The 72089-nt window shown below is 38.6% G+C and overlaps 1 protein-coding gene and 1 pseudogene across 1 annotated transcript; both read left to right on the forward strand.

Annotated features, from left to right (window-relative positions):
• The first annotated feature begins 17988 nt into the window (after window positions 1-17988).
• LOC127131220 (mitogen-activated protein kinase 13-like) lies at window positions 17989-20988 on the forward strand. Its single transcript, XM_051060153.1, has 2 exons — window positions 17989-18208; window positions 20597-20988. The coding sequence occupies exons 1-2, from the start codon at window positions 17989-17991 to the stop codon at window positions 20986-20988; spliced, it is 612 nt and encodes a 203-aa protein (XP_050916110.1).
• A 13765-nt stretch (window positions 20989-34753) lies between these two features.
• LOC127131221 (mitogen-activated protein kinase 13-like) lies at window positions 34754-35459 on the forward strand (annotated as a pseudogene).
• Window positions 35460-72089: the final 36630 nt, after the last annotated feature.

Consider the following 72089-nt stretch of genomic DNA (forward strand, 5'->3'; position numbering starts at 1 on the left):
AATTGGTATTTGGTAAGACTTGCCATTTGCCGGTCGAATTGGAGCACAAAGCTTTGTGGGCCCTGAAATTATTAAACTTTGATAAGGATTTGGCCGGTGAAAAAAGAAAAGTGCAATTGCTTGAGTTGGAAGAAATACGCAATGCCGCATATCACTCGAGTTGGTTGTACAAAGAAAAGGTGAAAAAGTATCATGACAAAAAGCTTAGGAAGAAGGAATTTGTGCCCCGATAGTTGGTCCTTTTGTTCAATTCTAGGTTGAAGCTATTCCCCGGAAAATTGAAATCTAAATGGTCCGGGCCATTTCGTGTCAAAGAGGTCAAAGAGTATGGAGCTGTTATCATTGAGGACTTGGAAAAGAAGGATAGTTGGACGGTAAATGACCAACGTTTGAAGATTTATCTTGGCGGTCTTATGGATCGCGAGAGATGTGCAATCTTCTTGAATGCCTAAAGTGTGCATCTCGGATCATCGAGCTTATCCGACGTTAAACAAGCGCTTGTTGGGAGGCACCCCAACATTGTAAGTATTTACAACTTTCTGTTGTGTGGTATTGGTGTTCAAAATTATGGAACCTTGCTGATATGTGCTTTGCATGCTGTTTTGAAAAAAGCAAAATACTGTCATGTTCGCTAGCAAGCTCGCTAGGAGAAGCAGTAGCGAGCTGAATCACTAGCTGCTCGCTAGGCGAAGCAGTAGCGAGCATGGCAGAAAACCCATTTAATTTTCAGAGGGCCACTCATTTGGGCCCAAAACCATTTTAAATTGTTTTAGTCTGAACCTCACGAACTCACAACTACTCTCACACTTTTCACTTCCATCTCACACAAACCCTAACTGTTGCATTGCAAACCCTAACCGTTGCATTTCAAATTCAATCGACCTCTCCAATCAGGTTTGTTCTATCTCATTACTTTATGCTTTCAAGTTTTAAATTCTGAAGTATGAGACATTAAGGGAGAATTTGGGAGAGTGGGTATCATTAGGTTTTGCATGTATGTTTAGGTTTGCATGAATGTTTAGAACGATTCCTTGCATGTTAAATCACTTTGTTTCTGAAATAGGTACCATTAGACTTAGGGTTTTCTGAAATTTGATTGTTAACAATGAAGAACTCAGAATCCCGTAACATTCGCTAGCATCTTCGCTAGGCGAATCAGTGGCGAGCATTCGCTGCCACTTCGCTAAGCGAACCAGTAGCGAATCTTCGCTGGGTCCTTGCTAAGCGAAGCAGTAGCGACCATGACAGCAATTGGTTTTTCTGTTTTGTTCTCTAATCTGTTTTGTGGTTGTGTGCTGTTTATTTTCTATGATTTTACAGATGGCATCCAGGTCAAGCTCTGCAAAAAAGAGAAAGGTCGGGAGCACTTCCCGCACTGTGCCAATACAATTCGACACAGATAAGTTCGTTGGGCCAAAGAAAGCCGCACGTTATGTGGCTTTGGAAAAAAGAATTTTTTTTACCTGAAAAGAGGTTTGTGATCAACGAACAAGGCGAGTATAGGACTTTTGCAGGGTTGATTCATAGCAAGAAATGGGACTGGTTGATCTCTCCACTTGAAAGCTATGACATCGAGATAGTGCGTGAGTTCTATGCGAACGCACTGCCAAATGACGACGAGCCTTTCACTTGGACTACTAGAGTGTCAGGACGTCAGGTCGCTTTTGATAGGGATGCTATCAACCGTGTGCTGGGTGAACCGCTCCATCTGGGAGCTACTGAGAGGGACACATACCACAGGGATCTGAGGCTCCACAGGGACACCGACTTTATATTTGCAGCCCTGTTGTTTGAGGGAAAGTCAGTTGAGGTGAAACCATCTGGGGTTCCTATGAGGTACCATAGGGAGGATATGATTCCCTTGGCTCAGCTGATCCTAATGCTTGTTCTGACCAATATTAAACCCAAGTCCCACACGTCGACCGTGCCGATCCCAGTGGCACACTTGGTCCACTGCATTCTCACTAATATTCAGATCGATGTGGCGAGAATCATTGCTTTAGAGATGAAGTCCGTGGTTAAGAGCGGGCTGAAGTCGGGGGCACGAGTTAACTGCCCCCTTGCTTTTCCTTGTCTCATCATGTCTTTGTGCCAACAGTCGAGGGTGAAGCTACCCTCCCGCAGTCAAGTGAGGATTCCGTCTGCCATCGACGATAGATATGTGGCCAAGTACTGTAAGCCAAAGAACTTCAGGAGTAGTACAGGTGCTGGTGAGACCGGGGATGCTGATGGTCCTGGTACTTTTGCTCAGGGATTTGATCCTTTCCAGCAAGCTGTCTGCAATTATAATTGGGATTGGATGGCGGCGACTCAGCGCGCCATGATTGATATTCACGATTCCATGTAGTTGTTACAGTTGCAGGTACGTGACCCTTCTGGAGAGCATCCTCTGATGACGCGTGAGCAGTTCCTGCAACATGCTGGCTGGCCTGAGGACAGGCCTGTTTTCGGAGAAGGGGCGGGTGCTGGTACTTCTGGTGGTGCTGATGCTGCTGCTGCTGATGATGATAGTGATGATGGTTCCAGTTCTGAGGCCGATAGTGAAGAGGGTTCTGAGTCCTATGAGGACTAAGGTTTTTTTTTATGTTATGTTTTATTTTATTTTATTTTCAGATATTTGGTAGTTGATTATGTACTTTTTGGGGTGTTTTGTCCCCCACGCACATTTTTAACATTTTGAAGTGATGATTGTGTTTATGTTTTAAATTATTGTGTTTGGTTTGAATTTCTTTTGTTTAATAAATTTTTGGTTGATTGAGGGTCAAACCTTCTAGATTGGTTGCTCCTCAAAGAAGTATCCAATGAAGGTGCATCCGAGCTTGGATGACGATGATAAAAATAAACAAGCGAATAATGCTAAGGTACATGGTTACCTCCGGTTAGAATTTTAGAATGCATTAAGAACTTTACTCTTTTCGTAAGTAAATATTGTTCTTTTTGCAACATAATTGAATGAATGATTCACATAGGACTTAGAACCACAAATTGTGAGAAAACCTCCATTGTACACTAAAACTGCTGGATTCTAATAAACTGTGTCGATTCATTTGATTCATGCTTTGTCTTTTATTATTATGAATTTGTGGAAGCAATTAGAAATGATCAAGGCGCTTGTTTTCTTTCGAGCACAACCAGTTCCAAATACAACTTACCCGTGAGCAGAGAGTATTCGTGAACCCCTTTGAGCTTAAACAGTTGAATCTCAGCTTGAAATAAGGCAAGATGTCAAAATCTTTTTTCTTGAAACCCTGAAATTTTTGATAATTGTTCTTTTGCCGTAAAAAGTCAAGAGCATTCACTTGGGGTGAGTAAAAGATAAGTTGGGGAGAACGAAAATGAGAATCGGTAGGTGCCACAACTCTTGAATAACCGAGCAAGCATTGAAAAAATAAAAATTAGAAAAGAGAAACATCTATTTTGTGAATACAATGTGAAAAAAAAAATAAAGAAAATGAAAATGAATGCTTGCTTGGAAGAAAAATAGTGAAAAATAAAAATTGAGTTGTGAAATAAGAGTTGTGAAGGTTTCAAATGAGAAACAAGTGGAACGAAGTTGAGATGTGTGAATAGCTTGTACAGTGAATGTCTCTTTGCGTCGGCAAGTTCGTTTTCAATGGCCTTAGATATGACCCTTGTTTGTAAACCTGACTAAGCTACAACCGGAAAAGACCTTAGTGATCTTCGCGCTTCCGCATTTTCATTTATAATTGTTAGACATTGTATGAATTGAATTGACTTGTGCATTGTTTGTTGGAGAGTGAAATTGTCCCCGCGGTTGCAAACGCGTAATTTCTTCATTCCTTATTCGAAGAGGAGAGATATGGTGATTCATTCAGGATAACATTATTGTGGATTGATACATATTTTGTTTTGCTATGAGGCTTTAGTTCTTGTGTATTGTGTTATTCTAACAATTGGGAACTTGTGTCTAGTTGATTCTCTTGTGTTTGAGCCGTTTTATCCGATTTCGGAGAAATCTTTTTCTTTAAGCAAATCCTCTTGTCCTTCAAGAGGCATACTTTGCTTGAGGGCAAGCAAGAATCTAGTTGGGGAGAGTTGTTAGATGCCAAAGTGTGTTTATTTGAGCTATCAAATGTGGGCATCTTTCACTCCTTTTTGTCGAATAAGTGTTCGAAACCGCCCTTGCTTTTGTTGATTTGCAATACTATGTGAAATGATCTTGGTACCTTTAATTTGTGTGTTATTGTGCAGGAATTAGGCATGAAAGAGTAGAAAACGAAGGCACAAGAAAGATGGCAAAGGAACCAAGAAAGAATGCAAACATCAGCAAGCTCGCTAGGCGAGTGAGGTAGCGAATTACTCGCTAGGCGAGCACTCAGCGAGATGCCAGCGAACACTCCCAGACTTGGGCAAAACCAAAGCTATCAATTACTCGTTAGGAGAATCTGTGGCGAGGATGCAATGAGCAATTCCAGTAGCAAAACCTTCAGAACTCGCTGTGGCGAGGGAAGTAGCCATGTACTCGCTAGGCGAGCATCCGGCGAGCAGGTAGCGAGCAATTCCAGTAGCAAATTCATCAAGGCTCGCTGGAGCGAATGAGAGGAAGCGAGGGTTTCGCCTAGCGAAGGATTGTTCGCCTAACAAACATATGCAACTTTTCTGGGATGTTTCCTCTAGGCGCATGCTACTCTGGTGGCTTATTTTGGGGCTCGCTAGGCGAACCATTCTGCTCACCTAGCAAGCATGACAGCTAAGTAACCAGTACTATAAGTAGCATGGGCTACTTTTTGGAAAGGACACTTAGACACTTAGATATTTTTCAGATCTCTTCATTTTTCTTGGGATCATATTTTGTGCCCTAGAAACCCATTTTCTCATTTCTCTTCTTCTCTTAACAATATTTCACAAAAAGAAGGTAGATTCCCATCCAATCTCGATTCTTCGACTCAGATGTTGATCAACCTTCGACCGAAACTTGTTGACCAAGCTACCATGAAAATGAGTAGCTAAGTCCTTCATTTTGTCAAGGTTAGATGTAGATGATCATAAGCTTTGTATGTATATGGATTGATCTTCATTTGTAAACTCTTTGATGATGAATGTATGGTGAAAACCTTGTTTTATTGATAACTCTTTGTGTTGGTTTATCATTGAAAGGTGTTTTCCAACTCTTGACCTAGGTTTTCATCCATCTTTGTTCTTTAGCTAGAGATAGTATTGAATGAGTTTGTTCACTAAAAAGTTAAACCTAAAAGTTATCATTTTGATAGATTGTGTGAGAGATCAACAATGGATCAAAATGGGAAAAACCACAATGTGTGTTAGAGATAAACACATTGGGAGGACTTTGTGGATGTGTTTATCATCTAATGGAGTTTATGAGTTTTGTTTGATCGAACATATGCATGCAAAGTGATCGTCGAACCCTAAATTTGACAATCTTTCTCAAATCGTAAAACCAAAACTTTTACCGTAATTTCTTACTTTTTATGCAAGCTACCGTGACCGAAACAAAAACCCCCTTGTTACGATAAGTTAAGAACTTAACAACTGTCGAATGGAGGCAATATCACATAATCCCTGTGGAGACGATAACAAACCCCGATACTCTAACCCTGTATCCAACACTTCTCCCCTTTTGACAACATAAAAAAGAAACAATGAAACGGTCAACGACTTTGTAACATATAAACATCAACAACCATGCACATAACATGAAGTCAATGGAAAAAGTATAGGCATAAATATTACACGGAATAAAGATAAATAAGTAAATAACATTGCCACAATTGTTTAGCATAAACTTTAGGACAAATGACTAAATACAGTAAATATGATACCTAAGCAAATTCAAGTATAATTCAAACATAGGAGTTGATCAAACTTAGATCAAGCCATCAAATGACATCGAAAGTTACATAGATCAAGTATATACATACATAGTTGATCAATATAGGTCAAATGGATAGGAACGATATTACCTCCAATGGTGATAGACGACGAGTGCCCTCATATAGCCGCACTTATAAATCAAGGATTAGACATGCATAATGTATGTATTTAAATGCGATATGAGATATCGAGAACACCAAGTTCCCTACGGATGTGGAAGAAAGGCTCTGTCGCAAGTGGTTTTGTGAAGATATCGGCAAGTTGATTTTTGCTATCAACATGCTCAAAGACAACATCACCTTTCTCAACATGATCCCTAAGGAAGTGATGTCGAATTTCAATATGTTTAGTGCGCGAATGTAGTATAGGATTTTTGGTTAAATTGATGGCGCTTGTGTTGTCACAAAAAATGGGAATACGTTCAAGTTGAACATTGAAGTCGAGTAATTGTTGTTTGAGCCACAAAATTTGAGCGCAACAATTACCCACAACAACGTATTCTGCCTCGGCAGTTGACAAAGCAACTGGAACTTACTTTTTGTTGTACCAACTTACCAAGGAATTTGAATAAAAATGATAAGTGCCACTGGTGCTTTTCCTATCCGATTTGCAACCAGAAAAGTCGAAATTGGATATCTAAGTATGCACTTCCCTTAGAGAACCAAAACCCATACTTTGAAGTACCACAGAGGTATCTAAGTATGCGCTTGACGGCTTTTAAATGTGATTCTTTGGGACATGATTGATACCTAGCACACATACATACACTAAACATAATGGTTGGCCGAGATGTGGTAAGATAGAGGAGAGATCCGATCATACCTCTATACCTTTTTATATCTAGGACAATACCATTTTCATCCCGATCCATATTTACAGCAGTAGGCATTGGAGTGTCGATTACCTTGGAGTTTGCCATATCGAAGTGCTTGAGTAGCTCATTACAATACTTCATTTGGCTCACAAAAGTTCCTTCCTCAAGTTGCTTGATTTGAACTCCGAGGAAGTAACTTAGCTCCCCCATCATGTTCATTTCAAATTCTCCCTACATCAACTTAGAGAATTCCTTGACCAAATTTATGTTAGTAGATCCAAAAATAATATCATCTACATAGATTTGAACTAAAATATAGTGTTTTTCTTGACGCTTAATAAAAAGGATTGTATAAACCTTCCCTCTTGAGAATCCTTGTTCTAGTAGAAATTTTCTAAGATGCTCATACCATGCCCTAGGGGCTTGTTTGAGATCGTACAAAGCACGTTTAAGCATATAAACATAGTTAGGATACTCATAGTTTTCAAAACCGGGAGGTTGAGATACATAGACCTCTTCATTAATGTGACCGTTTAGGAAAGCGCTCTTAACATCCATTTGAAATAATTTGAAATAATTTGAAATTTTGAAAACAAGAATAGGCAAGCAAAAGGCGTATAGCCTCGAGTCGGGCAACCGGAGCATAAGTTTCCTCATAGTCGATGCCTTCCTCTTGGTTATACCCTTGAGCAACAAGGCGAGCCTTATTGCGAGTTATAACTCTGTTTTCGTCTAACTTGTTCCTAAACACCGATTTAGTGTCGATTACTCGATGGTCTCACGGAGGGGAACAAGATCCTACACCTCATTTCTTTTGAATTGATTAAGTTCCTCCTGCATTACTAAAAACCAATGTTCATCGAGTAATGCGTCTCCAGAGTTTTTAGGCTCATTTTGAGAGACAAAAGCGAAATGATAACAAAAGTTACTTATCTTTGACCGTGTGGTAACTCCCTTTGAGACATCTCCTAGAATATTATCGATGGGATGATCCTTAGAAGATTTTCATTCCAAAGGAAGATCATTGTCATTAATAGAATGATCCTCCTTTTTCTTTTTGGAAATTTGATCCGGCTCCTCCTCAACTTTTTCCGGATGGGGTTCAACACACTTTTCTTCTTGATCTTTTATTATGTCTTCCGAAGGAAACCTGCACCATCAACAATAATACCTTCTCCGACAGTTTTCGAATAAGATTCATCAAAGTAAACATGCATGGATTCTTCAACAATAAGTAACCTTTTGTTGTATACTCTATATGCTTTACTAGAATGAGAGTATCCGAGAAAAATACCTTAATCGGCTTTTGAGTCAAATTTACCAAGGTCTTCTTTACCATTATTTAATACAAAGAATTTACATCCGAAGATATGAAGATGTGAAACATTAGGCTTTCTTCCATTTATCAATTCATAAGGAGTTTTGTTTAGAATAGGAAGAATTAGTATCCTATTCAATACATAACAAGCCGTATTTATGGCATCGGCCCAAAAATATTTAGGAAGACTGTTTTCATTGATCCTAGTTCTTCTAAGCTCTTCTAAAATTTTGTTTTTACGTTCCACTACTCCATTTTGTTGTGGAGTTCTTGGAGCAGAAAAATTATGATCAATGTCGTTTGTTTCACAAAATTCCTTAAAGAGGTTGTTTTCAAATTCACCTCCGTGATCACTTTGAATAGTAACTATGGTAGTGTTCAATTTGTTTTGAGACATCTTGGCAAACTTTTCAAAAGCAGAAAAAATGTCACTTTTACTTGCTAAGAAGATAGTCCAACAAAATCTAGAGTAGTCATCTACTATAACAAAACCATAGTAGTTTCCACATAGACTCTTAATTCTAGATTACCCAAAAAGGTCCATATGGAGAAGTTCAAGGGGTCTCGTTATGGAAACAATATTTTTAGATTTAAACGAGATCCTTGTTTGCTTTCCCATTTGGCACGCATCACATAAGTGATTTTTTGAAAATTTGATTTTGGGAAGACCAACTACTAGATCTTTTGCGACAACTTTATTTAGCAAGTCAAAGTTGACATGTGTTAATCGCCTATGCCAAAGCCACGAGTCTTCACTCATGGAGACCAAACATTTAGCGCTTGTCAAAGATACTTCATTCAAGTTAAGCATGTATACATTATTTTCCCTCCAGCCCTTAAGCACATCATTCTTATTATCATTATGTTCAATCATGCAACAATCTTTTAAAAACGAAACTTTATACCCTTTGTCACATAATTGGCTAATACTAATGAGATTGTGCTTAAGGCCTTTAACTAAAAGGACATATAAGATAGTAGTATATGAGGGATTACCTACACTACCTTTTTCGAGTATAACTCCCTTGTTATTATCACCGTAGGTTACAAACCCTTTCTTCTTAGCCACAAAGTCAGAAAATAAGGAGATGTCACCCGTCATGTGTCTTGAGCATCCACTATCGAGAACCCATGTTCTCTCCGTATCCTCAAGACATTCCACCTAAAAATTTAAACAAGGGAAGGAGGCACCCAATTTTCATTGGGTCCTAGTGTGTGAGTGAAACTTTGGTTGCATTTGGGCAACCATTGAAAAATGTCTTTAGGAACTAAAAATCACCTAAATCGACATTTTGCAATAGTATATCCCTTTTTGCAACAATATAGACAATTTAAGTTCGAATGAGAGTTGCTTTTGCTAACTTGGTCATTTACCACATAAGTGTATTTTTGATAAGGATTATTCATGTTACTTATAAAATGTGATTGATCAATAGCAAAGGCAACTTTAGGTTGTAAATCCTTGTTTAATTTAACTTGAAGAGTTCTAACCTCTCTTTGTCAAATGTGACAAGTTTCACATCCAGACCATCTAAACCAAAATCCCTTATCATCTTCAGTTTTGCCTTTAGTAACCTCTATCATAGATTTCTTAAGAGTTTCTAATTCCTTTTTGGAATCCGAAATCTTCTTTTCTAAATAACATAAAATTTTTCTTATTTGAGGCTAGGCGTTTGAAAGCTTCCTTGACCTCATTGTGTAGAGTACTAAAGGCATTTTGCAAATCACAATAAGACATTTTATCAACATGATCATATTTAGAATGACTTACATTCTTTTTCTTCTTTCGATGAGCTGTAAGACAAAGATTGGCATTTTCTTCTTCATCACTTGAGTTATCATTGCTTGAGGACTCACTATCACTCTCCCATGCAATCTATGCTCTTCTAGCTTTGCTAGATTTGTTGTGACGTTTATCTTTTCCTTTGTCTTTCTTCCACAAGGGACAATCCGGCTTATAGTGACCGACCTTTCCGCAATTAAAGCATGATCCTTTTGACTTAGTTGTCTTACCTTCCTCTTGATTCAAGAATTTTGATTGTCTTCTATAGTTGACAAGATTTTCATCCAAATGTTGTACTTCATTCTTTCTAAGGTATCGATTATACCTCCTTACAAACAGCCCCATGTCTTCATTCGAATCTTTATCGTCATCACTTGATTCACTCTCACACGCATCATTGGTGGATCACTTATATCTTGAAGTCTTTAAAGTGATAGACTTCCTTTCGGTGTCTTTAGCTTTCTCCTTCTTTTCCTTCTTTTGACCTTCTCATGTTTCTCAAGGTTCATGAGCTCTTTCTCATGCTCTTGAAGCTTTCCAAACAATGTTGCCATGTCCAATGTTCCTAGATCATTGGCTTCCTTAATCGCGGTGACCTTTGGTAGCCAATTCCTGTTAAGACATCTTAAGATTTTATTAGTAGCAACATCATTAGGGGTAGTTCTACCAAGAGCATTTAACCGATTGATTAGATGAGAAAATCACTTTTGCATATCGGCAATAGTTTCACCATCCTTCATATGAAAAAGGTTTAATTCTTGAGTTAAAGTGTTAATTCTAGCTAGTTTGACATCATTGGTTCCCTCATGGGTAATTTGCAATGAGTCCCACATAGCTTTAACACTAGTACAATGGGAAACCCTATAATACTCATCAACACCTAAGGCGGCAATGAGCATACGTCTGGCTTTCCAATCATAGCTATATTTTTTCTCATCTTCTTCATTCCATTGTGCTTCAAGTTTAGGTATAACAAAACCATCCAAATTGGTCATGGTTATTTCCATAGGACCATCTTGGATGACTTTCCATACTTTCCTATCAATAGAGTTGATATAGATACGCATATAATCTTTCCAATAACTATAGTTTTCACCGGTAAAAATAGGCACCCTATTGTACGCCCCTTTAGGATCGTTGCTCATTTTCTAAAAAGTTATATGTGAAGCACTAGATGAACCGGCGGTCGTGATACCACTTTTTAGACGATAGTACCGATCTAGAAGGGGGGTTGAATAGATCAATTTTTGAAATGTAGCGCTTTTTAAAAATGTTTTCAATGGTTGCGGAAGCATCCTAGATTAAAATCGTTTAAACGATCCGTTAATGGAAAGATAGGATATGCGTGAAACCGAATGAAATAACTAAGATAGAGATAATCGACCACTATCTAAATCAATCGATTAACCACTATAATCCTTGATATTGTTACCTCTAATAATGCTTAAACACAATAAGAGACCAAGTAAAATATTACTAAATTTGTGTGAGATTAATTTTATCGAACACTTGGTGTGCAATCCACACCAAGTTTCAATTTCACTCAAATTGAATGTGCAGAATTTTACCTAGTTGCAATCAAAGTGATTGCACCAATTTATCGAACAGTTAATGTGCATAATCAATCAAGTGATATTGAATTTACTATTAATTTCACACAAAATATAATTAATGCAGAATTAAAAAAGTTAAGAGATAGAGAGAACAAGATCGGATTTGTTAAGGCAGTTCCCCTATCGTCCTCGCTTAGGGTACGTTTGCCCTCAATTCTAAATCTAGAATTGATATGTTTTTATTAACATGTTGCAAAGTTAATACAAGAGAACAAATTATCAGCACCAATCAACCTCTAGAGTTGTTGAAGATTCTATTCAATTCTCCCCCCTTGATTCGAGTTGAACTAAGTCCTTCAAGCGCTTCGAACAAACCTCCGGTTACAGCTACCTTATTGCAAGAACGTCACGTTCTCCAAAACTTCAGCTCGGCTGATTTCGAACGCAAGTTGCTTGAACCCTAAACTTTTTCTTCACAATGCTCTGGTTACCGTTACTGTTTTGACCGAACCCTCCGTTCTTCAAACTTTTCACTCGGCTGAATCTGCGAAGCAAAGGTTAGTGGAAAACCCCCCAATTCTTGGAGGACAAAACCCCAACGGTTTTATTCAAGAAAAACCCACACAAAGCCTCAACCCAAACTAATATTAACCCAATCTTATTTGGACGTTATCACAGTAGCAATGCACAATGCTCAACAAAGATTATTATGTGTGATTGTTGAGAAATGCAATAAAGAATGAAGATGAAGAACACTTTGGTGTATATCTTTCACTTTTCTTGTTATTGTGTTGAAGAAGAGACTCTAAAATATTTATATGATGCATGGACCAACTAACATACATAACAAAATTATTTTGCAAAATTACATAGTAGAAAATTAAGTCTAAGCAGCGGCCACTCGACCTGTTCATACAGGTCACTCGACCTGTATGGACCCAAGGGAAAGTTATTCAAGTAAAATAAGCGATGAGTCAACTCAAATAGAGTTTTTTCAGGGTTGAGTCGACCTATGACTCGACCTGTTCATACCTGTGGCTACATGGTTCAAATGAAAATAGGCAATGAGTTGACGCAACATGTGCATGAGTCGACTCATTCAGTTTTCCCAGGATTGGGTCGATCTGTGACTCGACCTATTCAGACCCGAGAGTTACGCTATGAGTTATTGAGTCGATCTGTGACTCAACCTGTTCGGACCCGAGAGTTACGCTCCGAGTCATGAGTCGACTCACAGTTCTTAAACTCCCCAAAACGAGTTTTGAGATGTATTTTGACCAATTAAACCGATCTCTTATGAACCTAGGATATATATTATGATCAAGTGCATGATTCACATCTATGATATGATCCTATATGCCTGGACACGTTGAACCTATATTTTGAACATGTTAGAGGATGAATGCATTCTATGATATGATGATATTGTCCAAAGTACACGTTATGGGCGATTATAAAGGTTTGACTCATAGTTAGCTTGAATTATTTGACCTTTAATTGAGGTATGAATGCTTACGTGTCTTGTGTGCTACTTGTTAACTGTATGATTATATGCCATATTTAATTTTATGTCATTGCGTGACTTGTAATCTTGTATGAAGAACTTTGATTTTTAAACAAGACATGCATGCATAATAAAATTAAATTTTCAAATAAGACTCAAATACTTGATCAACATCAAGTTAGTTTTCAAAATCTATCCCATTTTCTCAACTTTTCACCTCCAAACTCGCAATCATTTTCGTAAATGATAATCAAATGCTCGATCCAACGTCAAGCCATTTTCCCAATCAAATTCAAAAACACTTAATTCTTATTAAATATTTTTCAATAAGGATGGAAAAGAAACGTGGTGGTTACCACGAGCTCAAGAAGTTAGGATTCGAGATGGTTATCTCGTCCATTCAAGCTCTCGCCATCTATTAAAAGTTTTATTGTGACTTTCGCGTAAATCTTTTCTCAATCAAAATCTCAAAACATCTAACAATATCAAATCATTTTGTAAATAAGATGGAAAAGGAACATGGTGGTTACCACAAGCTCTTGAGGCTAGGATTCAAGATGGTTATCTCGCCCATCCAATTTCTCGCCATCATTCAAAATACTTCAAACAAATCAAACTCTTTTTTCTCGTCGTCGTGCAATCTTTCAACTCTTTCACAAACGTAAGATATTGTGTCTTGAGAAGAAGAAAAAGATTGCTTCGTCCATGTTGAAAAGTATATTTTCGGCAAATATTTTAATATCGTATCCACAGAGATTGGTTGTTATTACCGCCGTTCTATAATCCAAATTGTTATAAGTTTAGAAAGTAACCAAGTTGTTTTGTTTGAAAAGTTATCTTTTGAGTAAAATGTCACTAAAGCAATAAATAGTTTTAATCAAATGTAAAAGGCTTGGCAAGATTGGAGTTCACTATTCAAATTGCTTATGATTCCTTATGACAACTATATAGATTTAAGATTATTGATGATGTTCAAGTATCCTCTCAATGTCATTTATGTCTAAATGATATTGTGATAATCACTATATTAACCTTTAGACGATTTCTCCACCTAAATATCAATATAGCAATCTTTAATGGTTGATACAAAAGAAGAGTAGTGAATAAATCTATTTCTATAACTTATTCACTACTTGAAAATATATTTTATGTCAAGACTTAAATAATCTCTTTCAACAACTACTCAAATCTAATATTCAACTTAGGGCAAAAATATCATTCAATACATCAACAATCTTTTATCATATATAAGAGTCAAATGAAATACATGAACAATAAAAATAGCTACTACCTCCAATCTTGACAAAATGGGGTTTAGCTCCTCATCATCATTTTGGAAAGCAAAAGGCAATGGTGAGAACTCTATTTTTCTCTTACAAAAAATCAAACTATGAATCAAATCATGAACATTTTCCATTCTGTTTTCTTAAAGGGTTGACCTTTCCTAAAATGCTCATTTTCATCTAAAACTAAAAAGCCTCCTAAAACAGATACAAAATTGTCATACACAGCTGGAATTGAAAACAGAACACTTGGCTAAAACAGCTTGCTGGATTCGCAAGGTTCGCGGCGCGAACTGAAGCTACTTCAGCTTCCTTGCCTTGCAAGCTTCATCAATTATTCTTCCAAGTGTTAATCTTCAAAAATAGGCCTCCAAATTGCATTCAACACTTCTTCCAAATTATGATTATGCATTCCGAAGCTCTCTTGTCCAAAAATTCTACAAAACTAACAAATTTGTGAAATAACTACTCAAAACAATATCAATTAAACCTAATTGCATTTATACAAAATAATGAGAATAAAAGTGTGTAATTACATCAAAAATTGGTAAAAGGGACCAATAAAATTATATAAAAAGTAGTACTAATTGGTCTCTAACAGTCCACAACCATTTGAGTTGAGATAAGTGGCATTTTTCTCGTGAATGTTAATATGTAGAAATCCATTCAATGTGATGCAAATGTCTGCTCCTCACCTGTTTTGGGTAAAACAAATTTTTTCTGTCAAATGCGAATAAATATCTTTAGCTAAAATCGGGCAACAAACAAACATTTTCTACCCATAACTATGTAGCCTTGAGTTCTCTATTCAACTCGGAGATACGTAGAAGCGAGATTCAAAGTCTCGTCAAGCACCCTAATAAAATAGTAAACCTTGTTGTCCTTTTTTTCCCATCTTAATAACTTGTGAAGCCTAACATTTATAACCTAACACTAACACATGCAACTAATTAAATAGTTCCCGTTAAGTAAAACAGACATGGGGGGTACTAACACCTTCCCCTTACGTAATCGATTCCCGAACCCTGATTTGGTTGCAATGACCATATCTTATCCTTTCATTTAGGAGTCTTATAGATATTTTCCCTCTCCCTCTTTGGGAATAAATAAAGTTTGGTGGAAACTCTGTTAAGTTCATCCGCAAGCGTGCGATTGCGCTTCGTGAGCGTCGTGTTCTCTTTTTTCGAGGTACGACATATGGCGACTCTGCTGGGGAAATTTTCCTCTAAGTGAGTCAATCCTAGTTTGGTTTGTTTGTATGTTTATGTTTTCTTTACTTGTATGGCTTTTATTTATCTTATTTGTTGTTATCTATATTGCTTCCTTGTTATATAATCTATTATATGGGTCTATTGTGATGCAGTATTGGATGAATACTCTGATTGTAAGAAACCTCGAGGGGGAAATCTCTACCCGAGTCTAGAGAAAAAAAAGAGATAGGACGAGTGTCATACCCTGATTTTGGTCCTGAAATTTTTTCCATCAATCATTCATTTTCTTTCCTCCTCATGACCATTTCATATGGTCATGAATCTATCCACCTACACGAATTATTTAGACATTGCCACTACTTGCCATTCCATGACTATTAGATTTTTACCTCTCTATTTGGCTTTAGATGTTTGATATATTTTAATAGAATCAGTTGGAATGTCATGACTTTCATTCTCATGTTTAAATTTAATCCATGTTTTGTCTCTCTCATAGAACGTCATTTTCCCTTTCGATCTTAATTCAAAGAGATTCCATCTATGTTCCGTCTCATATTTCTATATATCATGTTCAAATTTGCATTCACATTTTTTCATTCACATTGGAAAAGCTTCCATTCATCCATACACATACTCATTCATATTTTAATTACTTCATTCAATTTTACCACATCCACTCACTCACAACCATCGTTCCCATGGCAAGTGGATTAACTCATAACCTTTAAACATCACCAGTTGAATATATGATGTCCACAAGATACAAGGAAATGTTTCTTTTGACCTGCTACGAGAGACGTTAACTTTTCCATTCACAACAATGTCATATTCTTTACAAATCATAAGTTTGTCCAAAGCATACTCAATTTACAAGAGAGAAAAACAATTAACACCCAAATTCAAATGTGATAAAAATAATGGTCAGAGATTTTGCAACAGCCACGTTCTAGAGGTCGTATTGAGTTTGCAAGCATAAACAGAGTTCTTTATTTTTCATGACGGAATTCAAAGCAGTGCTACAAGTGGCATAAATGGAAAAACTGCTACACCTATTACAATCCTTCTGTGAGAAAATGCAATTGTATATACAAGATGTAGACTTTGTAAATAGAGAAAGCACAAATGTATTATTGTTACAAGGGATTATCCGTTCTTGAAAAAAATAAATGATATTGCAAAGTACAGTATTCTTGTGAAATTGATGAAAAAGGTGGCACCACTGTGGCGAGATGGCACTCCTATTCCCATACATCTATTGTTGTGTCGTTCCATCGTTGTTGATGCATCTTATGGGAGGGATAGATCAGCTTCTAGCTGTTGAATCCGTTCATATTACTGACACGTCCAAAACAACATGGAAAAGCGTTATAGTTGCTTCACCAAGTTCCTACAATAGATTATGCAATGCTAGTAACCTCAGCTGAAATTCAACCCGGCGTGACGTACGTCCTGCAAGTATCAACAACAGATGAAATTAACACAACCAATTATTCCACCAAATCAGATAATGCCACAGCTCGTCGTAACAGGGATAATCATGAAAAATTGGAAGAGGGTGCTGGAAACTGCCCTGTCTGTCGCAAACCTTTTCTTGCCAAGAGATTAGTACAATTCAATGAAAACAAAATGCTATGTGCTGCTGGACATGCTAGGCGTTATTTGTATTTGGAGGGGATTTTCCTGTTGTAAGGAAAGTGAAGTTTGATGTCGTTGTTGTGTCTCTGTTGCTACTGCCTTGAATAACCTGCAGGAATCAAAATCAATTACTATGATAATGGATCGCCTCATAATTGACTTCTCATATAGTCATATTGTTTTTACAATTTGAACTGTATGATTTCTATACCGTCTCTTCTTCAACAACTCACTGATAATTTGGAGTCTGAATTCGCACCATTTTCTACATATAAGACAGATAAACATAATTGATTGATTAGTGAGACTCATGAGTCATTAATCTCTTATTACGTTAATCTCTTTTATAAATGGATAGAGAATGGAAAATTGGAAAATGAGATGAATCTGGATTTGATAATTCACTGTTTTCAAGTTGGTTTTCTAAGTACCCTTTTATTATTTTTCCATTTTTGGACAAAGACAAAAAATAATAAGTGGAAAATTTTGTGGAGACTTACAGTGAAAGCCAGATGGTGCTGTTACATTTACAAGGTTTGCTGAGAAGCATCGCCGTTTTGCGAATGCTTTCATTCGACAGAATCCTGGCCTGTTGGAGAAATATCTGCTATGATGCTAAAGATGTATTTGACGGATTTGAATTCCAACACAAGAGAAAACAAGTTGTCCAAGCATCTAACAACACTCGGACAAAGCATTGTTGATACATCCTATGCTGTTACCTGCAAAGCATAACCAGAAATTCAAAACCATGTTCAAGAATAAATTACAGGTTGAATGAAATCATGCTTTAAGTAGTATGCAAGATAAACCTGGAAGCTTCATCACACAATCGATTCCACACAAAAAAAAGCGACGGAAAATACGTTCAGTACAACGTCTTAGGCAACGTTTTTGAAGTCTACTCCAAGTACATACACTCTGCAAATGTTTTGCATCGAGATCTAAAACCAAGTAATTTACTTCTCAATGCAAACTGTGATCTCAAAATATGTGACTTTGGGCTTACCAGAACAACCTCTGAGACAGACTTCATGACAGAATATGTTGTGACTCGTTGGTACAGAGCCCCTGAATTACTACTGAACTGTTCAGAATATGTTGCTGCTATTGATGTATGGTCAGTTGGTTGCATTTTGATGGAGATAATTAGAAAGGAGCCTCTATTTCCTGGTAAAGATTATGTTCAGCAGTTGGCGCTCATAACTGAGTTGTTAGGTTCACCAAATGAAGAAGATCTTGGATTCCTCAGAAGTGATAATGCAAAGAAATATGTTAAGTAGCTTTCGTATGTAGAAGAGCAACCCTGATCTATCCCCACTGGCAATTGATCTTGCTGAGAAAATGTTGGTTTTCGATCTCTCTAAATGCATAACCGTTGATAGAAGCAAGATAACAAAACTTCGGTACGGCTTGATCTTGAGCTTGTGCAGAAGTGGAGTTGATGCAATTGTGCAGAATACAACAACAACACAAAATCAGTATGGATTTCGAAGAAAAAAAAGAAGAAAGCAAGTCCTATTTTCGTCTAAGTGGGTTCACAGTGGTGAAACCTTTCTCACCGGCGGTAAAATTTCACAAACAACCCAAAAGAAGAATTAAGACAAATTCAAGAGGAAAGTACGTGGTTCATATTACCTTTTCCAGATCAAACGTCAAATAAGGCAGACAAAGCTGAAACACCTTAAAGCACTTCCAAGAGCGTTCCCTTTTGGATCTCCATAGCCAGCTCAAAAACCCTAACGGGATGAGTATAAAAGGGGGCGGATACTGTAAGGAAAGGGAGAGGTTAGAGAGCGGCGACGACGGAAAAAACCCTAGAGAAGAGAGAGAGGTTAGATAGCGGCGACGGAAAAAACCCTAGAGAAAAAAGGAGACAGCGGCGAAAGAGAAGAGAACCTTAAAAACTTTGAGGCGAAGAGAGGAAGATCCAAGCATCACCATCGCCGCCGAACCACCGCCGAAGGTGAGCGTTCTTGTTTGATTTTATTTTGAAGCCATGGTTTTTGCATTTAGAGTGAGAATAGAGTATTGAGAGAGAGTATGGTGCGAGAGGTTGAGAGGACGAGTGAGATTGAGAGAGTGGAAGCTGTCTTCGTGAGGAAGACGAACGAATATTCTGGATTTGTTACACTTTCTTTCATTTCCTTTTATTTATTTTTAAAACAAGCATTTAAAATCTAATTAAAGCCCACCTATCTTTTGGTTTTTTCTTGCAATTTTTTATTAACTTTTGTCTGCTGGTATTAATGATGATTAAAGTGTTGTTATTCCCACCCAACAGTCAGGCGGCTAGGGTTGATCTTTGGGATCCCTCTCACCATTTTTTGTGGGCTTTGGTTAGCCCAACAGACCATTTCGTTCTAGTTTCTTTATTTTAATTTATCTATTCTTGTTTATATATTTAAGTTGTTGTTAAGGTAACAAATGAACATAAGTGGCTGAGTGGAGAGGAAGCAATTTCACTTTCTTTAGTGGGATGGGTTCAATACTTGGAATTAGCATATCTTCCTTGTTTTCATTTTTGTGCTTGCTGTTTTATTTAAATCTTTTATAACTTCTTACTATTTACCTTACCATTTTTGTACCTTGTTATTTAGTCCTTTTTACGCTTGTTGATTTTATTCTCTCCGATTTAATCTTTTTAATGTGTTGTAAATAATTTGTTTATTTATTTATTTATTTCGTCCGGTTTACTTTCGGACATATTCTCCACGAACTTATACGCCATATCAACTTAATTGACCAACACCTCAAACATTCACATTAATCCTTCTATTCAAACGTATCTTCTTTATTAAAATTTGAAGAAAAAGATTATCCTGGATGGAATATCCAGTTATAATCCCGAATATAGGGCTCAAGCTGTAAGAGCTTGTAAGCCCTATATATTCGTCTTCTCTTCAAAATACTTTTAAATACCGAAACTTCTTTTCTCCGTAATATTGGAAAGAAATAGACTGCCTGGGTGGAATGTCCAGACGTAGTCCCGAGTATTAGACCCAAGCTGTAAGAGCTTGCAAGTCACAAGTACTTGTCTTTCAAACTCCAAAATACTTAATTCTTATCTTAACACTTTTTCAGTAAAGACGGAAATGGAACATGGTGGATACCGTGCACTCCTGAGATTAAGATTCGAGGTGGATGCCTCGCCTATCTTGGCTATCGTTGGGTCGGTGCGAGAACCTTACTTAGAGTAGATTCTTGAGAGGATGTTGTCGCTCGGCAAGTAAGTTGCCGTAAGCTTCGATATTTTCTTTGGGATCCATGACTCTGAGAACCATTTGTAGAACCTTAGTTCTTTGTCCCAACTAGGAAAGATGGTTGCGTAGTGTGGGTCTGCGAGATGAATTTCTCGTTGGATCGATGCGAGAACCTCACTTAGAGTAGATTCTTTAGATGGAGTTGATGTCCGGCAAGTAAGTTGCCGCAGGTAGTAAACAGTCTAATGGATCCATGACTCTAGGGACTTTTTTGAAACCTTAGATCATACCTGGTGAGAACCATGTTCTATACGAAGCAATCAGACTTATCTTTGCCTTAAGCCTATTGAACTTATACAAAAAATGCATCACATTCATCCACATACATTGCATCAACATCATAAAAAGCAAGCTCTTAGTTGTCTCTTATTTGTTTCAGGAATTGAGAAATTGAAAATGACAACTTCAAGGAGACACACTTTCACACTTAAGTACAAGGAACCTAAGCTGGACAGTCTGAAGGGTTTGATCTCTGATTTGACTCTCAGCAGACGTGATAAGTTCGGAAAAGACTATGGGAAAATTTTGAGTCTTCTGACTAATAAAGTTGACTATGGAATTATCGGCTATTTGGCACAATATTATGATCCACCTCTGCGCTGTTTCACATTCGTTGATTTCCAACTAGCTCCTACTTTGGAAGAAGTTGAGAGAATCGTGGGTCTCAAATTGAAAGATTTCAATCCATTTCGAAAGCTCGAAGAAGAGATCGGCCCAAAGAAGATAGCTTCAGCCCTAAGTATCAATGTCCCGACTGTTCGAGACAATTAGGTTGAAAAAGGGGGTTACGAAGGTTTTGCCGCGATGTTTTTGGAAGATTTAGCTCTGAAGTTCAAGAAAAGTGGAAATTGGAATGCATTCTATGCTGTGTTGGCTTTATTGATCCATGGGATTGTGCTCTTCCCAAATGTTGAAAAATTCGTGGATCGGGTAGCCATAGAAGTCTTTCTCTTTGGCAATCCAGTACCTTTTCTCTTAGCTGACATTTACCATGCCCTTCACGCTCGACATGAAAAGAGGGGTGGAACTTTGTTGTGTTGTGCTCCTTTGCTTTATACTTGGTTCATGCAACACATGCCTGAAGAAGGCCCTTTTGTGGCAAAAGAACTTAAGTCTCCTAAAAAATTAGCTTCTCTCACTGCAAGTTCCATCAGATGGTATATCCGAGAGTGGGAAACCCCAAATATTATAGTCAGCTGTGGGGAATTTCCTAATGTATCGTTGTTGGGTACCAAGGGTTGCATCAACTATAACCCTATGTTATCTTGAATGCAACATGATTACTCCATGGATGGTCCTCCTAACGCAAAGGACTTACAGCCGTTTGTGCTCTTTGACATCCAAGCAAGCAATCCTGACGTAAGAGCAGTACGAAAGGCTTGGTTAAAGGTTATTAGGAAGGGTAAAGAGTTTGGAAAAAGAAACATTCTCGCTAGAGAACCTTACACTCGATGGGTGAAAGAAAGAGTTGGGGAAATCCATTTGCCATTTATCTTAAAGGCTTCAGCCTTTCCCAAAACTCCTGAGCCCAAGCCTATACTCCCTGAGGACATGGAGAAACTCACTACTAAGGTTAAGGAGCTCGAATTGGAGAATACTAAATTACGAATTCAGATGAACCGAGTTATCTTGGAAAATCAGAATTTGAAAGAGGAACGTAAGGGAAACGCCCAAGAACTTGAGGATAGTAACAAGAGAGCCAGGCTATTGGAAGACCAGAAGGACGATCTTGATCATATCCTTATAGGTTCCACATCAGTGATCCGAACCAGGAAGGAAGAGCTCAAGAAAGTTGAGTATAGGATCTGTGAGTTAGGGAGAATGTTGGATAAATCCCTTATGGATAAGAAAGAAATTAAGCTCGACTTTGAGGCACAAATCCGTGAACTGAGGGACACTCTGAAGAAATGCAAGGAAAAGTTGTCTTGCGAGATACTCCAAAAGGAAGAAGCTGAAAGAAACTGTCACCATCTCAGGTACCAGTTGGAAGAAGCTAATAGGAGGTTTGCAGTTTTGGAGAGCCAGGAAGATGATGCAGCCTACTTGCTCCTAAAGAATGATTGTGTGTACTGGAAAAGGTTGTATAGAGAGGCTAGAGCAACCTTAGATGAAGATCAACAAGTCATCAAGAAACTCCAAGAGCTCTATGTTGAATGGAATGGCAAGTTCCGCGACTTAGCTAGGTTTGTTAACCTCAACATGTTGGAACTCCCAGAAAAACTCCAGGAAGCGGATTGGTGTATGTGTCCAGAAAACACGCCTCCTCAAGTTTTCAATTTCGTCAAGTTTATCAAGAAATTGATGAAGGAGCTCACCACAGATCTTGCTAAGATCATAAGAGCTGAGACAGAGCTTAAGTTTACTTGTACTTGAATTTGAATTATTGGTGTTTAAATCTTTTTGTATTCGAATCATGTGTACTTGAAGTTAAATCCTTTTGTATTCGAATTTGATTTTAATTAATGGAAGTTGTCATTTTGGGTCTCAATTATTACGTGTTATTCTTATTTAATATATTCTAACATTGCTGGAATAAATAATAAAGATAACTAAGAGCTATGCACAAAATTCACCCATAACATTGCACTCATGTCATTCTTCAAACAAACAAAGGAAACTCATTTTTGTGTCTTCATCAGTTCCACACTGAGTCCTCAACACCACTACTACACCAGAGCCAGCGCTCGTCAAAGAATGGCAAATCAAGAACAAGAATTGGAGAGAGTAAGCTCAGAACTCGAAGACCTACGAGGAAACATGGGTCAAGTCATGGAGATACTACAAGTCATTAGGGCCAAGTTGGAGACCCAAACGACGGTCGTTTCAGAAATCACCGGTCCTACGATTGAACCTCAACCTGCGAGGACAATACCAACCACTTGACCATCATATGGTTTACCTCCCGGTTTCACACCTCCAGTTGAAGGTGCCCCTGGTTTTGCACAATCCGCTCAGCAAACGGTTCCTCTACCAACTATCAATGAAACTCATCCAGTGGTGCACACATTCGCACCACCTCTCGTTCGTGCACATGTGCAACCTTACTTTGAGGATCAACAACATGCTCCGGACTTTTCGGACGAAGATGATGAAAGGCATTAAAACATAAGAGGGATGAAAGAGAATTTCCAGATTCTTGAGAAAAGGTTAAGAGCTATGGAAGGTGACCAAGTTTTTGGTGCTGCTGCTAAGGAGATGTGCTTAGTGTCAGGTCTTGTGATTCCTGCAAAATTCAAGACCCCAGATTTCAATAGGTATGAGGGCCACTCATGTCCTAAAAGTCACCTTATTATGTACTATCGAAAAATGGCCGCGCACGTAGAGGACGATAAACTTATGATACATTGCTTCCAAGACAGCTTGAGGGGTGCTCCCTCTAAGTGGTACTTAAGCCTTGATCAAAGTAGAATTCGTTGTTTCCAAGACTTATCTGATGCTTTTATCCAACATTATAAGTATAACATGGATATGGCCCAAGATATGAGGCAATTGCTCAGCATGTCCCAGAAAGATAACGAGTCTTTTAAGGAATATGAACAACGATGGAGGGAAGTGGCCTCGCAAGTCGAACCACCCCTTGCTAAGAAGGAGTTAGCAGATTGGTTCATGGATACGGTAAAACCTATGTTCTATGAAAGGATGGTGAGTAGTGTATCTGCCAGCTTCTCTGATTTGGTTGCCGTGGGCATAAAGGTCGAGCTTGGATTCTAGAATGGAAAAATGATAACCACCTCTGAAGCATTTGGTAATAATGCCAAAACATTTCCCGAAAGTTTTCAAAGAAAGAAAGAGGGTGAAACAAATGCAGTGACAACCAGTCAAAGGAGGAGTCTTTCATGGAAGAAGCAACATCAATTTGCTCAGCAGCAACCAACTTATCCAGTGCAGTATGTTCAACAACTGTATGTGGCAGCAGTCACACCAAATTTCAATCAATCACAAGCTCCTGTCTATCAACCTATTCAACAAGCACCAGTATACCAGCAAGCACCTACGCCACCTGCTTATCAACAGCCAAGGGCACAGGCTCCCCGTCCATAAAATATTCCAAATCAAAATAGGGTACAAAGAGGTAGACTTCTGTTCGCTTCAATCCCTATGACATACACTGAGTTGTACCCATCGTTACTGCGAAAAGGGTTGGTGACTCCCAGACCTTTGGGTCCTCCACCAAATCCCTTACCTCCATGGTACAATCCAGATGCCCATTGTCCTTTCCATGAGGGTGCCCTTGGGCATGATTTAGAGGGATGTTATGCTTTGAAGCATATTGTGCGAGAGCTGGTTGAGAAAAAGATTCTTTCATTTCGAGATATCGGACCCAACGTACAAAGTAACCCTCTGCCGGCGCATGGTGATGTTAATGCCATTGAGGATGCTTCTGATGGTTGTATAATCAAAAATGTGGAAAATGTTAAAACTCCTTTGCTAGCACTTCATGCAAGATCGGTGGGAGCTAATTTGATTAATACACGCCACGACAACTGTGAAGAATGTGTCGTTCATCCAAGGGGATGTAAAGTGGTACGAAATGACATTCAAAACTTGATGGATCAAGGTGTTTTGCAAGTTTGTGGTCCTACAACAAACGAGGAAGTTTCAGTCATTGAACCCGTTTTCAATCTACCAGAACCGTTTGAGATAACTTATCACAGAAAAGATGTTGTTCATCCATCACCCGTGGTAGTTTGTATGCCCCCCCCTTTCCTTTTGAAAGCACCAAGGCGGTACCCTGGAAATATGACATAATTGTGGTAGATGGAGTGGTAGATGAAAAACCCAAAGCTGCTGAGAGTGAGAAAGGCTGGGAGAATGTTGAGACCGATATCACTAACATCGCAGGGACGAGCAGGATGACCCGCATCGTTCGGATTTATACTCCCAATATTAATATAAACCCTCAAGAACCAACAAGGGAAGATGCAACTGCAAATCCTACCCCAGAGTACGAAGGGACATAACCGGCAGTGCAAGTTGATGAAGCAAGTGAATTTCTAAGAATAATAAAGAAAAGCGACTACAAGATAGTTGATCAGTTACATCAGACACCGTCAAAAATATCTATCTTGTCTTTGCTTCTAAATTCCGAAGCTCATAGGGAGGCTCTACTGAAAGTGCTTGCTCAAGCTCACGTCACCCAAGATATAACGGTTGGCCAATTCGATGGGGTGGTCGCCAATATCACAACCTGCAACACTATAAGTTTCAGCAGTGAAGAGCTACCCAAAGAAGGGAAGAATCACAACCGCGCCTTACATGTATCCATAAAGTGCCAAGAAGATGCTCTGGCCAGAGTTTTAGTTGACACTGGATCGTCCCTCAATGTTCTACCAAAGAGGGCACTTGCTAAATTATCTTACCAAGGTTCGGAATTGAAACCTAGTGCACTTGTGGTAAAAGCATTTGATGGTTCTCGGAGGACAGTAGTTAGGGAGGTAGAGCTACCAATCCAGATCGGACCGCATCTATTCCCCATCAATTTCCAAGTCATGGACATAAATCCCGCTTACAGCTGCCTTTTGGGACGTCCATGGATACATGCTGTTGGGGCAGTGACTTCTACTTTGCATTAAAAAATGAAGTTTGTTGTCGATGACAAGCTCGTCATTGTCTCGGGTGAAGAAGATTTTATCATCAGTCAACTCTCCTCTTTCCGTTATATCGAGGCTGATGAGGATGCCTTAGAAACCTCTTTCCAAGCGCTTGAAATATCCAATGCCACACTTGCAGAGGTTAAGGATCCTATTGAGAAAACCAGTTTGTTGTTCGCCTCTTTGAATAGTGCAAGGTCAGCAATTGAAAGTGGAGGCCCTGCAGGTTGGGGGCAAGTCATCAATGTCAGCGAGAAAAACGATCGTTTTGGTTTGGGGTACAAGCCTTATGCTAAGGGAGAAGCCCTGGTCCCTGCAAAGGACCACGTGCAGAGGATACAAGAAGTTTTCCTGAGCACAGGATTTATCCATGGAGATCAGGTTGGTGCAGTTGAAGATGACACCGAAGATGGAGAAGCATCAAATCTGATATACCGGTGTGAAACAACCCTAACAAATTGGGAAGCGGTTGAGATTCCAGAAGTTTTTCCTGGGTCAAAGTAATTGTGTTTTCCTTTGTTTTTGAAAATCCTTAGCTTTTCCCAAGGCTAATGGATCATTTGTAGGGCCCCTTTAAATTTCAAAATCATTATGACAAATAAAGAGCATTTTGTTCAAATTCTTATCATTCATTCATTTGTTTTTCTTTCCTTAAAATGGCAATCCTTTCAAAAACTACAAAAATATTTTTATTTCTTTTGCATTTTATTTCCATTTTTCTAAAAAACCATCATTAAAAAACATGCAGAATAATCAATAAACCAGTTGAATTCGATGACCCCACTACTTCCTATAACTTTGAACTCCCCATCTACCAAGCAGAAGAGGATAGTGAGGAAGATTGTGATTTCCCTGAAGAATTGGAAAGGCTACTCGAGCACGAGTCAAAGGCCCTTCAGCCGCATCAAGAACCAGTGGAAACAATCAACCTTGGCACTGAAGAAGATAAGAAAGAGGTCAAAGTTGGGACTACACTTGGGGCAAGCATCAAAGAAAGATTGATCAAGTTGCTACAAGAATATGTAGATGTATTTGCTTGGTCGTATCAAGATATGCCAGGTTTGGATACTGATATTGTTGTCCACAAGCTACCACTACAGCCAGATTACCCTCCAGTTAAGCAGAAGCTCCGAAGAGCAAGACCCGACATGGCTCTCAAGATTTGTGACGAGGTGAAACATCAATTTGATGCCGGTTTTCTAGCAGTTGCAAAGTACCCTCAATGGGTAGCTAATATTGTACCCGTACCCAAAAAGGATGGCAAGGTCAGGATGTGTGTTGACTACAGGGATCTAAACAAAGCTAGTCCAAAGGACGATTTCCCCCTGCCACACATTGACACCCTAGTAGAAAACACTGTTAAGTTCACGGTCTTCTCCTTTATGGACGGATTCTCGGGTTATAATCAAATTAAGATGGATCCAGAGGACATGGAAAAGACCACATTCATCACCCCTTGGGGAACATTTTGCTACAAGGTAATGCCATTCGGTCTCAAGAATGCTGGGGCAACTTACCAAAGAGAAATGGTCACTCTTTTCCATGATATGATGCATAAGGAAATTGAGGTTTATGTAGATGATATGATTGCAAAATCTCAAAGTCAAGAGGATCATATAAATCACTTGCAAAATCTATTTGAGCGTCTTCGGAAATTTCGACTACGGTTGAATCCTGCTAAATGCACCTTCGGTGTTCGATCTGGGAAGTTGCTTAGTTTCATTGTTAGTCAACGAGGAATTGAGGTAGATCCAGACAAGGTTAGGGGAATACAAGAAATGCCTTCTCCACGTACAGAGAAAGAAGTTAGAGGATTCCTGGGACGTTTGAACTATATCTTTAGGTTTATATCTCATATGACTGCTACGTGTGAACCTATATTCAAGCTGCTGAGAAAAGATCAGGCAGTTGAATGGAACTCTGACTGCCAAATGGCTTTTGAGAAGATCAGACAATACCTGCAAGAGCCCCCTATTCTAATTCCACCTGTTCAGGGGAAACCACTCTTTATGTACTTAACTGTGCTCGAAAAGTCAATGGGATGTGTGCTGGGACAACATGACGAAACCGACCGAAAGGAGCACGCCATCTACTATCTAAGTAAGAGATTTACCGATTGTGAAACCCGATATTCACTCTTGGAGAAAACTTGTTGTGCTTTAGCATGGGCCGCTCGTTGTCTAAGACAATACATGATTTGCCACACTACTTTGTTGATCTCAAAAATGGATCCAATAAAGTATATCTTTGAAAAGCCCGCTTTAACTGGAAGACTCGCCCGTTGGCAGATGTTACTATCTGAGTATGACATCCAATATGTATCTCAGAAAGCCATTAAAGGAAGCGTGTTGTCTGATTACCTGGAAAACCAACCCGTTGAAGACTACCAGTCGTTGAAGTTTGACTTCCCTGATGAAGACATTATGGTAGTAAAAGATTGTGAAATTCCAGGACTTGATGAAGGACCTAAACCCGGATCTCGGTGGAAGCTCATGTTCGATGGTTCCTCCAATTACATGGGGGCATGGCGTAGGAGCTGTTCTATTGAATCTGAATGGTGGATACACTCCTTTCACAGCAAGGTTATGTTTTGATTGCACAAACAATATAGCAGAATATGAGGCGTGCATCCTAGGCATTGAAGCAACAATTGACCTCCGAATCAAAATACTTGAAGTATGTGGAGACTCAGCCTTGGTGATATATCAAGTCAAAGGAGAATGGGAAACCCGTGATACCAAGTTAATCCCATATCGTGCCTATGTCATGGAACTAATAAAATACTTTGACGAAATCACTTTCTATCATATCCCGAGAACTGAGAATCAAATTACTGATGCTTTAGCTATGTTGGCTTCAATGTACCAAGTTAGATTCCTTAATGAAGCGCCTCTCATTCAGATCGAGCGGAAAGTTGAGCCTGCCTACTACCAGTCGGTTGAAGAGGAAGCCGATGGCAAACCTTGGTTTCACGACATCAAATGCTTTTTGCAAAATCAAGAATATCCAACAGATGCAACAACCCTTGACAAGAAAACATTGAGGAAGTTAGCATCCAAATTCTTCTTAAGCAATGGTGTGTTATACAAGAGAAATCACGACATGATTCTGCTCAGATGCGTGGATGGACGTGAAGCGGACCTGTTGATCAAGGAGATTCATGAAGGATCCTTTGGAACTCATGCCAATGGGCATGCCATGGCCAAGAAGATTTTGAGAGCTGGTTATTACTGGTTGACCATGGAGTCCGACTGCTTCAATTATGCTAGAAAATGTCATAAATGCCAAATCTATGCCGACAAGGTACACGTACCTCCGACCCTACTAAATGTTTTGACGTCACCTTGGCCTTTCTCAATGTGGGGCATCGACATGATTGGCGCCATCGAGCCTAAAGCTTCCAATGGTCACCGCTTCATCCTGGTTGCCATTGATTACTTTACCAAATGGGTAGAAGCTGCCTCTTACGCTAATGTGACAAAATAAGTGGTTGCACGGTTCCTCAAGAAGGAGATCATTTTCCGTTATGGAGTTCCAAGCCGGATCATCACAGATAATGGGACGAATCTGAACAATAAGACCATGAAAGAACTATGTGAAAGCTTCAAGATTGAGCACCATAACTCTTCACCATATCGTCCAAAGATGAATGGCGTTGTTGAAGCCGCTAATAAAAACATCAAGAAGATCCTGCAGAAAATGGTGAAAACCTATAAGGATTGGCACGAAATGCTACCCTTTGCACTGCATGGATACCGGACTTCCGTCCGCACTTCAATAGGGGCAACCCCTTTCTCTTTGGTATATGGGATGGAAGCAGTTCTACCAATTGAAGTGAAGATACCTTCAATGAGAATCCTGATGGAAACCAAGCTAGAAGAGGCTGAATGGATTCAAAATAGATTTGATCAGTTAAACCTCATTGATGAGAAGCGAATGACTTCTTTATGCCATGGACAGTTATACCAGAAACGGCTCAAAAGGGCTTTTGACAAGAAAGTACGTGTTCGGGAATTCAGAGAAGGAGACCTCGTGCTTAAGAAGATCTTGCCAATACATAAGGACTCACGTGGGAAGTGGACTCCCAATTATGAAGGCCCATATGTTGTGAAGAAAGCTTTCTCCGGAGGTGCCTTGATTCTCACAACTATGGATGATGAAGAGCTCTCACACCCCGTGAACTCTGATGCAGTTAAAGAATACTATGCTTAATAAAAACCCGCTAAGTCGAAAACCTGAAAGGGCGATTTAGGCAAAAAAAAGGGTATCTCGGTGGACCGAAAACCCGAAAGGGCGGTCCAGGCAAAAGTTAGGGATTAAAAAAAATGGTAACTCGCTAAGTTGAAAACCTGAAAAGGCGACTTAGGCAAAAAGGAGCGTCCCGGTGGGTTGAAAACCCGAAAGGGCGATCCAGGCAAAAGTTAGGGGCACAAGGCATAAACTGCATCAGTTGTTACTGATTAACATTGAAGAATCTGAGGCGGAAGATCAATCCAGTTACTCCCCTTAGAAGCAAGGTTTTGGGGAATCATATCTATTAGGGATGTTAGTGGTCACTGAATTCAACATAAACCTTTCCTTATTGCCATTTTCCAAAAATTGTAACATTCCATGGAGCTACGCCATTTGTGTGCTACCATTCTTGAATAAAATACAAGTTTTGCCTGTTAATCATTGTTAATTGTGTTTTTCTATGTCTTTCTTTGTTATGAAAAGTGTCATTTATTTGTTAATAATGAAATTTTGAAACTTGAAAAAGAATTTGAAATTTAGTGAAAGGAACAAAATTACTTTGATATATGTGAAAATCAAGAGAAAATCATTTGTTTTCCCGAAAGTCTCAAGATTGCACAAATATTCCTGGGTCACCAACAAAAAATCTCCATGGAACACAATTTATTAATCCTCTGGAAGGATGGGACTTTGGTTATTTATAACTGTCAAACATGATAGATTCTCCTCTGGATACGCCTGTTAGTTGTACGAGTTTAAGTTATTGGTGTTGAGGAATCAGAATCCCTGTAAACAGTCCCTACAAACTCCCAGTCTGCCTATTATCAGCATTGCATATCATGATCATTCACATATCATGCATAAAACAAAGATTAAGTCATGCATGGTTCAAAGTGTACTCTGTACCCATGTGTGTGACCCCTTCGGTCCCGTTGTTGATTATTATCCCTTGACCCAAAGACCAGTTGTCGCCAGTATCGTTTCAAAAGTTTAAATTGTCGTTGGCATCACTGTCAGTCTGTTTGTGAATACATTTGTAATTGATATCTGAAGTTTGATTGTCGCCAACATCATTTCAAGTCCAACTGTTGTTGGCACAAAATCTGTTAAGAGCTGGTTGTAATACATTGCTTACAGTCAAGGTCCAATTGTTGTTGGCACCAATCTGTTAAGAGTTGGTTGTAATCCATTGCTTACAGTCAAAGTCCAATTGTTGTTGGCACCAATCTGTTAAAAGCTGGTTGTAATCCATTGCTTACAGTCAAAGTCCAATTGTTGTTGGCAAAATCCGTTGAAAGCTGGTTGTAATCCATTGCTTACAGTCAAAGTCCAATTGTTGTTGGCACGTACAGAGAGTTTAATTACCCTGTCTTTCCTGATGGTTCCGTGAAAGTCATGTATGACTCATCATCTTGAGGAATTCCCAGAAGCTTGGAGGTTTTTCATGTTAGAAAACTCCAATGATGTTGGTTTTGTTTGTTTTCTTTGTAAAGAATCATCATAGCCTTTTGCACGGATGATCTACTTATAAGAAGACTCCTGCTTATCTTTGTTTTACATAATTTCCCTATTAGGGATCTCCAAAATCTTTGATTGGAAGAATTTCTTGAGAGAAATCTCCAGAATTGTCAGAAGTATTCTAATGTGTCAGGTCATGTTTGAACCTGTGAGTGAAACTTTCTTTGAATATCCAAATGTCGAGGTCACATATGAACCTGTTGATTAAAAACTCTTTGGTTTTCTAATATTCTTAGGTCATGTTTGAGCCTATTGTTGAAACGCTTTGAATTTTCCAATGCTGTTAGGTCATGTATGAGCCTGTTGATGGAACTTTCTTTGTACGTTTTCCAGTATTGTCAGGTCATGTTTGAATCTGTTTACAGAACTTCTTGATATCCCCCAACATTGTTAGGTCATGTCTGAACCTGCTATCAGAATGTTCTTGGTATTCCCCAGCATTGTCAGGTCATGTATGAACCCGTTGCCGTTGAGCCTTTATTCCAGTATTACCAGGTCATGTCTGAACCTGTTTTGAAGAATCTTTTTCTTTGATTGTTCCAATATTGTCAAGTCATGTATGAACTTGTTATGGAAATTTTCTCAAAATATTCAAGTTGTAGTAAGTCATGTGTGAACTTACTGTCAAAATATCTGGTGTTCTAAGTGTCATTTGTCAATTTTCACTTCGATTACTCCCCAGTGTGTGTCTGACTCTCCAGCAGGATTGTTATCCCCAACGAGTTGACTGTACATTGTTTGTCTATTTCCCTATGGGCCATCAGAGTTCCCCACAGATGGGTCTGTCTGGTAACATCTCCTGTTAAGGATTCACCGTGTCCCTAACAGATAAATAAAAAATAAAGTCTTTCACCCACGCATATCATATCATATCATTCACATTTTTCAGGATCAAAATCTAGGTCTCCATGGTATTTAACCATCCCCCACTGCGATCCGATGAAATGTGCTGTTTCATTTTCCTCTGGTGGAGGATGTTTAAATAGGGGCAACTGTCATACCCTGATTTTGGTCCTGAAATTTTTTCCATCAATCATTCATTTTCTTTCCTCCTCATGACCATTTCATATGGTCATGAATCTATCCACCTACACGAATTATTTAGACATTGCCACTACTTGCCATTCCATGACTATTAGATTTTTACCTCTCTATTTGGCTTTAGATGTTTGATATATTTTAATAGAATCAGTTGGAATGTCATGACTTTCATTCTCATGTTTAAATTTAATCCATGTTTTGTCTCTCTCATAGAACGTCATTTTCCCTTTCGATCTTAATTCAAAGAGATTCCATCTATGTTCCGTCTCATATTTCTATATATCATGTTCAAATTTGCATTCACATTTTTTCATTCACATTGGAAAAGCTTCCATCCATCCATACACATACTCATTCATATTTTAATTACTTCATTCATTTTTACCACATCCACTCACTCACAACCATCGTTCCCATGGCAAGTGGATTAACTCATAACCTTTAAACATCACCACTTGAATACATGAAGTCCACAAGATACAAGGAAAGGTTTCTTTTGACCTGCTACGAGAGACGTTAACTTTTCCATTCACAACAATGTCATATTCTTTACAAATCATAAGTTTGTCCAAAGCATACTCAATTTACAAGAGAGAAAAACAGTTAACACCCAAATTCAAATGTGATAAAAATAATGGTCAGAGATTTTGCAACAGCCACGTTCTAGAGGTCGTATTGAGTTTGCAAGCATAAATAGAGTTCTTTATTTTTCATGACGGAATTCAAAGCAGTTCTACAACTGGCATAAATGGAAAAACTACTACACCTATTACAATCCTTCTGTGAGAAAATGCAATTGTATATACAAGATGCAGACTTTGTAAATAGAGAAAGCACAGAAGTATTATTGTTACAAGGGATTATCCGTTCTTGAAAAAAATAAATGATATTGCAAAGTACGGTATTCTTGTGAAATTGATGAAAAAGGTGGCACCACTGTGGCGAGATGGCACTGCTATTCCCATACGTCTATTGTTGTGTCGTTCCATCGTTGTTGATGCATCTTATGGGAGTGATAGATCAACTTCTAGCTGTTGAATTCGTCCATATTACCGACACGTCCAAAACAGCATGGAAAAGCGTTATAGTTGCTTCACCAAGTTCCTACAACAGATTATACAATGCTAGTAACCTCAGCTGAAATTCAACCCGGCGTGACGTACGTCCTGCAAGTATCAACAACAGATGAAATTAACACAACCAATTATTCCACCAAATCAGATAATGCCACAGCTCGTCGTAACAGGGATAATCATGAAAAATTGGAAGAGGGTGCTGGAAACTGCCCCGTCTGTCGCAAACCTTTTCTTGCCAAGAGATTAGTCCAATTCAATGAAAACAAAATGCTATGTGTTGCTGGACATGCTAGGCGTTATTTGTATTTGGAGGGGATTTTCCTGTTGTAAGGAAAGTGAAGTTTGATGTCGTTGTTGTGTCTCTGTTGCTACTGCCTTGAATAACCTGCAGGAATAAAAAACAATTACTATGATAATGGATCGCCTCATAATTGACTTCTCATATAGTCCTATTGTTTTTACAATTTGAACTGTCTGATTTCTATACCGTCTCTTCTTCAACAACTCACTGATAATTTGGAGTCCGGATTCGCACCATTTTCTACATATAAGACAGATAAACATAATTGATAGATTAGTGAGACTCATGAGTCATTAATCTCTTATTACATTAATCTCTTTTATAAATGGATAGAGAATGTAAAAGTGGAAAATGAGATGAATCTGGATTTGATAATTCACTATTTTCAAGTTGGTTTTCTAAGTACCCTTTTTATTATTTTTCCATTTTTGGACAAAGACAAAAAATAATAAGTGGAAAATTTTGTGGAGACTTACAGTGAAAGCCAGATGGTGCTATTACATTTACAAGGTTTGCTGAGAAGCATCGCCGTTTTGTGAATGCTTTCATTCGACAGAATCCTGGCCTGTTGGAGAAATATCTGCTATGATGCTAAAGATGTATTTGACGGATTTGAATTCCAACACAAGAGAAAACAAGTTGTCCAAGCATCTAACAACACTCGGACAAAGCATTGTTGATACATCCTATGCTGTTACCTGCAAAGCATAACCAGAAATTCAAAACCATGTTGAAGAATAAATTACAGGTTGAATGAAATCATGCTTTAAGTAGTTATGCAAGATAAACCTGGAAGCTTCATCACACAATCGATTCCACACAAAAAAAGCGACGGAAAATACGTTCAATACAACGTCTTAGGCAACGTTTTTGAAGTCTACTCCAAGTACATACACTCTGCAAATGTTTTGCATCGAGATCTAAAAACAAGCAATTTACTTCTCAATGAAAACTGTGATCTCAAAATATGTGACTTTGGGCTTACCAGAACAACCTCTGAGACAAACTTCATGACAGAATATGTTGTGACTCGTTGGTACAGAGCCCCTGAATTACTACTGAACTGTTCAGAATATGCTGCTGCTATTGATGTATGGTCAGTTGGTTGCATTTTGATGGAGATAATTAGAAAGGAGCCTCTATTTCCTGGTAAAGATTATGTTCAGCAGTTGGCGCTCATAACTGAGTTGTTATGTTCACCAAATGAAGAAGATCTTGGATTCCTTAGAAGTGATCATGCAAAGAAATATGTTAAGCAACTTCCGTATGTAGAAGAGTAGCCCTGATCTGTCCCCACTGGTAATTGATCTTGCTGAGAAAATGTTGGTTTTCGATCTCTCTAAATGCATAACCGTTGATAGAAGCAAGATAACAAAACTTCGGTACGGCTTGATCTTGAGCTTGTGCAGAAGTGGAGTTGATGCAATTGTGCAGAATACAATAACAACACAAAATCAGTATGGATTTCGAAGAAAAAAATGAAGAAAGCAAGTCCTATTTTCGTCTAAGTGGGTTCACAGTGGTGAAACCTTTCTCACCGGCGGTAAAATTTCACAAACAACCCAAAAGAAGAATTAAGACAAATTCAAGAGGAAAGTACGTGGTTCATATTACCTTTTCAGATCAAACGTCAAATGAGGCAGACAAAGCTGAAACACCTTAAAGCACTTCCAAGAGCGTTCCCTTTTGGATCTCCATAGCCAACTCAAAAACCCTAACGGGATGAGTATAAAAGGGGGCGGATACTGTAAGGAAAGGGAGAGGTTAGAGAGCGGCGACGACGGAAAAAACCCTAGAGAAGAGAGAGAGGTTAGATAGCGGCGATGGAAAAAACCCTAGAGAAAAAAGGAGACAGCGGCGAAAGAGAAGAGAACCCTAAAAACTTTGAGGCGAAGAGAGGAAGATCCAAGCATCACCATCGCCGCCGAACCACCGCCGAAGGTGAGCGTTCTTGTTTGATTTTATTTTGAAGACATGGTTTTTGAATTTAGAGTGAGAATAGAGTATTGAGAGAGAGTATGGTGCGAGAGGTTGAGAGGACGAGTGAGATTGAGAGAGTGGAAGCTGTCTTCGTGAGGAAGACGAACATATGTTCTGGATTTGTTACACTTTCTTTCATTTCCTTTTCTTTTATTTATTTTTAAAACAAGCATTTAAAATCTAATTAAAGCCCACCTATCGTTTGGTTTTTTCTTGCAATTTTTTATTAACTTTTGTCTGCTGGTATTAATGATGATTAAAGTGTTCTTATTCCCACCCAACATCCAGGCGGCTAGGGTTGATCTTTAGGATCCCTCTCACCATTTTTTGTGGGCTTTGGTTAGCTCAACAGACCATTTCGTTCTAGTTTCTTTATTTTAATTTATCTATTCTTGTTTATATATTTAAGTTGTTGTTAAGGTAACAAATGAACATAAGTGGCTGAGTGGAGAGGAAGCAATTTCACTTTCTTTAGTGGGATGGGTTCAATACTTGGGATTAGCATATCTTCATTGTTTTCATTTTTGTGCTTGCTGTTTTATTTAAATCTTTTATAACTTCTTACTATTTACCTTACCATTTTTGTACCTTGTTATTTAGTCCTTTTTACGCTTGTTAATTTTATTCTCTCCTGTCATACCCCAAAATTTTCCCGTTAATATTACAAGACATTTTTCAGGGCACTCCGACTCATTTTTATGACACTGATCTTAAAGGAACAAAGGCCCAGCTCACGAGTGGCCCAATCCAGAAAATGGCCCAAACTGGCCTGCTCGCTAGGCGAGCAAATCCTTCGCCTAGCGAACGTTCGCTGCACGCTCGCCTAGCGAACGTTCGCTACACGCTCGCCTAGCGAAGCTGGCAGATAACAGAAAATTCTGGGCTTCACTCTGAGCCCATTAGGTCATGAAAAAAGGCATTATAAATACCACAACTCCAGTCTGAAAAAGGGAGGACGAAAAAGGACGAAAGGAGAACCCTAGCAAGCAAACCCTAGCGCTCACAGACGGAAAACCCTAAAGGAAACCCTGAAGGAAAATCCGGCGGCAGCAAGGTCACTTCCGCTCAATTCGATCCGATCGGCCAATTCAAGGTTACAATTCGATTACAAACAGGTTGGCATTGCTATTACTACCTTATGTTCTTAATTTGCACATGGTATCATGATTGAATTTATGAAACTATCTTAAGTTTTACATATGAATTTAAATATGCATGAACATCTGAATGTCTAACTACATAATCTCTGTAATGAATGCTATAAGGTGTGAAGCTTGCTGCCATTATATCGTTATTAAAACCGGAATCCGCAGTCGCTCGCTAGCACATCGCTAAGCGAGCATGCAACGAGTGTTCGCTAAGACTTCGCTAGGCGAAGCAGGAGCGAACGCGACAGCAGCCGACTTTTCTGTTCTGACTTTTGCCCACCTGTCATGTTTTTATCATAGCCATGCCTTGTTTATCTGACCCTACTGCTGTTCTGGTTTCTTTTGTGGTGTAATTCTCGATTGCACCCTGATTTGGTATTCTGACATGTTTGCTGAGTTTTGCAAAGGTTCACACATCGCCGGGAAAGCTAGCTAGATAGGTATTCCACTTTATTTGTGGGATGCCCTTTGTGGAGTTTCACCCTAAATTACCTAATTAATTTTAATGTATTAATTTTAATGTGGAGATCCACCCTCAATTACTTAGCTGATTTTAATGTATTGATTTTAATGTGGAGATTCATCCTAATTGCCTAATTGATTGTAAAATACGGCCTTTAAATATGTGATCTTGGACCTATCTTTGCTGCCCTACGGTATTACGGTATAACGGTCGTGTCCCGCGAAGGTAGGGATACACTTAGCAAAGACCCTTCGGTTAAATCATCATAAAATAAATCATGGTCCCTCGGATGTTGCCTTCGAAAATACGATTTTGTCCCTCGATGACCCTTCGGTGTAGCCTACGGTTAAATGATGATCGTCCCTTCGAATGCTAAGGTATCCTTACAACTGTTGCCTTCAATGACCCTACAATGACCCTTTTACATCCAAAGGATAAAACTACTTACTTCTCAATAGTAAGGACAGTTTTACCCTCATAAGGATAGGAAATGCCCATAACGACCTTAGGAAGGTATAACTCTCAATTACTGGATCATAACCTAAAACATTTTCCACCCCTCACACTTTGCAAGCCCTAGAAAATCACCACTTGGTATACATTCATACTAGAATCATTACCAAGTTATATTTTTCTAAACTGTTTTTCAAAATCAAACGAGATAAATACTTTGTATACATTCATACGAGAATCATTACAAAGTTAAACTCTCTTTTCGAAACATTTTTAAACAATTCACCAACACTTTTCAGACAAAAATATAAGTGATCCAGCAATTAAGAGCCCATGGATAACCATGGATACAAAGGGTGCTAATACCTTCCCTTTGTATAATGTACCTCCCGAACCCAAAATCTATTGAGGTCTTTCCTGTTCTTTTCCACCTTTCCTTATTGGATAAAAGAAAAGTCGGTGGCGACTCTTGCTATCCGCGACATTGCGATAAAAAGCAAAATACCCCAAGTCAGTTCACCGTATGACAGAACTGGCGACTCTGCTGGGGACGATTACAAGAGAGGTTACCTTAAAAAACAAGATCACTTATTTAAAATTGTCTGATTTACTTTTAAGGGATTGCTTGGGTATTCTTGAGTGAAAGATCCTACACCCGGATCTAGTGTACCTTAGGTAAGTAGCAATAGATCATCGCGACTATCCGGCGTATACTGGAATGGTTAAAATGATGGCTACGGTTAATGTGACACTTTGGATGTCCTGATGTTCCTCATGTTTACTTGAGGAAAAATTTGGCATCTGCGTGGTGTCATTAAAGCATTAACCAGACCTTTAGAACCCTAATTGACTCATCCTGGCCATTAGAAAGTAGTGAGATAACTGACTTCGGTTCCGACTGGGGTTGGTTGAGACTCGATACTACACTCCTTGAGATTGGACTTTAGGGAAGCTTTGGTCAACCACTTGGCGTTGCACTGAAGTGGACTTAAAGAAAGGTCGATGATCTGAGATCCTTCTAGAACCCGGTTACTATTCTAGGACAGGTTGAACCAACCAAACTTCAGTGGGGAGGGTACTTACCTATGGAACTCATGCAAGCCTTAAAACCTAGGAATGATGGTTGTGTGAATTGCTTGTGCTTGTTATTTACATAACATACATAACATCATAACATACATAACATCATAACATCATAACATCATCATAACATCATGGCTTTGAACTAACCATTTCGAGGACTTAGGGATTTAACTTTGCTCTATTTTGTAAAAAAAAAAAAAAAAAAAAGTTTCCGTTTTTGGTAGTTTATGCAAAGTTAAATTCCAAAAGTCCTTGAAAACATTTCATACCTTGCATAGCATAACATTGCATAACAGGTACTCTAAAGGGATCAATGTTCTCACGATTTTCCTACAAACAGAAAAATGGACCTCGAACAAACTGTCAAAGATCTCCAGGCTCAGAGTGCTCAACTCCAGGAGATGATCTTGAACTTATCCAAGGGGCAGGAGGAACTGAAGGCTCTCTTGCTCGAGAAAAAGAAAGACAAGAAACCTGTGAGTTACATCAACCCGGGAAGAAGGCTCAAAGGGCAGACTGCCGGAATCAAGATTAGAGTTCCGAAGGATCAAGAAGAGGAAACAGAGACAGATTCAGAAGATGAGAATGCTGATCCTTGCAACCCTGAGGACGACGATGAAGATTATGAAAATGAACAGTACTCTCTAAAAGATGACAAGTATAAGTCGCTGGAAGAACGCATGCTAGCTATGGAGGGTCAAAAGGCGCCCGGTCTGGATTTCGAAAGCTTGGGACTGGTCTCTGATGTGGTCATTCCTCGCAAATTCAAGATCCCCACTTTCACTATATACGATGGGGCATCTTGTCCTCAGATGCATCTGAGAGCTTATGTGAGAAAGATTCCGCCGTATACCACTAATAGGAAACTATGGATCCATTTCTTCCAAGAGAGTCTGTCTGGCACACAGTTGGAATGGTACTATCAGCTCGAGAGCTCTGACATCCGCACCTGGACTGATTTAGCAACAGCTTTCTACAAGCATTACCAGTATAATTCTGAATTAGCGCCTACTCGGTTACAGTTGCAAAATATGACTATGGGCTCTAAAGAAAGCTTCAAAGAATATGCTCAAAAATGGAGAGATTTGGCTGGCAGAGTCAAACCTCCTCTGACTGACAGAGAGTTAGTAGACATGTTCATGAGCACGCTGACTGGCCCATTCTACAGCCATCTATTGAGGAGTTCCTCATCGGGTTTCACTGAACTTATATTGACAGGTGAACATGTTGAAAACGACATTCGAAGTGGAAAGATACAGGCGGCTACCTCTGATCCTCCGGAGACTCCTAAGGTCATCACTGCTCCTCTGCCTAACCATGACAAGACTGTCAATGCTGTAGAAGATGCTGATAGCAATTGCAACTTGGATAGCTGGATTTTCCCAATAATTGGTGACGGACTCAATAATTGGAAGGCTGAAGACACTATCCCGATTTCCTTTAGTCAGGAGTAATTGTTATTGCTATTTTTGTGTTTCAAAGCATTGTGTCTATACCCGGGGCACAATAGCTAATTTTTCATGGGTTTTGTCATTTTCATAAGCATATTCATATTCAATAAATCAATGGACCTTTTTGCATTCAAATATTGCGCTCTTTATCTTTCTTGTTATTTTTCAAACAAGCTATGTTTTCTTGCACACACTCACGTAACAAATTGCACATCCATATCCACTATGGATCCTGTCGATAATAGTTCTGCTACTGTTCATCATGACTTTGAAAATCCGACCTACCAAGCCGAGGATGGAAGTGAGGAGGATTGTGAAGTCCCTGGAGAACTTGCCAGACTGGTACTACAAGAAGAAAAGACCATACAGCCGCATGAGGAGTCAATTGAAATTGTAAATCTGGGTACTGAAATAGACAAGAAAGAAGTCAGAGGTTTCTTGGGACACTTGAATTACATTGCCCGATTCATTCCACACTTGACTGCTACCTGCAAACCCATCTTCAAATTACTAAAAAAGAAAAATCAAGAGATGGTATGGAATGATGAATGTCAAAGTCAAGAAATATCTCCAAGAACCTCCAATTCTGATGCTACCAGTTGAAGGAAGACCTCTAATCATGTATTTGACTGTGTTAGAAAATTCAATAGGGTGTGCTGGGGCAACATGACGAGTCTGGTCGAAAAGAGCATGCCATACACTGCCTTAGTAAAATGTACCGATTGTGAAACAAGATACTCACAGCTCGAGAAAGCTTGCTGTGCTTTGGCTTGGGCTGCTCGCCGACTAAGACAGTATATGTTGAATCATACCACTTTATTGACTTCTATGATGGATTCTATCAAATATCTACTTGAGAAACCTGCTGTCTCCTGAGAGAGTTATCACTGATAATGGTACTAAACTGAACTCTGCATGCAGTCCAAAATAAAACACCATAACTCTTCTCCGTACCGGCCAAAGATGAACGGCGCCGTGGAGGCTGCTAACAATATCAAGAAGATCATACAAAAGATAACAGTAACATACAAAGACTGGCATGAGATGTTACCGTTTGCTCTCCATGGTTATCGCACTTCAGTGCGCACTTCGATAGGGGCAACTCCTTTCTCTTTAGTCTACGGAACGGAAGCCGTCTTACCGGTGGAAGTTCAGATTCCCTCTCTAAGGATCATGAAAGAGGCGGGTTTAGACGAGGATGAATGGATTCAAACTCGACTCGATCAGATAAATTTGATTGATGAGAAGAGATTTGCGGCTGTTTGTCATGGGCAGATATATCAGAAGCGCATGACCCAGGCATTTAACAAAAGAGTCAAGAGACAGGTGTATCAAATTGGCGACTTGGTGATCAAGCGTATCATTCTACCACAAGGTGATCCCAGAGGCAAATGGATTCCCACGTACGAAGGGCCGTTTGTAGTTAAGAAGGTATTCTCTGGTGGAGCCATGATACTAGCTACAATGGACGGCGAAGACTTCCCGCATCCCGTGAACGCAGACATAGTCAAAAAATACTACGCATAAAAGAGACCTGCTAGGTCGACGTACCTAGGCAAAAGTAAGGGCATCCCGGCGAACCAAAAAGGTTCGGGCAAAAATTAGGGATAAACATAAAAAAATGTGCACCCGGCAAGTCGAAAACCTGAAAAGGCGGCTTGGGCAAAAAGGGGTATCCTGGTGGATTGAAAACCTGAAAAGGCGGTCCAGGCAAAAATTAGGGATCAAAGCGTATGACTATGTCCCGTTCTCAGACAACTTCATCCAAGTTCAGAGGACTGAACAAGCTAATCACTTCTATCCGACAGCAGGAGATGAGAGGCTTGAAGACATAATGGCAGTAGGGGAATTAAAGTCAATAGGACTTTTTCTGCATAGCTTTCTCTCTGTTTTCCTGACAATTTCCTCTTACTAGGATTTCTGTCTCCTTGTACACAAATTGCCTGTTCATAGGCCCTCTTTCAAAATCAATACAATTTTATTTCGAAAAAATGTTGTTGTCTTACTTCCTCTGTTTTGTTTGCGTAAACGTCCATTGATTTAATTTGAATTGATTTATGCATTTGAATATGATCAATGTTTACAAAAAATACATGCCTAAAATAGCAGTAATGAATTCCAATGAATCCGGTTGCTAATTCTAATCCCCAGAAGAGGTTGGCATCACCAGACAGACTGGTCATCTCTTCAGTCCCCAGCCGACTCTGTTGAATATCTCTACCACCAGACAGAAATCAAGTATCGCCAGCTAAGAAAGGGTCATCAATACAAGTATCTCCAACCAGAAGATGGGGATTTATTTTCCCCAGGGAGTCGCCAGGAAAAACTTTTCAGATGCATAATTCATTCATTTCATCATTTCACAGCATACGCATGCATACATTGTTCGCATTTATTTTCATGAGCATAAAACATCTCATGCATCATGACATGGCATGAAGCTAACTTTATTTTTCAGGTTAATTATCCTCCTGATACAGTCAAAATAAAGGTCCATTCAGACGGACATCCTTATCAGTTACATTCAAGATTCAACTACATCTCTCAGATATAGTCCACATGAACATCCGTTCGGACAAGCACTCTGATATTCTCTTAATGGTGGCATCTTTAAGCCCACCCCAGATATTCATTGCAAATACAACATATACAAATACTATCAGATACCGCCTAACGTACGGTTCATTCTGATTCAGCTCAACATATGACTTCTTCAACTACTCCCATACGGTCTAGCGTACGACCCATTTGGATCTTCAAATCCTCAGATGCTACCTAGCGTACGGTACATTTTGAAGTGTAGTTTGGCGTATGACTATCCCTTTCATCATCAGATGCAGCCTAACAGACGGCTCTTTCTGTTGCTCAGAGACGGTCTAGCGTATGACCCATTCGGATGTTCATCCTCTCAGATGTTACCTAGCATACGGTACATTCTGACGTGTAGTCTAGCGTACGACTACCCCCTTCACAATCAGATTCAGCCTAACGGACGGCTCTTTCTGCTACTCAGAGACGGTCTAGCGTACGACCCATTCGGATGTTCATCCTCTCAGATGTTACCTAGCATACGGTACATTCTGACGTGTAGTCTAGCGTACGACTACCCCCTTCACAATCAGATTCAGCCTAACGGACGGCTCTTTCTGCTGCTCAGATGCTACCTAGCATACGGTACATTCTGAAGTGTAGTCTGGCGTACGACTACCCCTTTCATCATCAGATACAGCCTAACGGACTGCTCATTCTGCTACTCAGATACGATCTAGCGTACGATCCGGTCTGATCTTCCATCCCCAATGAAGTCACCCGCCTAATGGACAGCTCATTCTGCTACTCAGATACGATCTAGCGTACGATCCGGTCTGATCTTCCATCCCCAATGAAGTCACCCGCCTAATGGACAACTCATTCTGCAACTCAGATTTGATCTAGCGTATGATCCATTCCGATCCTTTATCCCCAGCAGCGTATGACACACTCTGACTCCCCAGAGAAGTCGACAGCCTAATGGATGACTCACTATACGGTCTAGCGTATGACCCGGTATGACACCCATGTCTTCAGATATCGTCTAATGTACGACGCACTCTGAAGCTCTCATCATCAAACTCTCTGGATGGCATCGTTAAGCCCATCTCCATCAAGACTAATTAACAAGTGCAAATTTTGGGGGCATTCTAGTGTTCAATAATCTTCCACCTCCAGACCACGAATGGCGTGCACACCATTCTAACTCTCTCGGTTCAAGAATATTGAACAGGGGCAGCTGTCATACCCCAAAATTTGCCCGTTAATATTACAAGACATTTTTCAGGGCACTCCGACTCATTTTTATGACACTGATCTTAAAGGAACAAAGGCCCAGCTCACGAGTGGCCCAATCCAGAAAATGGCCCAAACTGGCCTGCTCGCTAGGCGAGCAAATCCTTCGCCTAGCGAACGTTCGCTGCACGCTCGCCTAGCGAACGTTCGCTACACGCTCGCCTAGCGAAGCTGGCAGATAACAGAAAATTCTGGGCTTCACTCTGAGCCCATTAGGTCATGAAAAAAGGCATTATAAATACCACAACTCCAGTCTGAAAAAGGGAGGACGAAAAAGGACGAAAGGAGAACCCTAGCAAGCAAACCCTAGCGCTCACAGACGGAAAACCCTAAAGGAAACCCTGAAGGAAAAGCCGGCGGCAGCAAGGTCACTTCCGCTCAATTCGATCCGATCGGCCAATTCAAGGTTACAATTCGATTACAAACAGGTTGGCATTGCTATTACTACCTTATGTTCTTAATTTGCACATGGTATCATGATTGAATTTATGAAACTATCTTAAGTTTTACATATGAATTTAAATATGCATGAACATCTGAATGTCTAACTACATAATCTCTGTAATGAATGCTATAAGGTGTGAAGCTTGCTGCCATTATATCGTTATTAAAACCGGAATCCGCAGCCGCTCGCTAGCACATCGCTAAGCGAGCATGCAACGAGTGTTCGCTAAGACTTCGCTAGGCGAAGCAGGAGCGAACGCGACAGCAGCCGACTTTTCTGTTCTGACTTTTGCCCACCTGTCATGTTTTTATCATAGCCATGCCTTATTTATCTGACCCTACTGCTGTTCTGGTTTCTTTTGTGGTGTAATTCTCGATTGCACCCTGATTTGGTATTCTGACATGTTTGCTGAGTTTTGCAAAGGTTCACACATCGCCGGGAAAGCTAGCTAGATAGGTATTCCACTTTATTTGTGGGATGCCCTTTGTGGAGTTTCACCCTAAATTACCTAATTAATTTTAATGTATTAATTTTAATGTGGAGATCCACCCTCAATTACTTAGCTGATTTTAATGTATTGATTTTAATGTGGAGATTCATCCTAATTGCCTAATTGATTGTAAAATACGGCCTTTAAATATGTGATCTTGGACCTCTCTTTGCTGCCCTACGGTATTACGGTATAACGGTCGTGTCCCGCGAAGGTAGGGATACACTTAGCAAAGACCCTTCGGTTAAATCATCATAAAATAAATCATGGTCCCTCGGATGTTGCCTTCGAAAATACGATTTTGTCCCTCGATGACCCTTCGGTGTAGCCTACGGTTAAATGATGATCGTCCCTTCGAATGCTAAGGTATCCTTACAACTGTTGCCTTCAATGACCCTACAATGACCCTTTTACATCCAAAGGATAAAACTACTTACTTCTCAATAGTAAGGACAGTTTTACCCTCATAAGGATAGGAAATGCCCATAACGACCTTAGGAAGGTATAACTCTCAATTACTGGATCATAACCTAAAACATTTTCCACCCCTCACACTTTGCAAGCCCTAGAAAATCACCACTTGGTATACATTCATACTAGAATCATTACCAAGTTATATTTTTCTAAACTGTTTTTCAAAATCAAACGAGATAAATACTTTGTATACATTCATACGAGAATCATTACAAAGTTAAACTCTCTTTTCGAAACATTTTTAAACAATTCGCCAACACTTTTCAGACAAAAATATAAGTGATCCAGCAATTAAGAGCCCATGGATAACCATGGATACAAAGGGTGCTAATACCTTCCCTTTGTATAATGTACCTCCCGAACCCAAAATCTATTGAGGTCTTTCCTGTTCTTTTCCACCTTTCCTTATTGGATAAAAGAAAAGTCGGTGGCGACTCTTGCTATCCGCGACATTGCGATAAAAAGCAAAATACCCCAAGTCAGTTCACCGTATGACAGAACTGGCGACTCTGCTGGGGACGATTACAAGAGAGGTTACCTTAAAAAACAAGATCACTTATTTAAAATTGTCTGATTTACTTTTAAGGGATTGCTTGGGTATTCTTGAGTGAAAGATCCTACACCCGGATCTAGTGTACCTTAGGTAAGTAGCAATAGATCATCGCGACTATCCGGCGTATACTGGAATGGTTAAAAAATGATGGCTACGGTTAATGTGACACTTTGGATGTCCTGATGTTCCTCATGTTTACTTGAGGAAAAATTTGGCATCTGCGTGGTGTCATTAAAGCATTAACCAGACCTTTAGAACCCTAATTGACTCATCCTGGCCATTAGAAAGTAGTGAGATAACTGACTTCGGTTCCGACTGGGGTTGGTTGAGACTCGATACTACACTCCTTGAGATTGGACTTTAGGGAAGCTTTGGTCAACCACTTGGCGTTGCACTGAAGTGGACTTAAAGAATGGTCGATGATCTGAGATCCTTCTAGAACCCGGTTACTATTCTAGGACAGGTTGAACCAACCAAACTTCAGTGGGGGAGGGTACTTACCTATGGAACTCATGCAAGCCTTAAAACCTAGGAATGATGGTTGTGTGAATTGCTTGTGCTTGTTATTTACATAACATACATAACATCATAACATACATAACATCATAACATCATAACATCATCATAACATCATGGCTTTGAACTAACCATTTCGAGGACTTAGGGATTTAACTTTGCTCTATTTTGTAAAAAAAAAAAAAAAAAGTTTCCGTTTTTGGTAGTTTATGCAAAGTTAAATTCCAAAAGTCCTTGAAAACATTTCATACCTTGCATAGCATAACATTGCATAACAGGTACTCTAAAGGGATCAATGTTCTCACGATTTTCCTCCAAACAGAAAAATGGACCTCGAACAAACTGTCAAAGATCTCCAGGCTCAGAGTGCTCAACTCCAGGAGATGATCTTGAACTTATCCAAGGGGCAGGAGGAACTGAAGGCTCTCTTGCTCGAGAAAAAGAAAGACAAGAAACCTGTGAGTTACATCAACCCGGGAAGAAGGCTCAAAGGGCAGACTGCCGGAATCAAGATTAGAGTTCCGAAGGATCAAGAAGAGGAAACAGAGACAGATTCAGAAGATGAGAATGCTGATCCTTGCAACCCTGAGGACGACGATGAAGATTATGAAAATGAACAGTACTCTCCAAAAGATGACAAGTATAAGTCGCTGGAAGAACGCATGCTAGCTATGGAGGGTCAAAAGGCGCCCGGTCTGGATTTTGAAAGCTTGGGACTGGTCTCTGATGTGGTCATTCCTCGCAAATTCAAGATCCCCACTTTCACTATATACGATGGGGCATCTTGTCCTCAGATGCATCTGAGAGCTTATGTGAGAAAGATTCAGCCGTATACCACTAATAGGAAACTATGGATCCATTTCTTCCAAGAGAGTCTGTCTGGCACACAGTTGGAATGGTACTATCAGCTCGAGAGCTCTGACATCCGCACCTGGACTGATTTAGCAACAGCTTTCTACAAGCATTACCAGTATAATTCTGAATTAGCGCCTACTCGGTTACAGTTGCAAAATATGACTATGGGCTCTAAAGAAAGCTTCAAAGAATATGCTCAAAAATGGAGAGATTTGGCTGGCAGAGTCAAACCTCCTCTGACTGACAGAGAGTTAGTAGACATGTTCATGAGCACGCTGACTGACCCATTCTACAGCCATCTATTGAGGAGTTCCTCATCGGGTTTCACTGAACTTATATTGACAGGTGAACATGTTGAAAACGGCATTCGAAGTGGAAAGATACAGGCGGCTACCTCTGATCCTCCGGAGACTCCTAAGGTCATCACTGCTCCTCTGCCTAACCATGACGAGACTGTCAATGCTGTAGAAGATGCTGATAGCAATTGCAACTTGGATAGCTGGATTTTCCCAATAATTGGTGACGGACTCAATAATTGGAAGGCTGAAGACACTATCCCGATTTCCTTTAGTCAAGAGTAATTGTTATTGCTATTTTTGTGTTTCAAAGCATTGTGTCTATACCCGGGGCACAATAGCTAATTTTTCATGGGTTTTGTCATTTTCATAAGCATATTCATATTCAATAAATCAATGGACCTTTTTGCATTCAAATATTGCGCTCTTTATCTTTCTTGTTATTTTTCAAACAAGCTATGTTTTCTTGCACACACTCACGTAACAAATTGCACATCCATATCCACTCTGGATCCTGTCGATAATAGTTCTGCTACTGTTCATCATGACTTTGAAAATCCGACCTACCAAGCCAAGGATGGAAGTGAGGAGGATTGTGAAGTCCCTGGAGAACTTGCCAGACTGGTACTACAAGAAGAAAAGACCATACAGCCGCATGAGGAGTCAATTGAAATTGTAAATCTGGGTACTGAAATAGACAAGAAAGAAGTCAGAGGTTTCTTGGGACACTTGAATTACATTGCCCGATTCATTCCACACTTGACTGCTACCTGCAAACCCATCTTCAAATTACTAAAAAAGAAAAATCAAGAGATGGTATGGAATGATGAATGTCAAAGTCAAGAGATATCTCCAAGAACCTCCAATTCTGATGCTACCAGTTGAAGGAAGACCTCTAATCATGTATTTGACTGTGTTAGAAAATTCAATAGGGTGTGCTGGGGCAACATGACGAGTCTGGTCGAAAAGAGCATGCCATACACTGCCTTAGTAAAAGGTACCGACTGTGAAACAAGATACTCACAGCTCGAGAAAGCTTGCTGTGCTTTGGCTTGGGCTGCTCGCCGACTAAGACAGTATATGTTGAATCATACCACTTTATTGACTTCTATGATGGATTCTATCAAATATCTACTTGAGAAACCTGCTGTCTCCTGAGAGAGTTATCACTGATAATGGTACTAAACTGAACTCTGCATGCAGTCCAAAATAAAACACCATAACTCTTCTCCGTACCGGCCAAAGATGAACGGCGCCGTGGAGGCTGCTAACAATATCAAGAAGATCATACAAAAGATAACAGTAACATACAAAGACTGGCATGAGATGTTACCGTTTGCTCTCCATGGTTATCGCACTTCAGTGCGCACTTCGATAGGGGCAACTCCTTTCTCTTTAGTCTACGGAACGGAAGCCGTCTTACCGGTGGAAGTTCAGATTCCCTCTCTAAGGATCATGAAAGAGGCGGGTTTAGACGAGGATGAATGGATTCAAACTCGACTCGATCAGATAAATTTGATTGATGAGAAGAGATTTGCGGTTGTTTGTCATGGGCAGATATATCAGAAGCGCATGACCCAGGCATTTAACAAAAGAGTCAAGAGACAGGTGTATCAAATTGGCGACTTGGTGATCAAGCGTATCATTCTACCACAAGGTGATCCCAGAGGCAAATGGATTCCCACGTACGAAGGGCCGTTTGTAGTTAAGAAGGTATTCTCTGGTGGAGCCATGATACTAGCTACAATGGACGGCGAAGACTTCCCGCATCCCGTGAACGCAGACATAGTCAAAAAATACTACGCATAAAAGAGACCTGCTAGGTCGACGTACCTAGGCAAAAGTAAGGGCATCCCGGCGAACCAAAAAGGTTCGGGCAAAAATTAGGGATAAACATAAAAAAATGTGCACCCGGCAAGTCGAAAACCTGAAAAGGCGGCTTGGGCAAAAAGGGGTATCCTGGTGGATTGAAAACCTGAAAAGGCGGTCCAGGCAAAAATTAGGGATCAAAGCGTATGACTATGTCCCGTTCTCAGACAGCTTCATCCAAGTTCAGAGGACTGAACAAGCTAATCACTTCTATCCGACAGCAGGAGATGAGAGGCTTGAAGACATAATGGCAGTAGGGGAATTAAAGTCAATAGGACTTTTTCTGCATAGCTTTCTCTCTGTTTTCCTGACAATTTCCTCTTACTAGGATTTCTGTCTCCTTGTACACAAATTGCCTGTTCATAGGCCCTCTTTCAAAATCAATACAATTTTATTTCGAAAAAATGTTGTTGTCTTACTTCCTCTGTTTTGTTTGCGTAAACGTCCATTGATTTAATTTGAATTGATTTATGCATTTGAATATGATCAATGTTTACAAAAAATACATGCCTAAAATAGCAGTAATGAATTCCAATGAATCCGGTTGCTAATTCTAATCCCCAGAAGAGGTTGGCATCACCAGACAGACTGGTCATCTCTTCAGTCCCCAGCCGACTCTGTTGAATATCTCTACCACCAGACAGAAATCAAGTATCGCCAGCTAAGAAAGGGTCATCAATACAAGTATCTCCAACCAGAAGATGGGGATTTATTTTCCCCAGGGAGTCGCCAGGAAAAACTTTTCAGATGCATAATTCATTCATTTCATCATTTCACAGCATACGCATGCATACATTGTTCGCATTTATTTTCATGAGCATAAAACATCTCATGCATCATGACATGGCATGAAGCTAACTTTATTTTTCAGGTTAATTATCCTCCTGATACAGTCAAAATAAAGGTCCATTCAGACGGACATCCTTATCAGTTACATTCAAGATTCAACTACATCTCTCAGATATAGTCCACATGAACATCCGTTCGGACAAGCACTCTGATATTCTCTTAATGGTGGCATCTTTAAGCCCACCCCAGATATTCATTGCAAATACAACATATACAAATACTATCAGATACCGCCTAACGTACGGTTCATTCTGATTCAGCTCAACATATGACTTCTTCAACTACTCCCATACGGTCTAACGTACGACCCATTTGGATCTTCAAATCCTCAGATGCTACCTAGCGTACGGTACATTTTGAAGTGTAGTTTGGCGTATGACTATCCCTTTCATCATCAGATGCAGCCTAACAGACGGCTCTTTCTGTTGCTCAGAGACGGTCTAGCGTATGACCCATTCGGATGTTCATCCTCTCAGATGTTACCTAGCATACGGTACATTCTGACGTGTAGTCTAGCGTACGACTACCCCCTTCACAATCAGATTCAGCCTAACGGACGGCTCTTTCTGCTACTCAGAGACGGTCTAGCGTACGACCCATTCGGATGTTCATCCTCTCAGATGTTACCTAGCATACGGTACATTCTGACGTGTAGTCTAGCGTACGACTACCCCCTTCACAATCAGATTCAGCCTAACGGACGGCTCTTTCTGCTGCTCAGATGCTACCTAGCATACGGTACATTCTGAAGTGTAGTCTGGCGTACGACTACCCCTTTCATCATCAGATGCAGCCTAACGGACTGCTCATTCTGCTACTCAGATACGATCTAGCGTACGATCCGGTCTGATCTTCCATCCCCAATGAAGTCACCCGCCTAATGGACAGCTCATTCTGCTACTCAGATACGATCTAGCGTACGATCCGGTCTGATCTTCCATCCCCAATGAAGTCACCCGCCTAATGGACAACTCATTCTGCAACTCAGATTTGATCTAGCGTATGATCCATTCCGATCCTTTATCCCCAGCAGCGTATGACACACTCTGACTCCCCAGAGAAGTCGACAGCCTAATGGATGACTCACTATACGGTCTAGCGTATGACCCGGTATGACACCCATGTCTTCAGATATCGTCTAATGTACGACGCACTCTGAAGCTCTCATCATCAAACTCTCTGGATGGCATCGTTAAGCCCATCTCCATCAAGACTAATTAACAAGTGCAAATTTTGGGGGCATTCTAGTGTTCAATAATCTTCCACCTCCAGACCACGAATGGCGTGCACACCATTCTAACTCTCTCGGTTCAAGAATATTGAACAGGGGCAGCTGTCATACCCCAAAATTTGCCCGTTAATATTACAAGACATTTTTCAGGGCACTCCGACTCATTTTTATGACACTGATCTTAAAGGAACAAAGGCCCAGCTCACGAGTGGCCCAATCCAGAAAATGGCCCAAACTGGCCTGCTCGCTAGGCGAGCAAATCCTTCGCCTAGCGAACGTTCGCTGCACGCTCGCCTAGCGAACGTTCGCTACACGCTCGCCTAGCGAAGCTGGCAGATAACAGAAAATTCTGGGCTTCACTCTGAGCCCATTAGGTCATGAAAAAAGGCATTATAAATACCACAACTCCAGTCTGAAAAAGGGAGGACGAAAAAGGACGAAAGGAGAACCCTAGCAAGCAAACCCTAGCGCTCACAGACGGAAAACCCTAAAGGAAACCCTGAAGGAAAAGCCGGCGGCAGCAAGGTCACTTCCGCTCAATTCGATCCGATCGGCCAATTCAAGGTTACAATTCGATTACAAACAGGTTGGCATTGCTATTACTACCTTATGTTCTTAATTTGCACATGGTATCATGATTGAATTTATGAAACTATCTTAAGTTTTACATATGAATTTAAATATGCATGAACATCTGAATGTCTAACTACATAATCTCTGTAATGAATGCTATAAGGTGTGAAGCTTGCTGCCATTATATCGTTATTAAAACCGGAATCCGCAGCCGCTCGCTAGCACATCGCTAAGCGAGCATGCAACGAGTGTTCGCTAAGACTTCGCTAGGCGAAGCAGGAGCGAACGCGACAGCAGCCGACTTTTCTGTTCTGACTTTTGCCCACCTGTCATGTTTTTATCATAGCCATACCTTATTTATCTGACCCTACTGCTGTTCTGGTTTCTTTTGTGGTGTAATTCTCGATTGCACCCTGATTTGGTATTCTGACATGTTTGCTGAGTTTTGCAAAGGTTCACACATCGCCGGGAAAGCTAGCTAGATAGGTATTCCACTTTATTTGTGGGATGCCCTTTGTGGAGTTTCACCCTAAATTACCTAATTAATTTTAATGTATTAATTTTAATGTGGAGATCCACCCTCAATTACTTAGCTGATTTTAATGTATTGATTTTAATGTGGAGATTCATCCTAATTGCCTAATTGATTGTAAAATACGGCCTTTAAATATGTGATCTTGGACCTCTCTTTGCTGCCCTACGGTATTACGGTATAACGGTCGTGTCCCGCGAAGGTAGGGATACACTTAGCAAAGACCCTTCGGTTAAATCATCATAAAATAAATCATGGTCCCTCGGATGTTGCCTTCGAAAATACGATTTTGTCCCTCGATGACCCTTCGGTGTAGCCTACGGTTAAATGATGATCGTCCCTTCGAATGCTAAGGTATCCTTACAACTGTTGCCTTCAATGACCCTACAATGACCCTTTTACATCCAAAGGATAAAACTACTTACTTCTCAATAGTAAGGACAGTTTTACCCTCATAAGGATAGGAAATGCCCATAACGACCTTAGGAAGGTATAACTCTCAATTACTGGATCATAACCTAAAACATTTTCCACCCCTCACACTTTGCAAGCCCTAGAAAATCACCACTTGGTATACATTCATACTAGAATCATTACCAAGTTATATTTTTCTAAACTGTTTTTCAAAATCAAACGAGATAAATACTTTGTATACATTCATACGAGAATCATTACAAAGTTAAACTCTCTTTTCGAAACATTTTTAAACAATTCACCAACACTTTTCAGACAAAAATATAAGTGATCCAGCAATTAAGAGCCCATGGATAACCATGGATACAAAGGGTGCTAATACCTTCCCTTTGTATAATGTACCTCCCGAACCCAAAATCTATTGAGGTCTTTCCTGTTCTTTTCCACCTTTCCTTATTGGATAAAAGAAAAGTCGGTGGCGACTCTTGCTATCCGCGACATTGCGATAAAAAGCAAAATACCCCAAGTCAGTTCACCGTATGACATCTCTGATTTAATCTTTTTAATGTGTTGTAAATAATTTATTTATTTATTTATTTATTTCGTCCGGTTTACTTTCGGACATATTCTCCACGAACTTATACGCCATATCAACTTAATTGACCAACACCTCAAACATTCACATTAATCCTTCTATTCAAACGTATCTTATTTATTAAAATTTGAAGAAAAAGATTATCCTGGATGGAATATCCAGTTATAATCCCGAATATAGGGCTCAAGCTGTAAGAGCTTGTAAGCCCTATATATTCGTCTTCTCTTCATACTTTTAAATACCGAAACTTCTTTTCTCCGTAATATTGGAAAGAAACAGACTGCCTGGGTGGAATGTCCAGACGTAGTCCTGAGTATTAGACCCAAGCTGTAAGAGCTTGCAAGTCACAAGTACTCGTCTTTCAAACTCCAAAATACTTAATTCCTACCTTAACACTTTTTCAATAAAGACGGAAATGGAACATGGTGGATACCATGCACTCCTGAGATTAAGACTCGAGGTGGATGCCTCGCCTATCTTGGCTCTCGCCATCATTTAAAATTGTCAATGCGGTTTCTTCAAACCCCTTTCTCAATCAAATTCAAAACACTTAATCTTTATCAAACACTTTTTCAATAAAGATGGAAATGGAACATGGTGTATACCGTGCACTCCTGAGATTAAGATTCGAGGTGGATGCTTCGCCTATCTTAGCTCTCGCCATCATTTAAAATTGTCAATACGGTTTCTTCAAACCCCTTTCTCAATCAGACCTCAAAACACTTAATTCTTTATTAAACATTTTTGCCAATAAAGATGGAAATGGAACATGGTGTATACCGTGCACTCCTGAGACTAGGATTCGAGATGGATATCTCGCTCATCCAAGTTCTCGCCATCACTCAAAATACATCCAACCAATCAAACTCTTTTCTTTCGCCGCCATGCGGTTGATCAAAAACCTTTTTATAAACGAAAGACATCTTGTCTTAAAATGATGCAAAACAATGCTTCGGCCACAATTGTTGAGTTGAGATAAGTGACGTTTTTCCGAATGTTGATTTGTAAATCCATTCGATATGGGTATACGTCCGCTCCTCATCTGTTTTGGGTAAAACAATGTTTTCTTCGATTAATACAATATAGCTTTTGCTAAAATCGATCAACAAACAAACATTTTCTACCCAGAACTACGTAAGCCTTGACTTCTCTATTGAGATACGTAGGAGCATGATTTGTAAATCTTGTCAGGCCCACTAATAAAAAACTTAGGTTTAGTCCTTCGTCAAAAACCCAAAAATATTCTCCTCTCATCCTTTCTTTCTTTCTTTCCCCACTTAATAAATTAAAGCCTAACATTTCAAACTAACACTAACGCACACAACTAACCTAATGGTTCCCGTTGAGTACAACAGACGTGAGGGGTCTAATACCTTCCCCTTGCGTAATCGACTCCCGAACCCTGATTTGGTTGCGACGACCATAATCATTGTCATTTTGTCTTGGGTTTTTATCGATATTTCCCCTTTCCTTTTTAGGAATAAATAAAGTTCGGTGGCGACTTTGTTCAGTCCATCATTATGAGCGTGCGATTGCGCTTCGCTTAAGTCGTGTTCTCATTTTTTTCGAGGTACGACAACGAGGTTGAGTAGTGTGGGCTCCCGAGAAGCTTTTCTCGTATGGGTTGACATGAGAACCTCACTTAGAGTAGATTCTTTTGAGAATGTTAGCGACCGACAAACTTTTGACGTAAACGTCAATGTTTTCATTGAGATTCGTGACTATAAGGACCTTTGTAGAACCTTGAACCCTTGGCTAACTAAGAATGATGATCGCGTAGTGAGGGTCACCGAGAAGCTTTTCTCATGTGGGTCGGTACGAAGACCTGACCCATAATATATTTCCTTGATGGAGTTGATGTCTGGCAAGTAAATTGACATAAGTGGCAAACATTCAAGGAAATCCAAGACTTTGAGACCTTTGTCTAAAACCCGATGTCGATGGTCACATAGTGTGGGTCCTCGAGAAGATTTTCTTGTATGGGTCGGTGCAGGGACCTCACTCAGAATAGATTCACTTGAAAGAGTTGATGACCGACAAATATTTTTCTATAAGCGGAAAACATTCTTGCGAATCCATGACTCTAGGAACCTAATTACAACCTAGATCATTCCCGATGAGAACCATGTATATCAAGCAATTAGCCTTATCCCACATCCGTACCTAGGACTTATAAAACCATATGAAACCACTCATTCATTAATTCATACATCATAAAGAACAAAGCTCTTAGTATCTATGTTTATTGAAGGAATATAAAGCATTTGCTAAAGCACTCAGGATGAATCCAACCATAAAGATCATCTTCTCATTCAAATACAAAGAGCCTTAGATAAATAGTTTGAAGGCATTAAGCTCCAAAGTTACACCACTCAAGCGCAACACATTTCAGGATGCCAATGGGAATATATTGGAACTGCTGACAGAAAAAGTGGACATGGGGGCCATTACTACTTTGGCTCAATACTATGACATTCCCCTTCATAGTTTCACCTTCTCGGATTTCCAGTTAGCTCCTACCTTGAAGGAGTTTGAGAGGATTTTGGACCGAACTATCAAGGATCACAACCCTTTTCCAAAACTTGAAGAGGATGTCACTAGGCCAAGGTAGCCTCAGTCTTGTGTCTTGATGTTAACGAAGTAATAGCCAATTGGGCATCCAACGGAGCCTTCAAGGGATTCACAAGGAAGTTCTTAGAAAACCATGCATGGAAATTTATCAAAGCTGAAAATGAGATGCATTTTATATTATCTTAGCACTCTTGGTCCACAAAATTGTACTTTTCCCAAATATTGACAATTTGTGGATCACTTGGCGATGAAGATTTTTGTATCCGACAATCCAGTGTCTTTCCTTTTGGCAGACATCTACCATACCATCCACACTCGATATGAGAAAAAGAGTTGAACTTTCCTCTATTGTGCTTCACTCCTACACATTTGGATGAAGTCCCACATGCCTCAAGAGGTCCCGTTCATCGCTAAAGATCTCCAATGGCCTCCAAGGTTTGCTTCATTCCCCTCTGACTCTATAAAATGGTACAAGATAGAATGAGAGACTAAAGACGTCATACTTTGATGTGGAGAGTTCTATAATGTACCACTCATGGGGACACGAGATTGCATCAATAATAACCCCGTGTTATGCATGAGATAATTTGGACATGCTATGAATGGCCCTCCAAAGAGCAAGGACCTTGATTCAATCGTCATCAATGATATCACACCAAGAAATTTGGTTGTGAGGAAAGTTAGAAAAGCTTGGTCGAATGCTTGAATCGGAGCCCGAACCGGAGCAAATCTTACCTGAAGATATGGATAAGCTCAATGCCATAATCAAGGAGCTTGACTTAGAAAATTCTCAGCTAAAACTCAAACTCAATTAAGTTAAGCAAAATAATGAAGACTTGAAGGGTGAAAGGAAAGAAATGAAAGAGAAGTTCACAAACAGCAAGAAGAGAGTTAGAGAAGAAAACAAAAAGAAAGAATGTGTGGGAGATGATCTTGTGGGAGCTAATTTTGAACTCACCAATAAAAGCAAAGAGTTGGAGCCAGCCAAGCGCTCTATCCAAAATTTGAAGAAAACAGTGGATCAAGCCACCAAGATGAAGAAATAAGCTAGAGAGCACTTTGAAGCCCAAATTCTAGACCTAAGGGATGCCATCAAAGCCTACCAAGACTGTTTATCCTGTGAACAATTGGAAAAGGAGAAAATAAATCGAGCTTACCTACATGAAAAGTTTCAATTGGGAAGAGTTGTTGAGCAAATAAAAAATCTGAAGGTTGGGAACTTAGGAGAAGCCTACCAAGAGTTAAGGAATTAATGCAAGCATTGGGAAGATGGTTATCGAAGGGAAGAAATTGTTGTGGTTGAAAGGGACGTCATCATCAAGAATCTTCAAGATCTCTACTCATAATGGATGAGGAAGTATGCAAATATGGTTGTTTTGACCAATTATGCCATCCAATATTTCTCCAAAAAGATGGAGGAGGTCGATCAAATCATGTGCCCAGAAAATACTCCTCGCCAAGTCTTTAACTTTATGAAGTTTTATAGAAATACTTTGGCGGAGCTCATTACCGACATCACATCTATTCTTAAGGCTCAAGGAGTCACCTTTATGGTGTCTTTGTAGTTTGAATTTGATTCCCAAAAAACTTGAGGAGTTATCTTTGAATTTTATTTGTATTTGAATTTGATTCCAAGAATGAATGAAATGAGATTTAGATGTTCCATTATGTGTGTGATTCTATATTCGTTATCTTGATTGTAATGCCAAATGTTTTAATATTCTTGACAATAAATAACAATATAACCAAGAGCTTTGTGTAACAAAAATTATCATTCATTCATGCATTCGTTTCCCAAAAGCAAAAAAAACACTTACACAACCTTCTTCCCTCTTGTTCGGAAAATTGATTCCTTGACATTCCTAAGGAACCAGGGCCAACATCAGAAGACAAATGAATGAAATGATAAAAGAGATCAACAACCTCAATGGGTTGATGGAGAAGGTAATGTAAATGCTTCAAAGTTTGACTATCGGGGAAGAGCCCATGCACATTATAATCTTTGAAATATGAGGCTTATCTTATGAAACACCACACCCTCCAAGGGTTAACATGACTTGGCCTAAGTTCGGTATGCCGATGAACTACTCACCATCCTTTGAAGCTCAAAGAGTGGACCATTTTCTCCGGAAGTGGTACAAATGCCAACAGTGACAGAAATGCAACCACCCCATATGGTTCATACTAGGGCTCTTGGATCCTTTGATAACCCATAGTACATTTATCACGGTGTTGTTTCCAATAATGATGAACAAGATGAAATGGGAGAACAAGTCGATGTCAAGGAAATATTCCAGACTTTGGAAAAGAGATTGAAAGCTATGGAAGGTGATGATACCTTTGGTGCTGCTGCCATGGATATGTGTTTGGTCTCATATTTAGTTATCCCGACTAAATTCATAACTCTTGGATTTTAAAAGTACAAGGGGCATACCTATCCAAGGAACCACCTAGTGATGTATTTCAGGAAGATGACCGCACACACCAAAAATGACAAGATGCTCATACACTATTTCCAAGACAGTTTGAGTGGAGCGTCCCTTAAGTGGTACATGGGCCTGGAAAGTAGTAAAATTCAATGTTGGCAAGATTTAACTAATACCTTTATGTGGTAATATAAGTATAATCTTGACATGGTCCCATACCGGATGCAGTTGCACAACATGACAATGAAAGAAAACGAGTCATTTAAAGAATATGCTCAATGCTGGTGAGAGCTTTCTGCTCAAGTAGAGCCTCCTTGTCCGAGAAAGAAATGAACGGAATATTCATGGACACCTTGAAAGATCCCTAATTTGATAGGTTGGTAAGTAACGGTGCCTCGGGGTTTTCCGATTTTGTCGCCATCGGTGACAATATTAAGAAAGGTCTGAAAAGTGGAAAGATTCTAAGTGATGTTGGGGCACCTAACGCTCAGAAAGAGTCTTTTGGGAACTTCCAGAAAAAGATGAAGGGTGAAACTAGTGCCATATATGTTGACCAGGAGAGAAACCGTCAAAGAAGTTCGCCACAACCTTTGACATATCAATAACCACCTGCATCTGTGTCGTACTACCCACCACCATACATAGCTGTTGTTGCCCCAACTTACCCACAAGCTCCAAATCCTACTTACCCGGAATATCCACAAACTTTCACGCTAGGGTATCATCCGAATCAAGTGGCACCTCCATGCCAGCATGCGCCTATAGCCCAAAATTATCAGCAACCAAGGCCCCACGCTCCTCACAATGCACTGGTTAATCAGAATGCAACCGAAGAAGGCCAATTTTTGATCCTATTCCTATGTCATACAGAGAATTGTATCCATCCTTGTTGTAGAGAGGTCTAGTTGTCCCCAAATCACTTCCCCCGTTTACCAGTCAACCCCCTCCTTGGTATGACCCCAACATTCATTGTGAGTATCATGAAGGTGCACCGGGGCATACACTTGACGATTGTTTTATGCTAAAAGCCAAAGTTCAAGAATCTATTAACAACAAAATCTTGTCCTTTAAATATACTGAACCAAATATGGTGAATAACCATCTACCACCTCACGGAGGCCCCATAGTTAATGCCATTGAAGATGTGTCTAATGACCAGTCTATCGAAGATATGAAGAATGTAAGAACTTTGTTGAAGGAACTTCATGCCCAATTTGTGGAGTTTGGTTTGATTGAGAAGAAACATGATGGTTGTGTCTAATGTGCTACTCAGATGAAAGGTTTCCTAGTGATCTAGAAGGATGTTCAGCAGTTGATGGATCAGAAAATAATTCAAGCCAGTCATACTAGAACGACTAAAGACGTGGTCGTGATAGAGCCATACTTCGAATTACAAGCGCCGTTGGAGATTGAATATCAAAGCGTACCCTATTTTCAACAGTTGGGAATCATATATCTTCAATAGTTGTGATCCAACCAACTCCTTTCCCTTACACCAGTACTAATACAGTGCGTTGACGTTACAATGCAACCGCTTTTATAAATGGCTAGAAGATACCTATGGAAAGTAGACCTATGATTTATGCCATACCAGATGTGTCAAATATTGTAGGGGCAAGTAGGATGACCCCTAGCGGTTTTATGTTCGCACCTACGCAACCCCGGAAGGTAGTTGTGGAAAAAGTGATCAAAGAATAAGGTATTAAGACATCACAACCCCACAAAGAGATGAACGTTGCTAATGAACCAATCTCGCGCCAATAACTTAATGAGTTCTTAAAGTTGATCAAGAGAAGTGATTACAAGGTGGTGGATCAACTCCACCAAAATCCCTAAAAAATCTCTATCCTATCATTTTTGTTGAATTTAGAAGCTCACATGGAGGCTTTAATGAAAGTACTCATGCAAGCGCATGTGGTACAAAGCATTACCGTGGATCAATTCAATGGAATCATGTCAAATATTACAACCTGCCATAGCTTAAGCTTCCATGATGGAGAACATCCGAAGGAAGGAAGGGACTACAATCGAGCGTTACACATCTCCATGAAGTGTCTGGACGATGTGTTAGTCTGAGTCTTGGTGAACACAGGATCGTCATTAAATGTGATGCCAAAGTCTACATTGGTAAAACTCTCCTACAAAGAAACTATGATAAGGCCTAATGCGATGCTAATAAAAGCCTTTAATGGATCACGAAAAACATTGATCAGAGAAGTAGACCTACCCATGTTGATAGGTCCATATGTCTTTCAAATAACCTTATAGATTATGGATATTAACCATGCATACATTTGTTTGTTGGGTAGGCCTTGGATCTACGTTGCGGGTGCAATCACTTCTACTCTCCATCAGAAAATGAAGTTCGTCATCAAAGGAAAATTGATCATAGTATTTGGTGAAAAAGGCATGTTGATCAACCATCTTTCATCATTCCGGTATGTAGAGGCTAATGAAGGGGCCTTGGAAACTTCTTTCCAAGCACTTGAATTTGCTAATTCAATATTCTTGGAGGAAAAGGATGAAGATGCAATTGTACGCTCGTCGTTTGCTTCATTGAAAGGGGCTAAGACAATGCTTGAGAAATGGAATTGTGAAGGTTAGGGGTCAAGTGATCAACATTCCAGAAAAGAGATATCGCTTTGGAGTAGGGTACGAGCCTCTAAAAGAGAGATCCATTGATTTACCCGAAGTGTTTCATTTGTCAAAGTAATTTGTCTTTTTCTCAAATCCTTTTGCTCTGCCCAAGGCTTAAGGATCATATGTAAGGCCCCTTTGTTTCAAATGATTATCATTATTAATAAAAGCATTTTTTATTCAATTTTATTTTATTTTGTCTTAAGAAAATGGCAAACTTTCAAAACTACAAAAACATTTTATTTTGCATTTTATTTTTTTCCACTTTCTAAAATCAGCATCAAAATCATGTAGAATAATCAATGAACCCGTTGAACTCGATAACGATACAATCCCTCATAACTTTGAACTCCTCATTAACCAAGCTGAAGGGGAATGTAGGGATGATTGTGATCTTCCTAAAGAACTGGCAAGGTGGCTCGAGCACGAGGCCGAAGTTATTCAGCCGCATCAAGAGCTGATAGAGGTCATCAACTTGGGCATGGAAGAGGAAACGAGAGAGGTAAAGGTCAGGACGAATCTTGAAGCCGACATCAAGGAAAGATTAGTTAAGCTTTTGCATGAATATGTAGATGTGTTTTCCTGGTCGTATCAAGATATGTCTGGACTAGATACAAATATTGTTGAGCACCGACTACCTCTTTGACCAAAATGCCCACCTATGAAGAAAAAGTTGAGGAGAACCAGACCTGACATATCCATCAAGATCTAAGAAGAAGTCAAGAGACAGTTCGATGCAGGATTTCTAGCTGTGTCCAAATACCCTAAATGAGTCGCTAACATTATACCTTTTCCTAAAAAGGATGTTAAAGTGAGGATGTGTGTTGATTATAGGGACTTAAACAAAGTCAGACCAAAAGATGACTCCCCTCTGCCACATATTAATATGCTAGTGGACAACACTGCCAAGTTTTCAGTCTTCTCATTCATGGATGGGTTCTCAGGATATGATTAAATCAAGATGGAGCCTGAAGATATGGAAAAGACCATGTTCATCACTCCATGGGGAACATTTTTCTATAAGGTGATGCTCTTCGGTCTAAAGAACGATGGGGCAACCTATCAAAGGGCGACGGTAACCCTCTTCCATGACATGATGCATAAAGAAATTGAAGTATACGTCGATGATATGATTGCCAAATAACAAAGTGAAGAGGACCATATGGATCACTTGTAGAAACCGTTTGAGCACTTAAGGAAGTTCAGATTACAGTTGAATCCCTCCAAATGTACCTTCGGTGTCCGATCCAGAAAATTGCTTGGGTTTATCGTCAGCCATTGAGGACCTTCAAGACCTCCACAGTGAAAGGGGAAAAGGGGATGTGAACCCCCATATCCTTAAAGACGGGGAAGTATAAGTAGAAATAGGGGGATCAAAAGAGACGACCATGGTCATCCTCTCCGATGGTGAACAAGCCTCTAGGATAACCATCTCCTCGTCTTCTAAGGAAGTAATCCCCCACTTATGTTCAGAAAAAGAGGATATGTTTGTCAGAAGTATAATAAGGCCCAATGCCATTGGCGTCCTTAGTCACGAAGGAAATGGCATCTATTATCTTTTTGTTCCTGGGAAAACAGAAGAACAAAAAGAAATCATCACCATTGTCGTAATCATCAAAGGGGGTGGTTGTAATCCTCAAATCCTACAACTCTACGTCAAACCTTATTTTGAACATTTCCTTATAATCCCTACTCACAACTACTACATAAGGAAGGGAAATAAGAAGGAACCCATACATTAGAGGGTTGTGAAAGAAGGGTAAAGGGTCTGTAGAGAAGCTATGCAATTTAAAGGACTTGTAGAAGTCATGAGAAAAAAATAAAGCAAGAAAGTGAATGGAGAAGCTTTTATAAGGGAAAACCTTTTGGGCTCCCCCATAATTTTGAAAAGCTCAACATGATTCTGATACGTAACACTAGTGTTTAAGGTATCGAAAAATAGACCATCATTACTTACATTAAATGGAAGTAAATGATTGATTAACATTCCCAATTAACATTCTGGTTAATTAGGAGACATCTGGCAAGGGGAAGTGGCTCACCCCCAATTAGGGGGCTTACGCCAATAAAAAAACGAGGGACTTACCTCCCATTAAAAAGGCCGTATTCAGTTGACGGACTCGTCCAAAGCTGAAGTACTTGCCTCACATTAAAAAACTTGCATTCAGCTGAGAGACTCGCCTCAAACTGAGGAACTTTTCTCCCATTAAAAAGGCCACCTTCAGTTGAGGGACTTGCCCCAAGCTGAGGGACTTGCCTCCTATTAAATTTTTTATCTTCAACTGAGGGACCCACCCTAAGCTGAGGGACTCCCCTCCCATTAAAAAGGTTGTCTTCAGTTGAGGGACTCACCTCAAGCTGAGAGACTCGCCTCCCATTAAAAAAGACCATCTTCCGTTGAGGGACTCGCCTCCCGTTCAAAATGGCCACGCCCCATACCACGAGATAGAACCTAAAATAATCCTTAAAACACTCCATCCTTTTTACAAGCCCTCATGTTTGAGGGATTGTGTAGTGTTATATTTGTAATAATCTCAAATAAGAGCGATTCTAGGGTCTTTGCCCAATAAGGAATCACCTAGGCGCTACCTTTATAAAGTATGAGGTCTTTCCCTTGGGGACAAGTGACGTGTATAATACTGTTATCTCTCCACTAAATCATATCAAACCGAGTCACACAACAACTTCCTAAAAATAGATAGTCAACAACCTCCTTCCGTCAAGAGGAGCGGTTAACACCTCTTAGAGTTTTCTAAGTTTTAAGCCAAAAAAGCCTCTATAAATACCTATCCCATAACGGGAGAGAGACGAATCATAACTTACATAAAATACCCTAAGCATAACGCTTACATACAGAACCTCCCACCTTACGTGAGTCGCCCTCTAAAATCACCGTAAACACAACAACACCAACATATACGGCATATCACCGTCGTGGGTAAGACATGACTATTATAAACCTACTAAGACCTTTAAGTATCTTGTGCCCTTGTAGAGATACCACATACATCTGTATTTTTTAACCAATACAAAAAAGAATGGGTTGGAGTACTCCTTATACTCCCTTAAATATACTTTGCTTATAAAAAAATCAATTCTAAACAAAAGAAAAAAAGGTAGAGAAGGATGACGAACCAAAACTCGAACATTGAACTCTGATACCATTTTAGTATTTCATTGATGAATTGAAAGTTAACGGAATAAAAAATTATAAATTAGTTAGTATATAATTTTTTTCATACTTTGTTTTTCAAATTTTTAAATCGATTATCATTTATTTTATTTTTTAAAACTCAAAGTCGGAGATTGCATCCTAGAGATGTGACCAACCAACATGGTAAAAAAAACATAAATTGGTTAGTTTGGAAATTATATTCTTAGTATACGACTTTGACAATGAAAAAATATGGGATAGTTTGATATATAATTTAAAAAGGAGAATAGTTGGATTTTTAATTTAAAAAGTGGGATATTAAATAAAGTCCCAAATTTCCACCATATGTAAGATAGAAAAAGACAGCATATTATAAAAACTACGTAATTTTTAAGTTTGAATTAAGTTTGGATTAGATTTATTAAGTAAAGTCATCTCCTTGGGCAGCCACAGCCCACCATACGGAATATCACTAATTAGTATAATTCTATTTTATACTTATAATAAAAACAAAATCAAACATAAGATAAAATAAAATAAAATAAAATCAACAATCTAATTGCTTTGTTCGACAAACCTCTTGAGAGAAAGAGGCCTTGTACATACATTTTGCTCATCAATTAGTTTAAGTGACCCTTTTGGCCATAAAGTAAGATCAAACATTTTCTTAACACATAATTACAACTTAATTTACAAACTAACCAAGAGCATGATGAAAAACTTCAAAATTCAAGTTTAAAAACCAAAAGCTTCCCATTATTTGAAAGCACAAAAACTACATAGAAAACTTCATTTAAGTCCATCATATATAGCAACAATTCATTTTGTTGATCTAGCGTATGTGTGTTTCCGCGGTAAATTTTGACATAATCAAAACTTGCGACACCTTACTTATTGTTTATGCTGCAATTCGACGATGTGTGAGACAATGATGCGGAGATTGAACACTAGAAGAAACAATAACATGCGTCGTCGAAGAAGTAGAAGAGGAAGAAACATGGGTAGAAGAAGATGAAGTTGTTTGAATTTGAAACCGACCGGAATCACCGGTTGGAAGTCTCATGTATGAATAAGAAGGTGATTCAGAAATCCATGATCCTATAGTATCTTCTTTCCCACTCTTGTATTGCATAATTGTCTTGTAAACCAAAGGAATAAGACCCTCCATTTTTTTTATGAATAGAGAAAATGTGAAAGGTTTTGGATTAGAATAGTTTGAATGTGAGGGAAGAATGAGTAATTTGTTGGGTATAAAAACAAGTTGGTGGTGGGGTTAAGGGGTGATGATGTTTTGGATTAGAGTCCATAACTTCACGCTATGCCAGGAGATTTTCAATGCAAACTCATATGGTCACCATGATAGATAAGTTCCAACAAACATTTAATCTTAAATTAGTGAAAATTGGAGGAGTAATGTCATTCAAACACACAAAGTTGACATAGTATAGAAAATATATATCTATTATTAGTGTATTTTAGATTTCAATAAAAGAAAAATACTATTATTAATTTTAATTAGGTTTGGTTTGTCAAGATAATTATTTTAAGGTTATGCCAGTTTATATGGTAAAAGATTACCTGTTTAATATTTATTATTTTTTAATTTTTAAGTTATAAGCTGCTTAATAATTTAATAGTTACACGACTAATGTAGAATTAAAAGTCGTTTTTACAAAAATTGATTAAATGAAATGTAAAAAATAAAATTAATATTTCATAGCACACAAAATTTCTGAAATATAGTTTTGCTGGTTTTGTTTGATGGGTTTGAGGTTTTAGATAAACATTGGAATGTTTGGTTTGGGTTGGATTGAGTTTGTTTACTTTGATTTATTTATTCTGTGTCTTAATCAATTGAGTGACACAGATTTCTTCATAGTTTGGTTTCCTCTTTTTATTTTAATAATATCATCTAGAATATGTTCGTTGGTTTAGTTTAGATGTTGTTTTTTGAGTAAGGTGCTTAATATACTATTAATTGGATTGCCCGTTCAATGTTGGCCACTTGTGCCTGATTATGATGTTTGACATAAGAGCTTATATTAAATTAGTTATCATGTTTTCCATAAGAAAAATGGTGGAAGCATATTCCCATGGAATACATCCATTCACATTAACATATGAGAGGGGATATGTGTTTGATTTTGTAACTTTGGTGATAGTGTCAAAGATTAGAGTATTATACGAAATATATATATATATATATATATATATATATATATATATATATATATATATATATATATATATATATATATATATATATATATATATATATATATATATATATATATATATATTTATTTGGTATATTCTTGGTCATTGAATTAAGATCAAACAACTTTGTTATATTTTAAAATAATTTTTTTTTTTTACTTTTTAGTCTTGATCCAACGATTAAAAATATATCAAATGCATAAATGTGACATTATGTAAAAGTAGAGAAACATAGTCCATTAAAATATTAAACCTATAAAAGAGTTAGATTAGGTATATGAAGATTCGGAGAAGATTGTCTCTAGTGTATATTTACACCGCAAAGAGAAGTCCAAATTGACACCATTAAAATTTCATCTGCTATTCATCTTCTTGTTTTTTTTAAACATTTTTGTCTTTTTATCTTCTTTTAATCAATAGTCCAAATTTCACGAGAGGAAAAATTAAGAGAAAAATATGGAAGAGAATCCCCTCCCATGAAGATTAAATTTCGGGATCATAATGGATAGAATTTGGATAGAATATTATAGTATTCGTCCATATATTTGTAGGTTGAAAAAATTTTATTACTCAAATCCATACCCGTGTGAATATCAGTGTTTATACTTGTATCTTATGGGTACTTAGACCCATACTCGTTTATCCACATTTATTATACAAAATGATCGATTGAGGATCTTATTGTTGAATTAAAAAATAAACATACATTATATTAAAATGCATACAAATTTAATAAGAATGTATTTAATAAAATTGATGGATTAACAAGTGTACTTAATAATTAAAATAAAAATATATAAATCTATATTGTGCAAATATGAGACAAGTTTGAGTGCGCATCCATACCCACTTATTTTAGTGGATAATTATCCGTCCTCATATCCATTTTTAGAGCCATATCCGGTGTGGCTAATTTTTATGGATACCTGTTGATGGGAATGAGCCTAATTGTCATTCCTAATTAGATTAATTATGTGTCTTATCCATGAGTTTTTTTTTTAGAAATAAGATTTTTTTAAAGAAAATATACTTTTATTATAAATAATTTTGAACTAGACTTTTTAGGTTTGATTGCAAATTTTTTAATAGGAAAGTTGGAAAATATTTTTTTTTATTAGGTTCAATTAGAGAAGTTTTTTCACCTCTATGCATTCTCACAAACCCTTAGTGAAAATCCAAAATCATCTATAGAATTTGAAGATGCATTTTCGAATGCATCTATTTTTCACAAAATTGAACACAAACGAATGAGTCACCCCTATTATATTTTATTTCAAAGATGCATGTTCCGATACAACATATTTTTTTACGAAAAATTGTGTTTTTGAATATGCATATATGTAAAGTGTTGTGATGTCTTTTTTTTAATTTAAATTTAGTATGTGGTGTATCCGGATAGACAGGCCTAGTAGTCATGCATAGGCAATGCAACAAATACGTAAACACCAACAATGTCCCTATTGAGAAAAACAATTGTAAAATAGAAAAACGATTAAAATAAAATTCTAAAAATTTGAAAATACAACTAAAAATCAAATAAAATTAAATTAAGAGTCTACAATTCTTTTTCCCGAATATATGAAAACAGAAAGTAAATCAAAAGTAAAAAAACAAGAAATTTGGGGTTTTTAGGCTGATGTAACGTATTTAATCATTGAGTTTTTTCCTGATGAAATGACACGGTAAAATTTTGATTAATAGTCGATTTTCCATAAAATTTAGTTTTTTACGCTAAGTCACGTAAAGGCTAGAAACACATGAACGCAAGGGCCAAAAAACGATGATACAATTCCCATGACTCTAATATTACTTAAAATCGACAGAGAGTCCACAGACACGACATCAATTTCAATGAAAAACATGTAGTAAATTGGGTAAGAGGTGTTTTCAGAGATGCATCTCCAATTCACCGTAGAAAATTTAGGAGATGCATTTCCGGACAAATTTTTGCAAAAAATTGTGCGTCCAGATATGCATATCTGAAAACACCTAAGGCCAATTTCGGGTTTCCAGAGGTCTGAGCCACACCCTAAGGGTGGAAAAAGAAATCCCCTTCAATTATTGCATGATGGACCATTAAATGAACTTAAGAGTTTATCTAGAACAATTTTTCACTATTTAAAGTTTTTTTTTGAAGTTGATCAATAATACAAGGGAAATGCTCTTTCAACTCTTAGTAGTGCCTACCACACCATTGAAAATCCGAAAATGCCCTTCATACGTTCGAAGATGCATCTCCAGACGCATCCAAAATCAAGTCAATCTTCTCTTTTCTGAGTTTCCCCCTAGTTATTTTTTAAATATGATCCAGAGATGCATCTCTGTATTTTGTTTGGGTGTATCCGGATATACATCTCCGAAATACCCCCTGCACTCATATATAGGATTTTATTATTGATGCAACTGATTTAAATAACAAGTCAATGATACTTCTGGAGATACATATTTGGAATGTCCAACAGGAAAGTTGATAAAACACCACCTTGCTTGACTCAATATACAAAACAAACAAGTATAGACTTCCACTCTTTAAAATCGTTGGTGTTACTTCTACGGAGATGACTTATTCAGTCGGTTTTTCATTTTTGGAATCCAAAAAAGAGACAATATTACATAGCTTTAGAAATGTGCAAGACTATGTTAAAGGACTAAGAAAACATGCCACAAGTTATAATCACTGATCGTGGCACTGTATTGATGAATTCAATTGCAACGGTGTTTCTTTTATCGTCCGAATTGATTTGTAAGTATCACAAAAAAAAAAATGTGAGAAGTCGAGTAAAAACTGCGGTTGACACTAAACAAATCAAGGATGGAGATGAAAAAATGGTCAAACCTGGTTTGGTGGTGGAAAAGATAATAGATGCATGGAATGGTATAATAAATTCTTCCGCGACGGAATTAAATGCCGAATATGTTCTACAATTTAGAAGTGTGTAATCTAACAATGTAACAAGTTTTTTTGTATGTAACACATTGCATAATATTATAAATTTGGGTGGTACTTTTTTTAATATTTTTGTGTTTTGTAATTTTGCTCTGCGTAATACTACGGGTTTGTTCTACATAATTTTTGGGTGGTTCCGATGATACATTTCCGGACACACCTGCTAATTATTAAAAAAAACACATGGGATCATCCGGAGATGCATCTCCGGATAGACCCTTATTTTTTGAAAAAAAATGGCAGATCCAGAGATGCATCTCCGAATTTTATCATGGTTATATGATAAGGTTTGTAAGGTTCTTATTGCTTTACAAACTTTATAAATAGGGCCTCTCATTCCATTTTCTTTACATAAACGAGAATGACTACATATCCCCATCTTGAATTTGTGTATTTCAATCCCCACTTCAATTTTGGATATGCAAAGACATAATTCTCGTCAATCTGAAAATCAAACTAAATACTCTCCTGCAATATCCAGAAAATCGGAGGATTGTCAAGCTCGAGTACCGTTTACCCTATATTAGCAACGAAGGGGAGATACGGTTCATCATGCTTGAACTGAATACAAATGATAATTTGAAGGTTATACGGAGTACCTTTTACCGTTACTCAACAAAAGGGTCTAATTGAAGTGGATGTAACAATTCAAAGATCAACCGAAGATACTATAAGGATGTTGCAACGTCCTGAACTACCTGTTTTTAATGACATGTAATATTAAATTTATTTAATATTCATCTGTGTAATATTTATTTTGATGTTAATTTACGAATATGCATCTATAAATCAACCTTTTTTGCATACAAAGATGCATCTTCATACCAAATTTAAACAAAACAAGAGTTTCACAATAATTTCGTTGAGATGTATATGAAAAAGGTACGTCCGGAGATACATCTTCAAATGCTAAGGGTATTTGAGACTTTTTATGGTGGTGAGGGAGAATCCATAAGGGTGAAAAGAGCAATACCTTAATATAATCTTAGCAAAAGACAGTTCAGTAATGTAGTGAATAATTTCAATAGGCTTATTGATGTGTATGTTATGAAAAAGATGAGAACTAATTATGCGAAGTATTTCTTATTTAGAAAAAAAAACTATGAATCATCTCTAGATGTGAAAACTGAATGTATCTACCTTAAGATAGGATTGGTTGTAGAGTGAAAATGAAAAAAGAGAAATAAGTAAAATGAATTATTAGAAGAAAGAAATAATTGAGAAATATAATATATTCAGATATTGTTTGGTACGATATGAAGATAGATATATAGTTATACTTTGAAAAGTCAAAAGTGTCCCTAACTAAAAAGTATAAAAACAATTGAAGTTAATGAGTTAAATTGCTATAAATAATTAATAATTTAATTTATTCAATATCATTGATTAATTTTTTAATATAATTATTACTTTTAATTTAATTATTAATTTAATTTAAGCAAACATTTTCTCTCAATGATTTTTATTTATTTCTCTATTAACATCATTAATATTTCACTGGTGTTGCGACAGTGTATTATAAAGAAAAATAACACTAATATAAATAAGAATAGATAATTCATGTTGGATTGTTAAAGCAAATGAAGTAAGAAACAAAAATATAAATCAATTTTTGGAGTAAGAGTTTAATGGACATGTAAAAATGGAAATATGTTTCTTTGTCATCTCTTCTCATTTGAGCAGAGAAATGAAAAAATAGTATGATTCACCTATTTTGGATCTTTCTTCTCTATTTCTCTTCTAACCAAGCTAGAGAAGTATCTCACCTCAATTCTCTTTTTCTTTTTTGTAACTCTCTCTCATTTACTTCTCTTAAACCAATCAATGCTAGAATATTATTCATATTTTTTCTTGTCTTTTTAAACAAATGTATATTAAGTTTTAGAAGAGGATTGTTAGGATCTAAATAAGGTTCCCTTGTGGTAGGATGAAAGGTGTTTCTAAAATCGTTTGGGTTAATTGGTCTGATGGTCGTAACCCAAAGCAGAGAGACGATTTGAGAGTTTGTGATATTAACTTGATTAACTTGTTTCTCTTGGGTAAATGTCGACACACTAATGATGTG

Source organism: Lathyrus oleraceus, chromosome 3, assembly GCF_024323335.1.
Source record: "Lathyrus oleraceus cultivar Zhongwan6 chromosome 3, CAAS_Psat_ZW6_1.0, whole genome shotgun sequence".
Classification (NCBI taxonomy): domain Eukaryota; kingdom Viridiplantae; phylum Streptophyta; class Magnoliopsida; order Fabales; family Fabaceae; genus Lathyrus; species Lathyrus oleraceus.

What these genes read in the sequence shown, in the direction of transcription:
- LOC127131220 (XM_051060153.1), top strand. Translation starts at nt 17,989, where the DNA reads ATGACAGAATATGTTGTGACTCGTTGGTACAGAGCCCCTGAATTACTA. An exon ending in AGATCTTGGATTCCTCAGAA is followed by an intron (nt 18,209 to 20,596) that starts GTGATAATGCAA and finishes TATTTGTTTCAG; the next exon opens with GAATTGAGAAATTGAAAATG.